A 71247-nucleotide genomic window follows, 5' to 3' on the forward strand; every position below is an offset into this window, starting at 1 on the left:
TTAAACAGCTGCAACAGAAGAACTGCAGAAGCTCTTACAGCATCAGCTCCCCTGGACCGACGGTCCCCCTCGATCCCCACCATCGGCTGGTTTACAAAGTCCTCAGAAGAAAGAGAAAAACATGCTGAATTCCCCAGCATTTGAATCACATAAGTGTTTGCCAAGAATGGGCCTCCCTCATTACAGTTTCATAATTCTTCAATCCTTTCAGCCTCACTCAGACACCATTTGGGCAATAATTAACCGTTCCCAGCGCTCAGCGCCTGCTCAGTCAAGCTCTGCGTGTTCAAGCTTGGCATACAAGACCTTCAAAATTAACAGCACTGCAAAGTTTATTTCTGTTAATTATGCTATTTTGGAAGGAGAAGAGGAAGGAAAGCAATTTCCAGAAACTAGAAGGGGTTTTCTTCTCACCCTTCCCCCTCCGCATCCTTCAGGAGAAGGCACTTCACGCTCATCATGGATCTTCCCCAGAAGTGGGCTGTGGTTTCAATTCTGGCTCCGAAAAGCGAACACAGCAGCGTGTCAGATATCCCTGCTGCCCCAGGAGAAGGCACAGCGCATGCTCCACAGAGAGCCCTTCAGATAGTGGGGTTTAACCGCAGCTGGGGTTTCCGTTAGCTCCCCGGAGCCGTTCGTACCACCTGCCCATAAAGCCTCACATCCCAGATGCCATCACACTACGTGGCACCACAACCCGACTCAGACCAGCGCTGAGAGCATCATCCAGCTTAGAACACACAGCCCAAGCTGGAAGGTGTTGGAAAGCACGGGTGTTGGATGGAAGAGACAATATGGACAAGGCGCAGAATCTTCCCCCTCCGAAACACAAAGCCCGGCTGCAAGAGATGCTCTGGGGACCCTTCCCTGCTCTCCCATCCTTGTTTTCTCCCATTGCACGTGCCCTTCCCTGTGATGCCAGGCTGGAGGGCATGCTCTGGGCCCAGAGCCAGGCTGTGACCTCCTGCCACTGCAACTGAGTGACACAGGTTGATGTCCACTCTCTACAGGAACTGTGGAGGTCCCAGACAGTCTCATCACACATGCCAGGCCGTCGACTTGTCACCCAGCTGCAGTCGGCAACTGGACAGTGCCGAGGTTCCCTGCACCCACAGGGCTGTCACGCGTTGGGAAGGAGCTGGGAAGCACCAATACACAGATGAGGAACCCCTGAGCAAGCACTTGGCAAAGGTTGTATAGCAACAGGAAAACCATTAGCTCCAAGGAAGCTTTACTGGGACCGTGGGCTGAGCACAGGATGGGGAGACACCACTGGTCTACAGGCCCTGGCAGTAGACAGTCTGGCCCCCAAGACCAATTCCCTCCTGCAGATGCGATCGTGCCAAACACAATCCCATAAACAGCATCCAGATGTGATTTGGGAGGCTGAATAATAGTTCTTGATCTTCTGACAATAGTGCCCAGAAGGATTTGGAAAAGTGACAAAAAGCTTTGAAGTTTTATGGGATGTGCTAGGACCTCTGCAGTGACAGCTCCACCATCTCCATCCCACCCAGCACCCTTCCCACACCCAGAGGTGCTGCGTGTGAAGGAACAAGAGCCTGCCGTTCGCAGAGGTCTCGTGCCGCGTGCTCAGGAATCGGGAAGCTCAGTGCTGCTCTGCTGTTTACCTCGGGCTCGCTGGTCCCGGAGTCACGCTGATGTTACCCAACAAAGACTGCACTTAGGACATTTCCTCTGAAATACTGGTAGCTACAAGCCTGGCCCGATAGCAAACGGAAAGCAAAGGGCAGGAAAACCAATGGAGCAGCACTTCTCAGAACTTGAGTAGCCGATGGGGTTTATTTTTTAACAGAGCTTCCTAAGGAAATGCAGGAGCAAGCCACCCTGGCTGTCCATCCCCACAATTTTTGAACCATTTATTTGATTTTAGCAAAACCCATCTGTGGATGAGCAACCACAACAGACATTTCCCGGGGTCCGGCGTGCATCTCACATGTGCCCCTCACAGGAAAAGGCTCTAGCAGAAACAAGCCACTTATTTAAGAAAAATGCATCCACAAATGGGATCCATTTTACACCCCCTTTCCAGAGCTCCCTCACACACACCAGGTTCCATCTCACCTCTCAGGGGTTCGTTTCCAGCTTTGTCCCCCAAATCCCACATCCCCTGAGCCGGAGGGCAGCTGTGAGAGTCACATTTCCCCAAGAAATTCCGGGAAAGGCACTCCTGCTTTTAACGAGGAGATTTTTTTAATTTTTTTTTTTCCTGCCAACTTCCATAGCCAAGCTAATAAAAAATGGAAAGCAATAAGAAATTCCAGCAGAAGGGAGGCGTGGGGGAGGAGGAAAGGGAAGACACCACTCATTTGAGCCTGTCCTAAATAGGAGAAGATAATGAGCCACATACACCCCAGAAAGAATAGCACCAGTATATGCAATTATTGGGAATGCACACTTTAAGAGCATTTGCCAAAAATGCCTGCTTTTATTAAAAAGGAATGGTTTCACAAAGGCCCAACTGTAAGAAAGGTTGTAATTTGCCCAAATAAAACTTAATTTGATCCATGAAATAGCTGTGGTTTATTGTGTAATATATGTGCTATGTGTTTTAATTTAATAGAATCCAATATAATTGTAAGCCAGTCGAGTTTCGGAGCACTTTTGGGTTGTTCCCACAGTGTCTATAGTACAGATGCCACTTTGTGCACGGCACCAGCACACATAAATCGGGAATAGAGAAAGGATTAGCCACAAAGCAGCAAGCAACACTTCACCACACACCAAACGGAAAATAAGACCTTGGAGGAAAGCAGAAGTTATTGACAGGAAATAACTCTGGATGCTCCACCGTTAACCACTGCATCTCAGACTCCTGGATCCAGTCTTGGGGTGACAGGGCTGGAACAGGGGCTGCAGGGACCGGCCCCGGAATGCCACCTCGTACTAAGCAATGCTGCGGACTCCACCGCAATGCCACATCACCCCCGGCCCACCTCGAGTGAGGGGAAATGGTGATGGATCTTTATTTTTGCTTTCGAGGAAGGCTGTGGTCAATGTTGGCCATCCACCAAACCAGATCTACGTTCACCTGTACGGCAGCTCCTGCTCCTGAACAGTTTGGACAAGGGACGGGGGACACAATGGGCTGAAGGCACCAGGATCTCTCTTGTCCCCCAGCACAGCTCCACAGCCACCCCACACCCAGTTTCTCATAAAAGCTTGTTGAGCTCAAAAAACCAACCAGGTAGCAGTGTATTCACCACCAGCCCCGCTCCCCAAATTCAACAGCTCAAACCCCAGGGCAACGCACAGCACCAGCTCTGCACAGCTGGGTCTCTCCACAGGGCCGTTTAGCCAGGCAAGACATTCAATTTTTGGCCCTGGGATCTATCAGAACAACATTCTGGTCCCCGAAGCCCATTTCACCCCCCTCAGTGGCACCAGGATAGCCACAGCTCCTCCCGCACCACTGCTCCATCCCCTGACACAGCACACACTATGTCCTGGGCAGCTGTCAAGCTCTTCCTCCCCTTCAGTCCCACCCATCGGCTTGAAGACAGACACAGCTTCCACGGGAGCAGGCAGAAAGCCTGAGCCCACTGACGTTTTGGAAAGTGGTAGGTACATGTACGAGCACTTCAGCAATTCTCGCCCTGTTAAAAGCGTTAATTCACATCCCAAACAAAGAGCTGAAGATGTTCCATTACTGACAGAGCCCACGAAGCCAAGCAGCATCACAGCGAGACAAACCTCCAGCTCCTTCCTCTGCACTGAGCGCACTGGTATTTTTTACCTCGCCAGTCCGTGTGTGGGGGGCAACATTCAGCTTTTAATTGCACTTTGAACAAGCCCCCTGCACTTTTACCACAGAGATAAAATCCTGAGAACAATTAAGAGTCTAGAGACTGACAGACCCTGTAGAACTGCGGCAAAACCTGTGCCACAAAGGGATCTTAGCCTTTCTTTTTAAAAAAAATGCTCAATGTGGTTCATTTTAGCACTCATTTCTTTTCCGTTCTGGCTAGCAAAAGGTATTTCTCAGTCATAATAGCAATGAACGTCGAGGGCAGGGATGATGAACGTCTTCTTGCAGGAGGAGCGGCAGCCTCTGGGACTTACCAGCAACTGGCTGCTTCTCATCACCCCATTGCACAGAGAGTTTTAAAATGCAATATTACTCAGATTGAGAGGATCTTGCCAAATAAACACTCTCCACAAATCAAAGCTCATATGGATTCAGGTCCAATACTGGAATTACTAAGCCAGGACGTCCACTTGAGTAGACTTTGGGTGTATTCGGACAGGGAAGCTACAAGCAGACTGTGCAGCCTTGGTCCTCCTGGTTGTACCCACACCACCATGAAAAACCAGCCTATTCCTCTGTCAGTGCTTGGGCACACTCAGGGGAAGGTGTCCAGCAAGTCTGACTGCCTGAGTAACACCTTAGAGCATCTCCATGTCCCACCACCTCCGCAGATGATCCATAAAGCAGCCAGGGTGAGTCAGACCACTCATCTCCGGCTCTTCTGCAGGATCAAGATCTTACTCCTCCTTGACAAGGAAATTTGAGGGCTGTGGTCAGAGAAAGCTCCACCTGAGAAAGAGTCACTGCCCCAGAGGGGTGAGACTCACCAGCTTGGGATCAGCTGAGGCACCAAACCCACACAACACCCCCAGCCTACAACAAAACCATGACCTCTCCATACAAATAACCGAGTTGGAGCAAACTCCAGTACATCACTGAAACCCCCCAGCGCAGGTGGAAAGGTGTTTGCTCAGGGAGTTGCTGCCCCTGTGTCTCCTCTGACTGTGCTGTAAGGATCCTGCCACATTACATGGCAGAACATCCAGCTCCCCCAACCCAGAGATTTAGCTCACTACAGCAGAAGGACAAAAACCCCAGCACTAATATGGGGGGAAGTATGTACTTCTCTGATGCTCAGCAAATCCCTCCAAAAAAAAAAAAAAAAAAAAAAAAGCACTCAATGACAAAGTACATCACACAGGCGACCCAGCAAAAAAAAAACCAAAAACTAAGAAAAAGCAAAACAAGCTCCAAATTGAAGACAATTACACAAAGCCCTGCAGCACCCCACCACTGGGCCACACGCAGCAGCAGCTCAGCCCGAGCACAGGCCGGGCAGAAACACTTCGGCCCAGGGACCGCTTTCATTTCTGTCTTTACAATGGTAGAAACCCACATAGATCTTAAAAAAACCCCACAAATAAAGAACATGCCGCTCACCTTGGGTGCTGGAAAACTGTGACCATTCCAGGAGAGAAGAGCCACGTTTGGGGAAGCCTGGGGGTGGTGGCCATCTTGTTTTTATAAGGGCCGGGGCGGAGGAGCAACCGCCCGCAGCTGTGGGTGCAGGCACAGCCGAGACCCCTCAGCTCGTTAGCAAAACCCCGCCGGGCCCAGCTGCCCCTGCAAACCTCGGCAGGGAAATAATTGTTCTTTCCCCGAGTGCCCTCCGTCCACAGCCACGCCAGGCTCAAACCTCGCGCGAGGGTCGCACAGGGCTGAGCTCTGCGAGGGCCTAGCGTAGAATTCAGTGGCTTCTAAGTCCTAAAGCTTCTTTAAAGTGTCCTGTTTGAATGATTACAGCAAGGTATTAAGGGGGAGAAATGGAAGGGACACTTGATGTCTTATTTCATTGCCTCACCATAAAATCCTTTTTTATTCCCTTTAAAGCCTTGCTGTCAACCAAAATAAAACTCCAGATTTACTCCTGGGAAAGCGCACGAGCAATAAAAAAAGAAAAATTAAGCACAATCAGGGAAACCCCAAAGTTAACCCTCAAATTTCGACCCACAAAAATTCCTTTTGCTGATGCAAACCCCACATGGAGCTGAAAGGCGCCCGACCAGCCCGGCTGCACTGGAAATGCAGAGTTAAGTGAGGGAAAATCAATGGCACGTGATTCTGTGGGCACTGGGACCAGGTATAAAAGCAAACAATGTCCATCCTTGGTGTTATTTTGTCCAAAATATGGAAAAAGCCAGTAGAAAGTGGAAAATGATGGCACTGTGTGTGCACATGAGGAGGAGGAGAGGGAGGAAGGCAGCAGCCAGCTCGGGATGCGAATGTGAAACCTTCTGGGTGGTGGTGGGAAATGTCAGGAAAGAGAAAAGGAAAGAGGGAGAAACGACTCAGCTTTTGGCTGGTTCTTCTCAGTTAAAATGAGGACGCTATTAACAAAAATATCGTAAAAATGCAAAACATAAAAATGGCCTCTTGACCAACTGCGCGAAAGTGATACAGTGAGTGATGTAGGTGGTATGGCAGGACACACCGAATTGAAGCCAAAGGGGATAAAAAAACCCTGTAAAGCTCTGGAAAGCTGGCTTTAACCGATAGTGACATGTTTTGACACCGTTCCCTGACAACAATGGCTGTAACACAAACAAAAATTAATGATGTCAAGTATTAATACTGATGCTGCATGAACTCAACCAATGTGGTCCCAATTAAATATCAAGTATGGTTATAATCTGAAAAATGACTGCAGAAATGTCATTGCGACATTCCCTGCTCGCCTCGCTCCCCGACACCCACCCCAGGTCTGTGAGTTTCCTGGGTGGGATGCGGTCTCCACCTTCCTCATCCTCGCTCGTGGCTGCTGTAGAAACACCAAATCCAGTTGGCAAAATGCACGGCCCTGACGTGCATCAGGAGGGCTTTTTGATAGTAAGTTTATGTCCTGTTTTACAGAGTTTCGAGCCATCAAGGAGGGCTCATTGCATGTTTTTCTCTGCAAATATGAGGGCTACAAAAACATCATCTGAACACTGAAAGCTGAGGTGCTTCTGCAGTCACCAGAGTCCAGAAGCCGGGACTTTATGAAAATCAAACGGACAGGGATTTGTAACACGACTCTGAGACCCGGCAACACCAGTCACTGGCAATAAATGACTTGACTAACCAAGCGAGGCCAGACAACGTCCAACCTGCCCATGCAAGCACATGGGTGCTACAGCGCTGAGCGCAACAAAGCTCACGCAGAAGTCAGCAAAGTACCTGAATTTATCCAGGATTTCTAGAGAGAATAAATCAGCTGAGACAAGCTCATTTGACTGGGACTTCTTCTGACTTCAACTACTCCTCAGAGCAGATCTATTCTTCCCAAACAACTCTGTTTCAGTTTATGGCCTGGATGACAGACTGGGAGATCTACACGCCAAATCTGCACACAACTCGTCCACCTCACCTCCGCCTTATTTCAAGCTACTGGAGAGGCTCCTGAAATTCAGGCCATGCTACAGTGTCTTCAGCTGAGGATCCACCCAACCACGAGCTGTCCAAACCCACCATCTGTTTCTCAACCATGAGACACAGCTGGGAGACACCAGACTCACAACCTCCATGCAAGGCTGATAATGCAAACTGGTCCTACTGGGCAGCTTTTAGGGCCACGGTCTATTCTGCTCCTCCCACCAGCACTGATACCCACTGATAACCATTAACTTGCACAAACATGAACATGAACGCTCATCCTCACAATGTCCCCATCATGTTTTGTGTTATCAGAGATATCACAGAGCCCTGAGCAACAGCAGCTACGGGAGGTTTTCCTTCTCTGTGTGCTCCCTGGCTCTCACAACGCTCCGTCCTCATTTACCCTCCTCTTGGAGATGACTGCAGCCTTCCAGCAACTCATTTATTGTTTTTCTAAGGCTCCTGGCCGAGATGGGAGACAGCGGTCACCTCTCTGGAAACCTCCCCCTGACTGCAGAGCGCCCAAGCAGACACTGCTGTGGACTTCAGTCAGTGGGGGGCCAAAAAAAAAAAAAAAGACAATTAAACCCCCCCCTATAATGCGAATACTTTATTATCAATGAGTGACTGGTATTAGCTTTTTGTCTGGGTATTAATAATATTTCAAAAAACCATACATCAAAATTAGGGCTTTCTCCTATTTTTGCTGTATAATTTTTCTTTTTTAAAAAAATCTGTATTGAAAGAATTATATAAGCCAAAGTGCATTTTCTGTTTTTTGTCCATATACACATTGCACCATACATAAATAATTACATTGTAAAAATGACTCCATAATTACAAGTATAATATATATTTTCATATAATATATAAAACTTTATATTAAATCTAGGTAGATGATATTTGGGATAGTCTGTGTCTTTTTTTTTCTTTTTCCTTTCATCGGAGGCTGACCGTTATCGGTTGTTACTGAGTAAAATCTCCAGCCAACAAGGACACGACGTGATAAACTGTCTCGAGTAACACGGCCCCCAGCCTTTGGCGAAGCTAATCCGCACGCTGTTCGGGTCGTAGGGCCCGTCCGCGTAATCCAGATCAGCCGTGTGCTGCAAGAGGCAGGACTTCTCGTAGTCAAACACCTTGATGGAATAGCCTGGCATCACCTTGCGCACGATCAAAGTCCTACAGTTGGGGATGTCCAGTGTCGGGGAGTTGACGAAGATGGGATGCTCGCTGCGGTTGTAAGCCCACACACCGTCTGGTTCTTTGCTAAGTAAAATCCCGTAGCCGATTTTACTTCGAGTCCTTCTCACAGTCTCGCTCCTGTTTTCCAGGTTTAGCTGTCCGAGGCAGAAGCCGTTTCCTTGAGGTAGGTCATAAAATATACTGACAGACTGTTCGTACACTGTGTAGAGGCGGCCGACGCGCGTCCGGTGCTCCCAATAGGCCACATTGCACCAATGGCTCCTCTTCACGGCATCGGGCGACGTACTGGCATCTGTGGGGGAAAGCAGAGGAAGAGTCAGGGTTTGCTGTGACCGCCTGGGAAAAGACAGGTATGGAGGGCAAGCAAATGGCTCTTCCCACTCATCGGCTTTGCTCAGGTGGGAACTGAACCTGTGTTCAGCCTGAAGACTGTATTCAACCCAAAGCTCGTGCTCAACCCAAAGCCACTCTCCAACCCAAAACTCATCTTCAATTATGTCAAATGTCTTCAAGAAAAAAGGCTCAAGCAAAGGCTGGTGACCCCGTGGGCCACACACCAGCTCCCATGGAGCTCAACGCCTCTTTCTCTAATTCAGTGCTCAATCCTGTGTCCAGCAGCTGAGATCCTGCGTACTCAAGACACGTGCATTTCTACCACCAACAGCTCGCAATGGATACTGTACCACCGCAGCTCAGCCACCCCTGAGCTTGGCGGGTGCCCAAGCTCCTCCAGCATCGCTGTGGCGTGTACCTCCAATTTCAAAGGCCAGCTTGTGTTGAGCTGAAACACAGGGGATGACCATGAAGCGCTTGGATGACTGACTCGACAGTTATCTCTGCTATGTAATATTCTTTGACAGCGGTGGTGATGTTCCCACGGGGAACATGAAATCTGAGGAGGCACTCCATGCCAAGGGGGAGCAGTTGCTATGAACTATACATGTCCTCCTACAAAGCCACTGGAACTCTCTCCGGAACAATGAGAAACAATGAGAAACGTCTCTTCTTTCTAGGAATTACATTCAAGGAAGACAGGAGAGAAACAGACTGCCAGAAACCTGTTTAATTTATGATGCCTCCAGAATTTATTATGCCTCCAAAAGGAAGATGGGAACTCTCAGCCCTGAAAGAGCCGCAAAGAGGGCGAGAGAGTTAACCTCTTCCTGAGCATCATTCCTGCTCCTACCACACCGGTGAATTCGGTGAGCACCCTAGGATTTCAAGCAAGGAGCTCTGTTTTGAGCCATCCCTGCTCCGTGCCTGGCATTAAGCTCCCTGACAATATATCACGCGCCCGCGGCCTGCTGACCCCTCTGCCTTCGTGCCATCATGTCTGATTAACTCTCACACGGGGTGATGCCATTATTTTGCTTCAGAGACCCTATTGACGCACCGGATTTCAAGCGCGGCCCTACAGCCCCATTTCTTTTCAGGCTCAAATTACCCTAGAGAGAAGGGGCTCTCCTCCCCATTAACGATCTTTGAATTAAGCGGCTTTGTTAGAGTTTAACTTCAGTTGTAACTATATAAATTTAAGGGGAGGCAGAGGCGGGAAGGGGAGATGGGCAAGCGGGATGCTGCAGGGATGGCCTTTGCTGTGGGCAATGCTCATCGTCTTGCACCGACCCCTTCACCCATCACAGGTCTAAATCACCTCCAAAATGCCAGATTGGCCCTTTCCTCCCTTATCATGTGTTTAAATAATTTTTAGGACCCAGCATGGCTGATAGTAGCCCCTTTTAGCTTTGATGCACATTTTATCCAGAGCTGAGAAGGAAACCCCGCAGCAAGCAGACACTTCAGCCCCACTAGGAAATGAAACACCATTTTCCTTCCCTGTGGGACACTCCACCACATCCCACTGGCACCGACGGGTCTTCGTGTCTCCGTGCTTCCGAGCCATCCTCAGTGGAAACCACTCAAGAGTCACCCTGTAATGAGCTCATCCTAATGCTGAACTCTGCTAATGACAAAAATCAGCAAAACCAAAGAGTTTTCCCCATTCTCACTCTCTGGCCAATAGCTGTGTTTCCTCTGCCACCTCAAACAACCCTCCTGCATCCGGACTGCCAGGAGTTAAACAAACAACCCAACTGCTCCGAAAGGGTAATGCCGTCATCGGGAAGCGCGCGATGGGTATTCTGTATCCAAGCACATCGTTAAATACTTTGACTGGACTTGACTCTTCCTGAAGTATCTCAGGACACCTTGCAAAGCACCAGCCATGCAAACATGAAGTTTCAGGGAAGGAAGAGAAGATTCAAACATAATTCTGGGTTAGAAACTCCCCCAACTGCCTAACACCAGTATGATGCACTATGATCTACACCAAGAACAGAAACTTTGATTAAACCGGTGCTGAGAAGTTTCAGAACCTCTTCACAGTATTTCTGCAGCAGTTGCAAAAATGATGCTAACCAAGTTTACGGCATTAACACAGATCTGACCCAAACACTCTTATCTAATCGAACATTACTGAAGCAAGACCATCCTTAGCTTCGTCTGCACAAACCCCTGAAATCAACAGCTTGTCATGGACAGAAGTCTTTTGACCTTCTCTGGTAACATCCCTTGGTCTACCACCGTGCAGATGGTCAGCACATTTTGCTTTTTAAAACGCACTATGGCAAATTATTCCAGATTTTCTTTCAAGAGATGAAATAAGATGTTGCTCATAAATGACACAACAGCAGAAAGAAGAGGTACCGCGCAACTGAGCCTCACGTGCAAGTACATCTTCCACAGCGTCCCGTTTCCACAATCATCCTTCCCCTGGGACATCCCACAGTTGAGATGCCCCCAGTGCCTTTCCAAACCTTTTCTCAAACGCTAACTTTTGCTGTTGTCCCACTCGGGTGATGCTGGGGGGGCTACAGACAAGCGCACAGCTTTTCATCTGCCGGGGCCGGAGGCTGGTAGCAATTACCGAGCTCTGCATCTGTTTAACCTCCCAGCCTCCGCAGAGCCCTGCATGCCCATTAGCTAAGCTGGTTTTGTTATTACATTTTTTAGAAACTACCACTCAGCCCCCGAATTTCCCTTATAGACTAGAACGGGACAACTTCAAACCTCAAGTCTCCCCATCGGCTGAATTAATTAGGGGAACGGTCAGCAATAAACATTTAAATAGGTGTTTCCCGTGGCTTACTGCACATTCACCTACCTAGGCAGGGGAAGCCAAGCAGGAGGAAACCAGCACCTGTCTATTCTACGGGAACATCTCGCTGTAGGTGCCACCACCCTGGTGCCACCTCTGCTTTCCAGGAACCAGCATATTTTTTGGTAAAGTCACCAGTATACAGACATGCTGAAAACAGGGGATGGTTCTTTCACACCTCCGGCTTTGACGCATCTAAAATCCTTTACTAACATCGCTTCCACGCACTTTATGGCATGAGCTTTAGCCAATCCATCCAGACATGCATTTTTGGGGGGTGAAACCCCCCCCACCAATGTGTTTCTCATCTCTGTCACCCCGTCACAGCTCCTGCCTGGCACTGACACCTCTGCCAGCTCGAAGCTCTCCTGGAAATGTCCTGTGCTCCTTCAAACGGATGAGGACGTGAGTTTTAGGCGATTGCACATCATCAAACAGCTACAAGTTTCCTTTCCGCCCCACTTTTCCTGGCCAGGGGTGAAGAAAGGCTTTAAAAGCCATGCACCAGCTGCAAAAGCAACCTGCCTGTGGCCAAACAAAACACCCCGAAAGGAGACGCTCAAAAGGCTCATCCGAAAAACCTCTGCCTCCAGAAAACTTTCAGTAGGTCCCTCTTCTCCCCCAGCCCCATCCCTCGCCGCCTTTGCCGCCTCGCTCTGCGTGCCCCGTGCCTTATCTCCCAGCGCGCTCCACCAAATCCCGAAAGGACGAAGGCAGCTTGCAGCCCTGACACAAAGCAAGCACTTCAGCAAGCCCTGACAGAAGGGGGCCTGCGCTGTGTCTCATCCCCTGCCAAGTCTCAGTTTCGCCTCCAGCTATTAGCCACTACCACTCAGCAGACAGCAGGGGCGGCCGGCAGAAAAGCATGTCCTCTGCCTTTTAAATAAATATTCCACTTCTTCCTCCCCTTTTTCCACACTGCCCTTTATGCACAGACAAAAAAACCCACTTTTTTTTTTCCTATTTTTTTTTCTTTTTTTTTCCCCCGTTCTGCTTGAACAGAGGCAGGCTTGTTGGCTTTCTTTTTGAAGAAAGGAAAATATTTAAGTCCCCTCCCTCGATGGTATACGCTGCGTTTTGAACAACTACCCTTGCAGGCAGCTCCAACTTCTAACAGCTACACTGAGGCTGGCGTCACGGCTATCTCCTCCATCAAAGCCACCTCTATCGATCAGATGGACGGGCTGGAACTCTGGCTCTTGTTTACTCCTTCCTCTGCGTCGCCGTTCCCTCCGCTGCAGCGATGCCTCACAGCAGACAGATCCAAAAGGAAACTCAAACAACTTAAGATAAAAAAAACAAGATAGGAAGCAACATGGAGAATCAAAACCAGAACTTAATGGGGAAAGGAGTCTGGCAGGGCTCAGGCAAAAGGAATCTGGGAATGGGAATAAAATCCTGACAGTGTTAGCAGCACTGCTGCTTTCCCTCCCTGCAGAGCGTGGAGGTAAAGAAAATAACTCAAGGTTTTAGATTATTTGTGATCTGACAGTGTTTTATGCCAGCAAAGTTCAAAGCAGTGTATTAAAAGAATAGAAAGATGCTTTTTTCCAAAACAAAATGCTGCGCAGTCCCACTGCTTGGTGTTGCACTTGAAAGCAGGATGGAAAACATGGGCAGATCACAAAACCCATGAAATAACTCTGATTCACGTTTCGGCTCTTCCAAAGCCACCAAACCTCTTCTCAGCAGGTCAAACAGCCCCGCAATATACGGCTGCAAGTGAAATCCTGCTCCGTACGGGAGCGGGAAGGGAAGTTTGCTGCAGTGCTTTGAGGATCGCTCCCACTTTTGGATGGACTCCCGAGGGAACAGTCACGAGCGGCACCGCGGCGTTTTTCTGAGCAGAGACCTCCATGAGGAGTGGGTGACGCCAGCTCCCCTTTCCCCACCCAACCCCAAACCACGCTCATGGGTTTTTTAAAACTCATTTAAGAGACGCCCACAGGGAAGATCATACATGTAAAAAAAAAAAAATCCCTGCACTCTCCAAGAGTGACGGGGACTCAAACGTCCATCTGAACGCCTGCAGAGACGGAGTGGGATATTCAAAAGATATTCACCTCATTCTCACATCCCACCCTCCCGTACTCCTGCGTCACGGGACAGCCTAACCTCCTCTGGCCATGGAGCTCAGTGACATCCTTTCTCAACAGCCAAGGACCTTCTCCAGTTTTATTCTTTACACTCTCAGATAACATGCTCAGCCTTTTTTCTCCCTTCTGCTGCAGTACACATGCCATGCTTCTACTACTCAACACGTAGGAGCGTGCAAGCAGCATGGTTATGGCCATACACAGGTCACTGGGAACAAGGTCCAGACAAAAAGCCCGGCACAAAGAACACACACATTTCCAAAAACTCTTTTAACAGTACACCAGGGAGCCATCGGTTAAAATAATTCCCCATTAATGCCCTTAGCAACAAGCTCCAGGGTAAGGAAAGGGTTAAAACTTTCCAGAGCAGAAATGGAATTTTTATGGCCCTGCAAAAAAAAAAAAAAAATTAATTGTCAATCTGCCCCAGCAAAGCTCACAGCCATTTTCGTTAAGCCAATATACTTAAAATACCTCTGCCTTACAAATTTCAGCTGGAATGCATCACTGCAGCCCCCTGGAGCCCCCGCGCTGCTACCAGCACCACGGCATCTACCCCGGCACCACACCATCTACCCCTGGCACCACACCCTGCCCGTCCGGGTCCGGGGAAGCTGAGCGTTGTCCCCAGCACAGAGCTCCTCCATGAAGACGCCCTGGGGACACATGGCTGCAAACTGGCCACCACCCGTCTGTCCATCCTCGTGGGGAGGACTTTGGAGGCACTTTCTGACCCTTGGAGGAGCTGCAGCTGTCGGTGAGCCACATCTTGGCCACAGCCGCTCTGTCAGCACACGGGAACGCGCCAACGTTGGCCCCACCATTATGTATTGAAGGCAACATACCAAGCCCACCAGCAAAGGAACGCAGGAGGCTGGGCAGGACCTGGGCTGCCATCCTGCAGTGGCCCTGGGGACATTGGAGGAGTGGAGGCAGCAGAAGGTTCTCCAAGCAAAAGTCAGGAAATGTCCTGATGAGGACAATGACAGTTTAGTCCCCTTTTTGAATTACTTCTTGGCTTCTCCAACGAAGCAGGAAGCTGTGTGTTACGACAGGACAACAGGCTCATGCTAGGAGATGGCAGTTGGGTGCAAGCAGGAGGCTGGACAGCCCTAGGCTCTTCCTGGACCTTTTCATTAAGGCCTAGAATCAACTGAAGATCCTTAAAAATCCAAGCTTTCACCAAGACAAACTCGTCCCCTGACTCACGGAGGCCCCGAAAAGCTGTCACCAGCTCCCCAGCCAATGACTGAGGTCAGCCATAGCAACAGCAGTCTAGAACTTCCCAGTGCAGAGCATCCAACTCCCTCCCAGACTTCAGTTTTGCTCTGCTGACGGAGACATCAAGATTCAGCCCAGCTCATACCTCAATTATAAAATGAGTGTGATTTCATATTACAAATTAATCTGCTGCTGTGGTGGAGTCTCAACTCCTCCAGCTCCAGCACAGCTCCTAGCATGTTCCTCACATCGCATGTGGTTGTTGTGTAGCCATGAAGACCAGCTCAGCTCACTCATCCAGCAAAAACCAACACCAAAGAAAGCACCGCAGACAGCGGAGAACAGCCCTCACTGCTATTGTACCCACCATGGAGGAGGCATCTTCCTCCTCCTCCTCCAGCCTCTACCTTGGAGCAGAGCTCTGGTGCTCCCCAGCCTCCTCCGTGAGCCGATTTAATTTGTTAACCCAGTAGATGATTAACTCAGAAGAACACTTGCGCTGGGTTAATTAATTAAATTAGTTCAAAAAAGGGGTCTGATGGGCAACAGAGTCGGTGGAGGAGGCGCGTGGAGAGGCCTGGGGGGGAAAGGGGGACATTTCCATGGCAGCCCAGGAAACAAAAGCAACACAGGACAGGAGCCAATGCCAAGAATTAGGATGAAAACAATTTTCTCTGCATAAAAGAAACCACTCTGCAAAACCATCAGCTCATGCAAATTTTTTTTATATCCTTCAAAGAAAAACACACGCCATGTTTAGTTCTGCCCAGAAATTTGTAAGCCATCACCAGTCAGCTTCATTTCAAGCTGAATTCCAGAAGTTTGTTTCTAATGTACCTTCTCTGGCCATTAAATACGCAGACCAGAACACGATTTTAAGGTATTTTAGCAGGGTTGTTTTTTTTTTCCAGCTCCCCTGCACGGTTTACAAAGGTCTTCAGCCAAGGGTGAAAAACCCTAAAAAGTAAGAAAACTGGAAAAGCCCAACTCAGGTATTTTTCACTGACATTTTTATGTGTTACTTCTAAAGGCCAATGTTTTCAGAGATTTAGGTGTTTTTTTGGTTTTGTTTTTTTTTTTTTGAGTCAAACAGTCTCCATATAATCTCAGCCTCCCCTGCTCACGGCTTTCGCAGGCACATTCATCGCTTTTAAGTTCCCGGGCTGCGCATGTAACCTGGCTTTATCCCCGGCGTGTAAAAGTTAACACAACAATGTAAATACATCTTCAAAAGGAGCCCAAAACGTAATCACCTCTGCCGGCTGCCAATTATGAAAGCACCAGACCTGTCATCAACCAGAACCTGGCTGAGACTCCTCTGCTGTTGGAAACCAGCCCTGGGTAAGCCCAAGCCCAGCAAAATCCTGGGGTCGTGCCTGGCACCTCCGTGAGCATCCCCAGTGTCCCCACCCTGTACCTCAACCAGCCGAAAAAACAGGGAGAGAAACGAGCTGGTGAAAGACATGGGGCAAAAGGCCGGGGAAAGGTCTCCACTGATTTTCTGTAAACTCGGGAGGTTTGCCGAAAATCTTCCGAGCATCGTCTAGGTGGGGTTGCTTTTTCCTCTGCCTCTCGCTGCCGGCTGGGCAAAGCACTGGCCCCACTCAGAGGGGAGACGGCTCATTCCCCCAGTGCCCTCTGCGAGGGTGGGCGATGCTGGGACAAAAAAATGGGGAAGAAAATCCTCTTTTTTTTTCATTTTTCAGTTGAGAACCCGCATGTTTTCAGCTCCTCCAAAGAACTGAATATTTTTTCTTCCCCTGAGAATCCAGGAGAAATCACCCCATAAATCATCCGACGGCAGATTTCCCTTTCAGCCGCCGCCGCAATGTCCAACACTCCCTTCCCCGCGCCGCTCCCGCCTGGCGCCGCGCCAGCCCTCGCTATTAATTAATCCGAGGGCCGCCTGCTGCAATCCCGGCTACGCCGACCGCATCCGACGTGGGCTGGGCCGGTGGGCAGAAGTTGGGCCGGCCAAATCCCACGGGATCTCCTGAGCTCTCCTCTCCCTTTTGAAGGCGTTTCGGCTCCGCAGAGCAATTTTGGGTGCTGTTAGAAACACCGGCTGATGCCCTCAGGGAGATAACCTGCTCAATGACCAGCGCTGCGGCAAATCGGAGCATTGTGGTGCAGGAGAGACTCTGGAAAACTGTATAAATAAATAATAATAGTTTTTGCTCATAGAGGAGTTTCGGCTGAGCACTTCAAAGCATTTTAGAAGCAGAAACTAATTAGTAGGTCTCTCTGAAGAGAAACAGGAATAACACCATTTTCCACCTCCATCACGCCTCTTGGGCGGAGCACGTCGGTGCTGGACTCGGCTCCCGGCTCAGCCTGGGAATCACCTTACGGAGGGTGACGGTCCAGAGGCGCACGGCTCGGGCTGTAACCAAACCAAAGCCCCGCCTGGTTCACACTGGCATTAAACGAAGGGGTTTCTGCCAGGGTGGAGGGGACACCGAGGTGACGGCGCTGTTTTGGGAAGCCAGACGCTGAGGTGGTGAGGACGTCGCCGAGGCAACTGCAGAGATGCTCCTGAAGATGCTCGAGCCTCCCCGCTCCCTGTGCTGTCACGCCTGCTAAGAGCATCAGGCAGCAGGACCAGCACAGGACGCCCGACACCGATGCCTGCTCCAGGGAAAAGCAGCAGATTAAAAAAAACCAAAACGAAACAAAGGCCTTTTTTCCTCTGGTTGTTAGATAATTGAGCACTGAGCTCCTCAGAACACAGAGGGCTGTCCTGCGAAGGCCACCCAGCTGGGCCGCACACCATCACCACCTCACCCTGCTCTCGGCACAGCCCCAACCCCAATTTCAGCTCAGCTCCCTCTGCTAACAACAAAATTCACCATTTCCAGAAGGTGAATGCTCAGCAGTGCCGCTGCATGAGGCCTCCTTCAGATGTCCCAGGCTGGTCGTGCAAAATCTGCTCCCCAAAACGCCAGCAAAGCTGGAAATTTTGGGCTTAAGAGCTCTCACAGGACATGGGAAATGAAGCAGCCTGCGAGTGCAGCAGCTTTGCTGCACTTCTCTATTTTTACTAACCAGAAAATGAGCGGAGATGCTTCCCTAGGAGGAAAATCAAAGCAAAGACCAAATTAAACGTCACCATCGGATCTATTTTGAGAGCCTACAATTGTGCTCCAGCCCGAGCCGTTCCCTCCGGAGTGAAAAGGAAGCCAGCCTCACCCCGCTATCGCACCTCTATCGGATTTACGCCTGAGAACCAGCCACGGGGTTTTGGAGCGGAGGCAGACGACGTGAGAAGCAGCGAGCGGGCTGCAAAAACCCAAGGCCACCCTGATTTCTCTGAAGCGAGAACGCCGCGCGGCCCCAAGCAGCATCCTCGAGAGAAGACCGAGGCGCTGGAGGCAGATGTCTGTCGGCTCGATGCCAATACCACTGCGAATATCAAGGACTGCAAAAGCTTTAGGAAGCTATCACCGACCTGGAAAACAAGCTGTGACGGAGGAGTGCCCGGCTGGGGAGGCTCCCCGGGGGCCGCGAGCAGGAGCCCATCGAATGTTTTTCTCTGTATGGGCTGGGAAGGAGCCGCTTTGCTCCTCGCTGGCCGGCTGGGTGCAGAGTCCGGCCCCGGGCAGTGGCGAGATCCCAGCCTGGGACCTCTGGGAGAACAAAAATCTTGGGCTTTCAGCCCAAATCCCTGCAGGTACCCAGACCGGTTGTGGGTCCCCCATCCCAATCCAACCTCTGCCCCTCAAAAGCGCTCTGGCTGACGCCTCCCCTTGCCCAATAATTCTCCCCAAGCATCCTTAAAAAAGGCTTTTTTTTTTCTCAGCATGGTATCAGGGCCCTCACATATATGGGAAGCAGACAGGAGCTGAGAGCGAAATGGAAATTTAGGCTTTGTTCTCGCTGGCCGGAGCCCAAGATCCTTCTCCCGATAAAGCCCTCCCCGAGACCCGCTGTCTAAGCAAGCTGCCACCGCACGCCACGCTGCCTGTGGTTGCTTCAAGCCCTCGCTCGTGGCAGATTTGTCCAAGTTTTAGAGGGAATTAAAGGATTTTGGGTGCCAGCGTGGCCTTTGCAAGCAAACAAACCCTCTGGTGTGCAAGCCAGTTTGGTCACGCTGAAAGGATAAACCTGGACGGGGAGGTCTTGGGGCTCGTATGTGGTGGAGAGGAATTAAAAGCGATGAGGATGGAGCGGGCGGCCAGCGAGGCAGAGGCAGGTCTCAGGTCTCGCGGTGCTGGAAGGGAGCAGGGGGATGGCTCCTGCCCTCCTGCTCGCACACGCACGCGCATCTGCACGGCCGCAGCCGGGCCTGGAGGAACGTGCAGAGGGATGCGTGTGCACCCACACACGCCAGATTTTCCGATAGCTAGTTCATCTATTTATGTGTAAACATTTTCTGGGTCGATTCCAGCCCTTACTCCAAGCAAGCAGCTTGCTCTGCTGACAACTGCTCGTGGCCAGCATCCACAGGCTCTGACTCCCACTTAAAGCCAAGACTAAACAATGACTTAAGCATCTCAGGATTTAAGCCCCGTAGCCTGTCCCTCTCATTCCCGGTTGAGGCAGTGAGGATGCCGTGCTGGCGGTTTCTTTGCAGGAGGACCTACACCACGGCGAGTGCCGCAGATAATAACCCTTGTGCCGTCTGCGTGCCACAGGGGATGCAGTGGGAGGGGTCTCCTGGTTCTTTTTCCATAAAATTCACAAATCAGCAACGCGGAGGAGCAGATGCAGCACAGGGTGTGCGTTTCTGCTAACCTGGGGTAAGATCACCCCCAAAGAACAAACATACCTCTTGTTTTCATACTCCCTGCAATGGCGCTGCCAATCTATTTATATGCAAGAAAATTGTGCAAGGGATAAGTGGGGAATGGGGGATGAAAACCAACGTATTCACATGAAATCCACAACATGCGCAAGCATCACTGCAGCCCAGCGAGGCAGCGATGTGTGGCCTCCAAAATCCCCCAAAGTATCTTCTCAGTTATCTCCCAGATGACAAAATTCCTAACCCTGTATTTGCCCATGGAGAGTGGAGGTGACTCATGCTAATTACCCTCCCTGGCCAAGAAGGACTTGTTTTCATTTCTAAAAACCACAGTTTCTTACAAAAAAAGGGGGAAAAAAATAGGAAAAAACCAAAATACACATACAGCTCCGTGGGATACATCCTGTCTTGCTGCACTAACACAAATCCCAGGCACCCCAACACTCCAGCTTCACTCTGGATGTTCAAGAGAAAAGGATTAACGAGCTTCAGCACGGACACAGCCAGGGACGCACGGCAGAGACAAGGGCAGCATCAGCTCCGGGTCTCCTGATTTTCAGTAATGCGTATTCGATATAACCCAGCTAAAATAATTTGTGTGTGTATGAGCAGAGCTCAAGAAGGGTCTTCGTTCAGGCTAAAAACGCTCCCACCTTTCTTGGACACGCTCTCATCTTTCTCATCTTTTTTTGCAGTTGAAATTTAAAGCTAAAAATAACCTCTTCAGGACCGGTCCATGCAGGGTTCGTGGTTACGACTCCTCCACGGGACGTTTCGGGGGGGAACGTGCAGGCTGCAGTTACCAACTCTGCAAATTAAGTCCCGCAGAAAACGACCTTCCCACCGGGAGGAAAATGGGAAGGAGAGCAAGTCGGGCTCTTTGTAAATCAAGGACAGGGAGATTAACGGAGCATGTGAACGCTTCGTTATGGCTAACGAGTTCAAGACTGCACACCCTCAGCACAGCCCAGCACTGAAAGAGAAACAGCAAATTCCTCCCCTCCCCTCAACGGAAATCGATTTAAAAAAAATAAAGTAAGGCATTTTGGGGGGAAATGCGCCTGATATTACACATTAAAAAGGCAGCCTGTCCGCAGCCTAAACCAGACCCATTTCTCTTCTCCATTCTATATGCATCAGATATATATAAAATATCCACATATTTATATATATAAAATATCCACACATATAACAAAGAACCCCCCCCCAAAACCCTGAAGAATAACTGAGTACAAAATCAGTAAAATCAGGGCCAGGTATTTTGCAGAAGTACATCCATAAAGCTCCAACGAGCAACACAGGTCCCACTTTGGACAACTTTTGCTCCTTATTGCAACATTTCTGATAATTTTTGATAGGGCTGTGGATGATGTGGAAGCCTCACCGTTCAACCTCGGTATCTGCAGGGTGCAAACAAACCAACGCCATCGACGTTATAAACTCTGTCAAGTTCTTGCACTAGAATCCTTAAATTGTTAAAAATAGGAAAGAAACTGCACAGTTCACATATTTTATAAAGCTGGGTTAAATCAACATCTGCAAAAAATATCCCCGTTAAACGAAATAGCAGGATTTCATTAAGTAAATTGCAAGTTGGCAAAAATTCTGAAAGAAAGGGAAAAAGCCACAGCCAGCCCTGTAATTTAAACCTTATTTTAACTGTGACAGCATGGCTGTGAGAGGCTGCATTTCCAAACTAAAAAATAAAATTAAAAGTTTAAAAAAAAAAAAAGTTTTAAAAAAATACCTGTTTCCCGCCTCAGCACACCACAGTGTCTGCAGTCGTTACGCTAACAAGCTCGTCCCCAGGGAGATGAAGAGGGAGTGGGACCCCGCATCCTCCGCACCGAACCCACCAAACCTGCAAAATCCAGGGTTTTCCGCCTCGGGAGCAGCCGGATCCCTGCGTGGTGGTGCGGGCGATGGGTGACAACGTCTGTGGAGGCCTCGGAGCCAGGCGGGCCCGGGTACACCCCCGTGGGCTGCAGCCCGCCGTCCCAAGCCAGCACGGAGCGAGCCCTTTGGCGGAGGCCGAGCAGCCGAAAGACGGCGGCGAGTCTGGGAAACAGCTCAGTCCGGGCGACACTTCATCACTTTCTACATTTTAAACACATCCTGCTCTCCTGCACACGACCGGGAGCCAGCCGGGGCCGGCGCCCGGGGAAGGGCTGGCGGCACCGACCCCATCCCGCACGGGCAGCGTGGCCCTGCACGGGTGCCCGTCGGATCTGGGTGCCAGAGGGAGGGTGGGCGGCAGCAATTGGGCTCCTGGCTTGGGAATCCCAACGAAATCCCAGAAGGGCCAGGATGTGTCCTGCTACGGAGGGCAGGTAGGGAGCAGGCAGGGCATCGCCGGCCCTTCCAGCCAGTTTTCCGACCCTGCCGAGCGCCTTTCCTGCCCGGGGTGACTCAGGCGGGCCGGGCCGGGCTGCATGGGGAGGATGTGCTCTTCCCACAGCGCCGGCCAAATCCTCCGCAGGGAACAGGGACAGGCGCTGCCCGGCTGCGTGGGCTCCCGCTGCGTCTGCTGGGACCACCTCCTCTTGGGGAACACCCAGCACCAGGCTACTGGGGCCCAAATACCAGCTGCTGAATTACAGTAATTGCCGTTTCTCGCCCAAAAGCTCTGCTGTCGCAGAGAAATCACCTGGAAGCAGCGCTCTGGGATTGGTAAAATCTCTCGCCTGGCACATACTGATTCAGTTTGCTTTGAAAACAACTGCAAAACCTCAAAACAAAACCTAAAAACAACCAATGTGATATGCAAACTCAGAGCTGAAGAGGAGACCTCTCACAGAAGGACCGATTATTTGCTTACAACATTTTGGCTTCGCTATTTTTCCTGGCACTTACGAGGCCTGAGTTATTTTGAAGGGCTGTTTGCTACATGCGGAGCCGAGAAAACAGCGATCCTGTTTCCTTTCTGATCTAAACATCCGTTTGCCGTGCGAGCGGGAGGGGAAAAAAAAAATGAACTCCATCCATCTCAGGAAGCGCAAAGAAAGGGGCGGTGGGTGCCAACGGGGAGGAGAGCAGCCCGGCGCCCACCCTGCGTGAGACAGCTCAGCCGGGCTGTCCCCTCTTGCCATCCAAGGGGACATCCATCCCGCGCGGGGTGAGAGGGAATGGCTGAATAACAGGCAGTCATGCCGGAGGAAGCAAAAAATAAAACCGGAGTAATTGCAAGGACAGGATGAACGTGCTGGAGATGCTCATGCCTCCCCAAAAACCACCGTGCCTGTGTCCTGGATGCCCTGCACATCAGGAAGAGCACCCGTGCCAAACCAGCCACCGACAAACCATGATGTTGGCACCACCTGAACCCCTAAACCTTGTGGCAGGAGCCGCCAAAGCTGTAAGTCATAAATCCAACCCTGCACGGAGAGGAGACCTTGCATGCGCAATTGCCGCAGCTCCAGCGAGGTGCCTCCTGCCAGGGCTTGGCGACCGCGGCCATCGCGCCTCCCCGTTTGGGGACACGCACGTGTCACCCCCAGGACCCGCGGCGTCCTCGGCACCACCTCCTCCCAGCTACGCCTTCCACCCTTCGGTGAGCGCAGGGCCAGCTCGCCGTCATGTTCCTAAATTTCCTGGCTTTTGAGGATACAAGCCAGGCCATTAACATTATTTATAGGTTCCTGTGTATGAGTTTCCATTTGTTTGTCGGCTTAAAAACAGTCAGGTGAAAAAAAAAAGAAATTCCTGGAGGTCAGACAGTTTAAAAAAAAAACCCCACGGCCATGGTCTGACGGACCTAAAGGATCAGCAGCTCCTTTAGAGACATAACTGTTTCCTTAAATGCTTATTGTGTAAATATTTAAGCTACTTTATAAAATTTTTACAATGTACTTAGGAAGCATAAATCTCCCCATCAGAGCACGGCGGGCCATCGCAGCGGCGCATGCTTGGACGGTTTTAAGAACACAAACAGGGACATTTCCAATGCTAATGCTGGACCCAAGGGGCCCTCAGGTCACAATCTTAGGGAAATAATCTTACTAAGCTGATCCGCTTTATTCACCCCAAAACACAGAGTGGTTATGTGCAGCAACAAGTTACTGCAGTCAGTGTAATTCCAATGTCACTGTTTTTTTGTTTTTTTTTAAAAAAAATCTATTTACGGTTACTGCGCAGTGGTCAGCACTATGGGCAGAAGCCCTGAGATTTTCCTCTTGGAAATGCAGCACCAGGTTTAATGTCACGGGGCAGATATTATGTAAGTCCGAAATCATCTGCTAATACGCACCCATTTCGAGAATTAAATGTTTGTTTTTTTTTTTGAATGCCATGTGGCAGGTTTGAAACAAAGCCTAGGTCACTACAGCCGACTTCTGCATCCCTCACCGGTACAGAACTGCCACGGAACCAGTGGAAATCGCCCGCCGCCGCCGCTCCAGCGGGTGCCGTTTGGAGAGATGTGCTGCTCAGTGGTGAGTATTCCCTCGCATCACAGAAAAAAAAAAAAGATGATGTGCTGACACATCTGGATTCAGGGTGGTTTCCATACGGAAAGCCATACAGCTTCATGAGATTCGCTTGAACATGGTGTTTCCCAGCTTGGATTTTTCAAAATAAATGCAGATCTTCCTATCTAACGCAGGAAGTAACACGTTTAGCAGGTTTCTCCCCAGAATGGCTTCTCCACTGTCACGCAGGTGTGTCTGAGGCAAGGACAACAACAAATGGGAACAGGGCACTGGAAGCTGATGCACTTTGCGAAGCCCAGCTTTCTGCTGTATACGATGAAGTGCAAAGAAAGTCCGGAAAACACTTGGATGGGAGTTCAAACACCCATGTTTTAAAGATGAAAGCGCATTCTTCGATTAAATGTTTAAATGAAGTTTTCTTGTACTAAATCATTTAAACATTTTCACATTCCTCGCATTTCTAGAAGCACTGTTCACTTTTATTTATTATCATAATCCAGTGCCCTCAGCAAGCGACCATGGTCATCTGAAACAACCTGTTTCTGAAGGGAAAGTTCTTGCAGGACAGTAAAAACTCACGCTGAGCAGGGTAGCCCGACTCTCATTCTCCCACACCCACTTATTCTCCAACCACCATCATATTTCCCTCTTTTTCTTACAGATAAATTCCTCCACGCTGCACGGGGGGACAGCCAGGTTTGGCTCCAAATATTGACTAGAAATTCAGAGTAACTCCACTGACTTCACCGTGGTTGTTTTTAGACAGCTGTACCTCAGAACAGAATTGGCCTGGGCGGTCAAATTGTCTTTTTTAGAAACGCTCGGGCTGTTCCAGTCTGCCGTCAGGGATGAAGTCAGCCTTACTCATCCAAACGTGGAACATGGCTCTGCCACCGGTGCCACGAAACAGCTCCAATAAGCTTAAAATTTGCGTGCAATTCTTTCTTCTAATAATGCAACTGCATCCAATGGAACAGTCTGGCCACAGGTACTTTGGCCATCTCCTGCTTCCCAGTGATAGCATCTCACCAAGCGAGGGCAAAGAAACCAGCGCCTTGCCGCCGCCACGACATGAGATGCTGGGAAAGCCTTGAAGTGACTATGGAGCCATGCCCGGAGCACACAGACCTGGGCTGTCTCATTCATTGAGGTGCCCATCTGAAGTCCTCAAGTTTGTTGAGAAGGTCCAACTGATGCAACCATGAAGCGTGATGCTCAAGTCCCATGATGCAATGAAGCTCTAACCTGCCCTCTCCTATCCAGAATCAATGTGGATAAACTTGCCATGACTCAATTCAGAGTATAAACACCGAAAAGGTTTCTATTGCAGGACAACGCAGCAGTAGCAGAGGAAAAACTTCTTCTAAGGTAGAGCTTGATAAAGACAATGCAGTTTCTAAAGACTGGGCTAAGTGACCCAGCATGCTGTTACCAGCCCTTGTGTTCTTACTTCCTTGTAAATCCATCATTAAAGAAAAAAAACCAACACCCGGACCCAAGGGGACATTCGTCTTCATGAATCGCCGTTCCCGCTCAACGCTCAGGGTACCCTGATGGTTTCACCCCCGCTGCACTCCACTGAACCTCTCCCCACGAGCTCGCAGGGCTGTTTACTTAGCGCGGCCCGGTATAAAACGCGGTATTTATTTTGGCACTATTCATTCAGAAGGCCCTAAAACCCAAATAAAGTCCATTCTCCTTTCTGTGTATCTCCAGCTATTGACACTGCTCATGACCAATTTGCAAAACCAAACAAACGCGCGTTGTGTAATGGAGCTGGAAAAACAATCAGGAAGGGGCTGGAGATCTGCTCGCAGGTTCCCGCGGGGAAAGCTGGAAGGGGCGGCAGCCCAGGAAAAGATCACAAGAAATTAAACTTTTACTCTGATAACAACAGGTGCTATTTTCTGCCCATGACATCATGCTCCCAACCGCTATTAAACAATGGAGATACTCCAGCGCTGGTTGAAGTCGCGGAGAACTTTGCTGTTCATTTCAGTGGCTGGTGCAGTACATTTCCCCCTTTTAAAAATAATTTTTTTTTTTCTCTCACATGTCTCGCAACCACCCAAATCCCCTCCGCTGGCTCGGCTGACGCAAGGATAAATCGCGGCATTCTGGGTCCATGCGAGCAAGCCCAGACCTTCACGGCTGCACTCCCCAGCAGTGAACGATGCAAAACTTCGGGGCGCAACTCTTCTGACCGATTTTAGATCTCTTCCTTGGAGAGCAGATGAATTGTGCCCTACAAGTGGCTCTTTCTCCCTGCTCACTGCCCTCAAGTATCCAGAAGAACAGCTCAGACGCGGACATCCGTACTGATCCAAGATTAAGTGTGAGGATGGCTCCCAGACAACACCAAAATGGCACAAAAATTTATCAGCTCTTTAATGACACACAAAAGCAGCATATCACTAACAGAACTCCAATCTTATGGGCAATGTGTCGTCCTCCTGGATTACTCTGGACACGAAAGTGAGCTGGAAATGAACACACACTAGTGGATCCTTCTACCTGCAGACACAAAACTGATGTGTAATTGGTGGCACTTAGCTACATCTACGTAACTAAAGGATGTCTTCAGTCTTTTTCAGTGTTGCTAAGAACAGAGCACATTCCCATGCCCTGAAGAAGGTAAATGAGATCTCCCGACCGCATTTTACAGCTATAATCTGCATGCTCCAGCTTTGCTAAAACCAAGGAGGCTGATACAAGATTAAGATACAGCTCTGTGCACCTTCCCCGGCGAGAGGCCGGCCTCGGCCAAACTCACCTGGTTTCACGTTTCCTTACAAACCCCGAAACATAAATACTTTCCTAATTTTGCTGGCGAAGCTGAGCCAAGTTTTTGGCAGGGCTGCGTTTGAGATTGAAACAAGGGGGAAAAAAAAAAACCACAGCGGTTTTGACCCAAAACCAAGATCTCCCCCCTTGAACTTGGCAGTTCCCATTGCCTTTTATTTTGTCTCAAAACTCAGGGCTCCAACACCCTCCTTTGGGAGCGGGGGGGATTTTCAGAGCCCTGCGAGACACCCAGCTCCCTGCCTGAGGTCGGACATCTCGACAGACGTGTGTTACGACAGCCGGCGCTTCTCCGGTGCGAAGAGGCGGCAATCGCAGCTTTTGACGCAGCAGAAACCCCGAGAGGACGGGAGCCCATTCCTAAACCCTCACTGCAAACCCCATCCGTGCCCAGGGACGAGAGCGCGCAACGGCGGCAGTCGGAGGCTGCACACAAATATAGCCGCAGGCATCTTTCCGACTGCTGCGATGTCGAGTTTAAAAGCAGGATGTTTGGCTGAGCTGCTCTTCCCTCAAATAAACACCCACAACCTTACTCAAAACAGAGAGGCACAGCTCTGGGAGCACTTGGGTCGCCTTATTTCCAAAAACCCAGCCTTGATTTTCCCCCCTTGCTGCAGAACGCCGCCGGGCTGGACGGTACCTTGGAAAGGGAGCGGCGGCCAGAGCGCTCCATGGGGCACGTACGCATCCCGGCACGCGTAGGCAGAGTTTTCTCATCACCCCTTTTGCTGAGAGCTGCTACGTTGAGCCAGCCAGAAACACTGTGTTTCTGAAGCTCTGAAATGATGAATTGGTGAGAGTTTCTCACCGCATCACAGTCTGCTTCATCTCAACAGAGGAAAATAATTTAAGGTATCAGGGTGACCTGGTACTTCAAGTCTGCGTCTGTGTATAACGCTCGGTGCTTCCTTTGCAGCACCGATTCAAGTCACTTTGGAGATCACCAAAGTCTCCAGTGGTGTACGACTCCGCACCGCTCAGAGCGGCGTCACCGGAGCGTCACGCTGAGGAGACGCAGTCCCATCCCCGTACCCTCTGTTAAGACGGGATAAGGATACAGCTCTTTGGAAAACCATTTCTCCTGCCTACATCTTACATGCCTTACACAATTATTCACATGACACTAGCATTAAATGCAACTTTAAAGGGGAAATTAAGTAATAAAAGCTCTGAGATAAGCCCGTGCTGTTTCCTTCAGGTGAATGCACTCACCCAGGCACTGAAGAAATGCTCCTTCCCTGTTAAGGCAATAAACCACCACGGGTAACTGCGCTCGCCCTTACCTACTGCAGCTGCATTTCTTTTTTTCATCAGGTCCAACTGCAGCTATTTATTTTCTCATCAAGCACCAGCACCGCCTGAGCCCTCCTCCAGCCAGGGCACAGGGCCGCACAGATCGTGGTGGCTCCATCCGGCTCATCCTCGCGGCCCGGGAAGCATCAGAGCACCCCGCTGGATGAGGCACTGCACTGGGATTCGGATGCTCGATTCCACAGGGAAACGCCAGCTCCCGTTTGGGGCTCCTTTTGCCATTTGCAGGGCTCGACCAGAGCCAGCAGAGATCCCTGCCTAGGTGAGGAGCCCAAGCCGAGCCACTAATCCTGATGTTATGTTTTAGCTACAACCCCCAGTTTTCCAGTTTGCACTGCCTGCACCATTCCGGGGCACTGAAGGATGGACGTGAGCGGGCGTTTTGGTACTTAATGAAGCAGAGAGGTGTCAGTTGTTAATGCTTTAACCAATTTCGCTTGCAGTCAAATCCTCAACTTGCCTTGCCATCCTCTGACGGCCTAAGACCTTCCCGGGTGTTTGAACCGGGTGGAAAACACGGCTCAAAATCCCAGCGGATGCTTCCCGTGCTCAGCACGCTGCAAACACACGAACCCAGGGATGCACAACCATGCAGCCCGACCCGCAGAAGAGCTTGAGAAACAAATAAGCACCATGTCTTAACAAGCCTCTAATCAAAGCAAGCTTGTGCTGCGATGGCCGGAGGTGGCCGAGCCACCGCAGCGAGCTGGAAAGCCGTGCGGCACATCCCGCATCCCGGTTGCACTGGCACCCAGGCGATGCTCCGCTGTGCGACGGCTCCAGGAGCCAACCAAAAACCCCAGGCGTAGAAACGCCATGTGTTTCAAAGAGGACAGACCCAGGAGAAAAAGGGTTTTGGAGGCTGAGGGAGAGGCAGGCGGCAGCGAGGAGCGGGGGCTGAGCACGCGGTGCCAGCTTCGCCCTCGCCCGGCCCCTGCGCGCAGCTTGCTCCTGCCTCCAAGGGGAAATTCACGTTGCGAGCCAGCTGTTTCTCATTGCGTGCCTCTCGCAGCCCGCATGGGGGGAAGAGAGCCTGCAGGGAAGGGGAGAGGAAAAAGGAGGGGCGAGAGTATCGGGATTAAAGTAATATTGTGTGGAAACCTCAACGAGAGGGAGAAAAGTGGGGGAGAGGAGAGGAACAAACGTTTTCTGCAAGGCAGCGATGGAGCAGCAGCGATTTGAGCTGCGGCTGAGCTGGGATTATCCTCTGGCTCTCGGAAGGTTCTGGTCTTGGTTAGTTTGTCCTCATTTAAACCCTGACTGATCCTATCGCCTTCGTCCAGCCAGGGCAGCCCCTTCCCATCAGCAAGATACGGCAGCCCAAAAGCATTCCCGAGAACAAAACCTCTGCATTTAACACAGACATCGCGCTCTCCGCTCATAAACCCCCATCCGTTCTGTGCTGGGCTCTGAAAGCAGCTCTCTTCAGCAGCCCAAGGCTTCGGGAGGTGACAGCCCTTCCATTAGCACCGGCTTTTTTTGCTGCTGCTGATGTATTTTAAAATGAACAATCAAAACCTGCAGCACGCCGGGATGTGCAGGCATCCGTCAGGCTGGATGGGAACAAAACCTGCTTGGTGACAGAGCTGACCCAAACATGTGAAACGCCTCAATGTCAGACAGGTTCTTGCGCTTTTGCTTTCAAGGTTAAATTACTTTAAAAAAAAAAATAGATTTCAAGCCAAGAATCAGGAAACTTTGCAATATTATTTTTACTGTTCACTTTTTTTTAAACACTAGCTACAGTCTGACTGCACCTCTTGCGGTCAGCTTCCGACTGCCAAGATCCCAGTTGAATTTTCTGGGACCAGCTCTCCCCAAATCTCCAAATGCCCGCCGGCTCCTTCCGTCCGCAGCCAAAGCGAGCAGGAAAGGAGCGGGAAGGAACCCCTTCCAGCATCCTCACGTGTGCGTTATGGGACGGGGGGGTGGATTGTACACCAGTGCGCGCGAGTCTCAGACGGAGCTCCGGCACTGGATTCCTGTTAGGAATGAGCCCTGGGCATCCAGTTCCCCTGATGGCTTCGAGAAGCTACATTCAGCTTTTCCTCCCCGCAAGTTTTAACAGAAGTCACGAGCTGACGCTTCCCCACGAAGCAGCAGAGCTCCACGGACAGCGGAGCTCGGCGTATGAAACGCCAAGCGCAGGCAGCCTTTGAAGCGCAGCCCTTCAAAGCCAGACGCATACCAAATCCACTGAAGTTTTCTACACAAACAAATTCAGCATGGCAAGAGCAAAACTAATTTGCAAAGATCTTTAATGTTGGAAGTCTCAAATGACCAACCCTTTCAAGCACAGCTGAATTCAATCCGTCTCTAAAAGTCCAAACTGATGATCCAACGTGGAAAAGGCCATGGATATTTCAAAATATGTGCCTATAATTACCTGGAAATAAAAAATTGACTCTAAATTTTCTAGTTTCAGTTGCAAAGAAGCTGCCCAGAGTGCTCCCATTCTAAAACCAGTGATGTGCAAGTGACTTTTTTTTTATTAACATACTTTTGCTGACACTTCCCTTTCACTAAAATAGCTCAACAATGGGGGGAAGAGCAACTTGCCATGCACATAGGATCTTTACCTTACTTTGTACTCGCAGAGGAATTTCCTTGCTCTCTGGGGTGGAAGCTTCCACAGTCACACGCGAGTGGCTTTAGCAGAGCGTCCCATGGCATCCCAGAAATTGGTTCACTCTTTTTTTTTCCCAGGAAATAGCCGTAAATATTTTGAGGCCGGGTATAAATCAGCTCGACTAAGAGAAGACAGATGCGACGCGCTGCCAATGGGGTGCAAACGGCTGCCCCCTCCGCGCTCAGCTCGACGGGACAGGGCGGCCGTCGCACGACGCGGCTGCCAGCAGACCAACAGCCGTCCCCGACGCTCGGCACGGCTTTGGATGGACGCCTGCGCTCCTGCCAGGGACAGAGAGAGGCTTTGCCGACGGGCAGCGCGGACACCAGCTTCCAGCACAGACCATCCACGCAAGCGGCAAGATAAAGGCCAGTGCGAACGGAAAAGTCAGACGGATTCACACACTGGGAACCGTCTGTGGTATTTTAAGACAGGGCAAATGAGAAAAGGGCTTGTTCGAGGGTCTGGTCCTCCAAACAATCCATCACCTGGCTCACTGGGGAACAACTCTGGGTTTGGTGGGGCTGGGACATCCCCACCAGAGACAGGGGTTTGGGAAGCAAAGCACATGGCACATCCCCAGCTCACTGAGGGACATGAAATAACCCCAGAGCCTCCTCTTGCCCACCCTTCATCCCAGGATCACCCCATCCCACAGGGACAAGAGCTCAGACCACAGCAACGCAGACGGCTTTGGCTGAACCAGGAGGAGAGGGACTGAGCAACGGAGCCAGACCGGTCCCATTTTGTGAAGAGGACCAGACTTGGAGCAGCCCCGTGGCTCAGTGCCCTCAGGGGCTGCCCAAACTGCTTCCCACCGGCTGGTAGGAAACGCTGCCTCCCCAGAGGGCATGGCTCCGCGCTGGCAGATAGCGATGCACGACAGCTGTCCCACCACAGGGATGAGATGGGTTCATGCACACCACGTTCATCGATCGCCACGGACGGTTACAGACTGCAGCAGGTCACCGAGTTACACCTGTAACCCGGACTGACCGACCTATTTGCTTCCTTCCATGTGGCGTTTCCCTAGACTCCCTGCCAGGAAAACTGAACAAGAAGGGCAGAAAACACGACAGGAACAGATGCGTCTGGGGCACCAACGTCAAAGCCCTGGGTGAGGCTTTTGCCAAGTGCTGTTGAGCTACTCAACACGTGGCACCCGATAGTTCCTGCAACACCCCTGCATCGGCACGGCCGCCCCGACCCAACTCTCCTCCCCGTGCACTGGATCTGGAGAGCAGACTGAACGTTCCGTGGATGCAACATCCATCCAGTGCCCTCACCTGCACCACAGGAACTCAGCAGAAACCCACCTGAGATGGAGGAGAAAGCCCTCCAACCAGGTTTTGCAAACTCTGGAGCTAGCTTAGAGCTGGCACCCTTGCCCATCTCAGGCCCCAACCATAAAACAAGCTCCACAATAGTGTTGGTTATTTTTTTTTCAGTCACAAATTATTTCCAGCAGCAGGAGGGTGGAAGGATGCAGCGTGCTGGACCCTGCTCGCCGGCACCCAGCCAGTCTCATAAATGGTTGGCAGCCGGCAGAGCAGCAAACCCATTTCTATTGAAATGAGCTTGTTACTACTAATTTTTACTGGCTTCCCGGTTGATTCATAAAGTTTTGTTGGTTTTTTTTTTTTGTTCGGTTGAGTTTTCTGCAAATCTCAGAAAGCAATTCCTGAGACACTTGGGGAGAAACAAGCCCTGGCCTCCCCAGGAAGGGCTGCTCCTGCACCCTGGCACAAGCGTCTACGTCCCCCTCAAAACTACGGCGCCTTGTTTTCAGGGCTTTGTAAAATCTTATTAGAAAGAGTCCTCTGGTTTTGAACAGGCCAAAATCAAAACCTCATGGATTCAGTTTTACCATTATCAGCCCCACGGGCAGAAAAAGCGCGAGACTTCAGCGGCAGCTGCAGACACACAATTTACAGGGACGGTTTGGGTCCGAGACACTGAACTCCCCATTTTCACATCTGCTCCGCCTCTCCACAGCTGGATGCACCCAGTTGTTGCACCAGAGAAAACCAACCAGACGCAATCTTGGAGCTGGAGCTTTTTCTAAGCACCACTGACTACGAGCTGCGAGACTGGGCACAGCTCTGCTCGCCGATCTCAACGCCTGCATGGACCAGAGCTCCTCTTCTCGGCTGGCCGAGGACACCCAAAGCGACACATTCTGCAAACACCAGAAGGGCCACCGCAGCTTTGCTCCATCAAAAACCCCCAACACAGAGACCGCACAACGCAACGCAGGGGCACTGAGGCCCCGGACAGGAGCTGAGAGCACCGCCAGCCCCAAGCCCAGGAGGAGGATGCTACAGGAACCAGCCCACGCAGCGTCACCTCCCCGGCATCACTTACGTCTGTGTGACATTTCATTTCATCTTTAACACTTCAGTACGGCACTTCCCATGTGCTTTGCTTATTGCTTAATTAGCTGAAAGACCCTTCCCTACGCATTTGTTTCCCTTTTTGAAGTGTTGGACCCTAAAGAAAACTGTAGCACTGAGCACAAGAGGCCACTCAGTGTAACTGCACAGTTCTCTTTTTGCAGAAAGTCGACTCCTCTGGATCTTTAAGAACGGGGAAAAAAAAAAACAAACCAACATATTACTCACTGTCACATCCAGCTCCCTTTTGCGCTCAAAGACCAACAAATATAAAAGCCACAGGAAGAGTTCAGGGCACAATGACTGCGTGTGCTACAGAGCTCGGGGAAGATGCCACGTCGCTGCCAAAGGCATCGCCGGCAACCAAGGGCACCAACGCCACTGATTCCGAAGGGAGGGAGAGCAGAGCCAGGGGAGCTCCCAGCCACCACCGCCGTGTTTGCCTTCCTGCCGCCGGTGCGGGATGGGGCAGGCAGGGATGCTCCCGGATCCCACAGCCTTTCCGCAGAGGGGGGGGATGAATCAACTGCCTCATTCTTCCAAGTGGACAAACTTGCACTTTGCCAGCACGAGATCTCACAAACGGGCCGTTGTCTGAGCACAGCGCCAGGCGCTCGCCCTCAGAATAGGCCCTGCTTTATAACACTCGGAAGGGGGGGCGGGGGGGAGAAAATAAAGGAAATAAAGTGATGTGCTCTGAACAGCACGTCCAATCCCTCTGGAGACAGGAGAATAAATCTCAAGACAATGCAGTGTTATCACCACCCACCACGTAGACACCAAGTGCTGCACCTCCATGCACGTTATCTGTGGGGCTTTTGTGCAAACCCTTCAGTTTTTTCTTTATTAAATAGACAACAGTGGTTTGCATCACTATGTGTGAAAGTATAAAGCAGCTGGCACTTTTTTAAAAGCCTTTAACATTCTTTGGCTCCTTGAATGGAAAAATCTTAGCAAATGAGACGTTAATAAATGGAAAGAACTGAAAAATAGCCTTTCTGCTGGCACGTTTCACTCCTGCTAATGGAATACGTAGATAAAGCCGACACACTTGTGTCTCAATCCCTTCCGCAGTGCTGCTGCAAGAAACCCTGCCCAGGTATCCCCGACGTGGTCCTCCTTGCGTCGAGAGATGCCCCAGCAGCAGGATGAAGCCTCTGACTCCTCCTCAGGCCTCTAAAACACAGCCAAGGCGAGGAAAGGGCAGCCTGACCCTCCTCACCCGCTGAAGAGCGCTGTGGAGGAGGAACATCTCCAAAGCCATAAAATCCAAACGCAGGCGGAGGAAGGGGAGGGCAGCAACCAGCACAGCTCTTCAAAGCCCAGGCATGGAGAAGGCCAAGCTGCAGTGGGTCCAGCTGCGCATCGGTGTCCAGCTGGGAAAGCAAATGTGACACGAGGATACTTACATGAATTTGGGGAGAGGAGGAGGGCTTTGGTCCAGGGTTTGCTCTGGGAACTGTGCTCAGAGCAGGACGGGGAGGGCTGGGGGATGCCACAGCGCAGGACCACATGGGCTGTGCTGCAAGGGGCCCTTGTACCATCAGGAGAGGCCTCCCACTCCCCCAGAAACAGAAAACCGCTGCGAAGAAAAATCCAAATTCTCCACTGACCCCTCTTCTCTTGCACTGCTGGGAATGTGACTTTTTGGCAGATTCCATACATGGCCTTTTATAATCCGAAATGCAAAATGCCGAGCGCACAGAGAAGCACCGCAGCCCGTCCGTGCTCGGCCAAAGTCTGCATCCCCATGGAGAGGTAGGAACAGGTTTTATTGTGTGAGGGAATTCAGGTCTGGGCAGCAGAGCTGATTCTTAGGCATTGGAAAAAAAAAGAAAATTAAAAAAATTGCTTATTTACCACCAACCAAACAAGGAGTCCAGGTTGCAGCTGGACCTCTGGAGTACCTTATTTCAGGGTGACCTTGAGGAGCTGATGTCCCTCCTCATCGTCGATCCCTGCTGCACCGGTTTTGCTCCATCACCGCTCAATGACCAGATTCCCGTGCAGGACAGGGAGGCAGCATGTTCCTCTCCTCCCTCCCGGAGCCCACGGCCGCAGCCCGGCACGGCAGGACACACGGCAGCGCTCGGCAGGGACGCGGATCGCAGCAGCCGCGTGCCTAATCCCCTCCGATCCCGAGCACTTGGGCAGGACAAAGAGCCGAGTCTCCGTTGCCAGTAAATCGAACCTGCGGTTCCAGGGGCTCCAGGCACTTCAAAGCCCGCAGCAGCCGGGCCAGCAGCAGTAAAGGGATGTAGTTTTCGGCTGTTGAGCAGCAAAGTAAAATCCACACAAATAAGCAGTGTTCCAGAAAACCAGGTTTAACCATCAGCGGCTCTGAACGACGGGGGATGTTTTTCCTGAAGGTTTTTTTTTTTTCCCTTCTCTCTCCTTTCCAGTTTGTCTTAGGGTGGTTTTTTTTTTTTTTTTTAATTTCTTACTAAAACACATCTCCAGCTCCCACACCGCACAGCCCTTTTGGGTCTGAGCATCCTCCAGATGTAAAATGCTGAGTTAGGTATTGGCGTCCAGGAAAGGAGGTGCCTTTGATGAACAGCAAATCTACAGACTTCAATCGTTTCGGTCAGCGCCACAGATTTAATAAGTTATTTCCGTGGAAAACCTTAGTAACTAAGTTATGAATCAAGCCTATAAACACCTCTCACTCATCAAAGTGCCACAAAAAAAAAATCTATTACTGTAACTGTGAATACAAGCCTCTCTCTACAGGTTCCTATAAGAAGCCAAAATTCCTCCTTCCAAACACTCACCATTTTCAAAGGTCATAAATACACTATGTCCAGTATTCAGCAAATCCGTTTAAAAAGCAAAACACAGGCACAGAGAAAAAGTGAAGTTCAAACAAAGACGCACCATCAGATACGCACTGTGTAAGAGACACAGCCGGAGCGACATCAAAAGAACTTTTACTACCTAGAAAGCCATATCCAGCTCTAATAGGGTGCAAGAATGTAATATTTTGGCTACAACGATTAAACTAATTTACTTTTAAGTAACTTGCTTACTTCCTGATTTTTTTTATTTATTTTTTTTTAAAGTGCGATGCTTAGGTGCTCGGAGAAGTGAGGGACGTGATTATTCTGTGATTCAAGGCCAAACATCATAACTACTCAATGAACCACAGACAAAAACATGTTTTATCTGGGTGCTGTACTCACTCCAAGAATTCTGGGCTGGAAACATCCCGGCTAGCTGTGAAAAGCCATCCCAGCTCCAGGTAAGGGAGGGAGAGGAAGGGCAACTCGCTCTCCTTCTCTGCAGAAACATCTTGAGAAATTCAGCGCGTCGCCTACGAGGGAACGGTGCTCCCCAAATACTGGTGGCGGCACATCCATTGCAGGGCATCGTCCCACCCGGCTCCACCGCAGCGAACTCTCCTGCAGCGCCGGGGAGCCGTGCGCCCGCACACGCAGAGGCACCGCCCGCAAAGCGGCTTCAATCCCTGCGTCAGGCACGGGGCCAAATACGGATAAGACCAACCTTCCTCCACTCCTGTGCAGCCTGCCTTACTCCAGACAAACCAGCCCAGGGCTCTGGCAGCCACTTTTGCCCTTTTTTTCCTCCTGGACCAGGGACAGCTCTCATCGCCCACGTTTCTCTGAGCGCTTGTCTGTGCTGGAGGGTCAAAGCGGTACTGTCAGCCACCACGATAACCAAAGAGGGAAGATGCTCTCGCACGTGAAGCAATGCCAACTCTGGATGGTGACGGGGATTTTGGCTCCATTCCTGCCCCATCTACCCTGGGCAAGTCACTGACTCTCTGGCTCCCCGCAGGGAAGGGCACATGGGAAGGGAGCCTACCACCAATCCAACAGTGCAGGTGAAGAACATCACCAGAGGTGCTTCCCTCCTGCAGACAGTACTTTTGTAGGCTGGTGGTGATGCTCTCTTGCTGCGCAGGATGCAGAGCCTCAGAACAATCTGCACTTCCCTCCTCAAGAGGCCTTCAGCACAAACCATCTCTCTTCCCATCTCCAGCCAGTTCCCTGGTGACTCCTCACCCCTCACAAAACTGATTTCCCCTCCCCACATGACTGACCTGGCTCAGCTCCAAATTAATTTCAAGACCAGAAGGCTTGTACTGCAAGCTCATAACCCACAGGATATTTTTTTACGAACTGGTGCCACTTGCTCTAGAAACCCTTCTACAGCTGCACAGCCACTGTTGAGAATTCATCCTCCTTCCAGAGGTCATGCTCTGCATGGAGAGGGTCACCAACACCTCTCCTCCTTCTCCAGACGGTCACTGGGTGCAGTTGGCGACACGACAGTGCATCGTCACCACAGCACGGTCATCCGCAAGCTCCAGGAGAGCAAGCTCCTGCGGACCTCAGGGCTACAGCTGCTGGCTTTGGTGGCCCAGCATGAGCTGCCCTGCACGGTTTTAACGGAGAAACAACCGCGTGGTGGACATATCTTCCCTTGCCTTGATCTAAGGTGCTTCTCAGCCTCAATGACAACATCTTCAGCTGCACGCTAACAACCTAGGTGGAGTACTCCCTGCTGGATTATGTTCCTTGCGGATGAAGCACTGCCATCAACAGGCTTTGGACACAACAAGGAGCCCATCTGGCAGCAGGATAAATAATTGCTTCCCTTCCCCTTCTGCTCCAAAAAAGGAGAAAAAAAAAAGTATTTAAACTCCAGGAGCTGCCACCTGAGCCACCCACTGTGGCAAGCACAAACGCAATGCACCAAAAAAACAAACCCTGCCATCCTCCCATAAATCTACCGGCTCTGGTGGGTGCACATCAGCCCAGAAACACATCTGCTGCAGAACAGAGCAGCACACCTGCATCTCTCTGAAAGGGACAGGCACTGAAAGACCCGGGATCCTGCCTCCGAGAGCTTCCTCATCTCCCCTTTCAGGGATTAATTCTGCGATTCACCCCACATCTTCCAACACTGCCTTTGATGTCAGCCCCAGGTGGGGCCAGAAGCTGCGCACGAACAAACCCAAAGCAGAGGCAGGTTATGGCTTTGAAGTTCTCCCCATCCCCATCTCCTCCACCGGGAAGGATGCTGCTGCGTGGCCATGCTCTCCGATCGGGACTCCGACATCCACGACCGTCCGCGGCCACGTGGGAAAAACCTTCGCACCGAGCAAAGAATTCCTCCCTGAAGCACAGTGGAAAATGGATGCGCTTTATTTCCCATTGGCAAACTGAAACTACGGAGGAAAAATGTTTAATATAAAAACATCTGACAAAGCACCTCCAGGATGTATTTTTTTGCATCAAAGAAGTAGCTCTTGGCAAACAGGCTCGCTTCTCCAACAAGAAAAGTTTTTAGCCAAACCCTGATTGTTATAGACTGCAGAGGGTGAGACACGCCAGCAAACTTAAAGTTAAATATGAAAGAAAAAGGAAACCAAAACCTTTACTGGCCCAAATAAACATCTGTCTGTGATTAAACTGGATGCACAGATATGCTTCGCCTTCTTTTTTTTTTTCTTAAACAGAGTTATGTTTCTGCAACAGGATGGGGGAAAGAAAGGACAAAAAGGCTCCACGGTGCTGCTGGGTCAGGACCCCCCCTGCAGCCCCCAGCGCTGCCACCTCCAGCCGGTACCCGCGCCCAGGGCTGGGGGAGCCTGGCACCGCGATGTGCCCGAGCCAGCGGCAGCCACCAGAACGTTACAAAACCAACACTTCACCCTCAGAAGAAATTGCCACCCTATTAATGAGAAAAATACCTTTTTTTTTTCCCTATTAACAGGTAATTTCACAATCTCTCCCCAATCTGGAAAGGGCAATGTTTGCCCAGTTTCCACACATATCCGCCTTACATATTTATAGGCTTTTTTTTTTCCTATTCCTAACACACAGGATCTTCATAAATTTCCTTGTTAGCATAAATCCTCGCAGTCTGTTATTTCTGGGGGGAGAGGAAGGGAGACGTTCACTTTCTCCATTCAGTGGGTTTTAAAATATGCTTCCTTAAGTTCATCCTAAATATTGCTGGAAGCAGAAAAAAAAAAAAACCAAAAAACCAAACCTCCGGCTCTCGCTCTGGAGCCGTGGCATCGCTTCAGCAGGGCTGAGTCACCAGCGGGATGGACGGGCACGCTCCCGCCTTCCTCCTCCCTTTGGGGGTACAGGGACCCTGCTCCCCAAATCCAACACCCCCAGTCCCACCACTGCCCTGCGAGCAACTTCAACTTCCCAAGTCTTAAAAAAAAATTCCAGAATAATTTAAATAAGCTCCAGCCCATTCAGTCTCTTTGTTTCTCCTCTCTCTGTTAATTCACACTCATCCTCCACCAGCTCTGGAGGGGGTGACACAGAGTAAATCACCCAGCAGAGCTCATCTCTCCATGGAGCCCATCACCTTCCAGGCTTCAGAGCCACCCGGAGCAGACTCACACGTGCGCTTCCACTTTTGGGTACGGCTCCCCACCGCTCCAGAGCGCGGAGAGGAATTAATCACTCCTCCAGCAAACCACCAGCTCACAACTTCTTCTTTCGGATACACATTCCCAGCTACAAATGAGTTCACCAGAGCTGAAAGGCTTTGAAGAGTTTTAGCACATGGAAAGTGAATTGATTTCAAATTCTAAAAGAAAAAAAAATAAATAGTACTTTTGGAAGAAATCTAAAGCAGCATCTTCCCTGGCCTCCTGCAAAGCCTCCTGCTGCCGGTGCAAAACTCACTGCTGCCCCCGTCCCCCCCTGCCCTGCTCCCACTCCCAGCTCTCCCTCATTGCTGGCAGCACTTTTTTCTCCTCTTCCCTCTGCTCAGGCTCATTTCCGAGCGCCCAGCCGCTCTCGTTTCTCCCATCTGCACCTGCCCAGCGCTGAGCATCCCCTAACTCTGCGCACCGGCTCGGCCGGGGGCAGAAGGAGCGGGTGCAGGACGTGCTCCAGCCAGCACCGCAGAAGCACGGGGAGGAGAGCTGGACACGGAGATCCCCGCTGGGCGAGGAGCCCGTTCCCTCCAGAAAACCCCACCACACACACAGGGCAGAGCCTTGCGGGCAACATCGGTTCCCAAAGGCATTTCCACAGGAACAACGTTTCCTGCAAACGCTGCTATGAGGAGTATCGAGCAGGCATGCAGGGACACATGAGACAGGCTCCAGTGGCGAGTGGCTCATTTTGAGGAAAAATAGCTATGGTAGCAGCTTGGCGCTGGCTGCTACAGCCACGGTCTTTGTTAAATATCTTCAACGGGGACACCCAGCCGGTGCGGGACCTCTGCATGGTGGCTGGGGACTCCGCTGCGAGGCCTCAGTGAGTCGCACCCATCACCACCTCTCTGCTCCTGCAGCTAATTACTCATCCTTATTTATTACTGCTCCAAAGAAAACCAATGCCCCAACATTTCTGCAGTCTCCAGAAGATGGACAAACTGCTCCAGACCTGCAGTGGCCACGAGTGATGGTTCAGCCAGCGTGGAGACCCACGGGATGCTCCCACGCAGCACCACCACCATTTGCTCTCCTACTTGTGCTCAGCCCTTCCCCTCCTGCATGGTCCTTAGGGCCTCCAGAATTTAACGCCACCGCTAACGAGAACTCTGGTTGCTGCTTGTAGGAACTCACGGCATTTTTTTGTAGCCATGTGCAGAGGGAGCGCCAAGGAGTGGGGCTATTTCACGGTTGTTAAGAGAGGGTCCTTCCCCGAGAAGGTGAGGGATAGCCCTGCGGGATTCAGGGGAAGGCAGGGAACCCCAAATCCTGTGGCCCACAACATCTGCTCCAGCACGTCCCCACCATACTGAACCAGTTCCCGCGGCAGCAGCGCAGCCCTCTACAAGCCTGGCAAGTCTAACGGGTACAGCAGCTTCTTGGCATGCAGTAGAGGAGCCAAGTCTGAGGGGAAAAAAAAAAATTACTACAAATGTTCCACCAATTATGAGTCACGGGGCCGAGCTTTTGTTTCTGCCTTGCTGGATGTTGCCCTTTCCCTGGTATTTCCCCAGCTCTGGCCTGGGGAGCCACGGGGATGCTGACGCTCAGCCGGCACCCGGGGGACAGGCGCAAGTCTGGCCAGGGGAACCACCTGAGCTCAAAATACAACTCCCAAAACAGGCAGTTCTCTTCCCCTCCGCTCCCCAGGCATACACAGCTGCAGAAATAAATCTAACAAGGAAGAGATGGAGCCCCTCTTCATGTTCCTGCAAGCCTGAATGTGAGACTGCCTGAGCCCAGAAGATGGAAACTTTGGGATCAAATACCTCCAAGTGCCTTTTCCCACCAACCCAGCTCTTCCCGAGCCACTGCACCTCACTGAGGAATCGAGAGCGTACCCACCCCAAGGGGAACACTGGGGCTGGATGCTGCTCCACGGACAGACAGCCTCCCCTCATCACCCAAACGCTCCGAACCTCAGACAAAGGGGACTTGGGGCATCTCACACTGGTCCAGCTCGCACCCACACAACTGCTCACAACCTGTGCTCCAGTTAGCGTTCAGCGTTACTCCAAATTTTGTAGTGAGCCTGCTAGTTCATGGAACGCTTTTTCCTATTTTTAAGAGCCGTATTATAGCCATGAAAAGGTCCACTTCAAAAAGAGGGGTTTTTTTAAAATTTATACATATGACAGAGATGATCTTTTGACTTCACGCTAAGACTTCCTGTTTAGAAGTTCATCAAGTAAACGAGTAACAGCAGAAGAATGGCTCTCTTTGTTATCCAAAATTGAATTTTGTGGTTTTCGTAGGAAAGGCCTTTTTGATGATCAAAGCTGAAGCAATAAATAGTAGTGGCTTGATGCAAGATCCAAAAACGTACTTATTTTTGGAACGGGAGTTAAACGCACACCGAGCTCCCTCGGCGCGCACAAGAGCGGGCAGGACAGACCACGCGCTTTGCGTATCCGCTACGCAGGCCTGCATTTCAGGCAGACCCGCTAAGTAAGTTGAAATGGAGAATAAACAAACTGAAACATGGCAGATAGACTCAAGTCTAAGTGGTTTTTTTTCCCTCCCCTTTTACTTCCCCGCAACGACAAGTACGGGTTAACTTCAGTGAAGCTCTTATCCTCTTTCAGCAATCATGAGCACTGGGGAAAAATAAATCACGCAGCCCCAGACTCTTATTAAAAGTTACACCACTGGAAACTACACAGGGGGAGAGGAGGTGTCCGATTTCAGCACAATCTCGGTCACATGTTATCCTTATATTGTTCAAGTAAAAGTTAAAATCTCTCCTCTATTCCAGAAAACCCACCAGATGTCCCATAAAGGGCTCAGCTGTGAGAGAAGTTAAACCATTACATCCTCAGGAACCCCAGTTTTCAAACTCAGCTGCTGTAATTAATGGCAATTATCAAGTTACAATAAAAGCCGCGGGCACGGGGAGCTTTACAGACGCGTATCCAGCCCGAGGAACGTGTGTCAGGAATTGCAAACACATATTTGTTATAGCACAGCCCTGACCGGTCCAAGTCCCGGCTATCGATTGTTCCCCTGCTACGGACACTTGGCAGCACAACAAAAGCCAGGCAGGGCCGGCACGCCGGCCTCGGCACGCGGCAGCACCGCGGCAAAACCCACCGCAGCAGAGAACCTTAACGGAGAAGGGAAAATCCCCTGAGGAGAACGCACCACCGTGCCATGGCCATGCCGTTTAAACGCTCTTCGAAGCGCTGCAGTCAGGATCGGCTCAAACGTGCCAAGGAAGGCGCAGGTCTCTCCAAAGCAGCCATCAGCTCTTGCAGGCAGAGAACGAGGACAGAGAAGCCGCGGCTAATGGACCGGTACCCCAAGGGTCCCCTCCGCCACCGCCGACTTGCGGCATCCCCCCGAGACAGCAGCAAACCCCGTCCACGGGTTCAGCAATCCGGCAACTTGGCACCAGCGTGCCCAAGTCCCACTCCACCGCAGAGCCCACCCCAACTGCCGAAGGAGGCACGTCGGGCTTCACCAGCACAAAGGTCTTTTCTGTCTTCACCTCAGCTCTCAGACCATTAACCAGGTCCTTTCCTACAGAGAACCTAAACCTGGTCCTGTAAATGGGTCTCTTCTGCCCCCCATGCAGTCGGTCCCCAGCCTGGGATGAGACACCAGAGGGGAAAGATGTGGAACCATCACCACAGCCAGAGCCCAGCGCCATCAAAAAGCCCAACTCTCTGCCTGCTCGCAGGTAAAACCACCCCGGGCCCTACAGAGAACCATTAAATGAATGAAAGGCTGCAGGGGTGGGGCAGAGCAAAAACCAGGGCCTAATTAAGCAGAGCTTTGTTCAGGAGCTTCAGTTGGCATCCTAGCTGGGAGCTCTGCTCATGACAGCAGGGTTTGCACCGCAGGGCCAGGACCCAACAGGTAACGCAAGCTGGACGGACTGGGCAAGAACCACCACAAAGCAGCATCATTTGAAATGGCCTCATTGCTCATAAAAAACCAGTGACAGTGTACAGCCCAGCCCCACGCCAGCCCAGGGCCCAAGCAAGGTCTAGGTGGCTTCTACGGGGCACACGCACAGCCCCATGGCCAACCTGCTTGTCGCAGCACGCTCACCGCAACACGCAGTCTGTGAACAATCAACTCAAAGAGCTGCTCTTTTTTTTTTTCTTTCCTTTTTTTCACACCAAAAATATAAACCCATAGCATCACCACAACCCCATCTCCTCCCGCATCCCCGCCCCACCCACGAGCTCCCGGCGCAGACCACGCACGCGGGAAGGCGCAAACATCTGCCAACCTGAGAAGTCTCCGGGCGTGACGTTGGGAGAGTTTGTAGCCTCTGTTTCAGTGTAAGACAACGTGGAATCTGAAAGATCTGTTGGGGAAGGAAAAAAAAAAAAAAAAAAAAAAAAAAAAAGCAGCACTTTTAGTCCTCCTGCGTTTGCCAGCGCTACGTGAGCACCCGTGGCTCCCCAGCTTCCCATCACCTCCCCAGAGAAACTCTCCACCGTGCCAGAAAGCGACGATTAACTCTGTACCTCTACCATGCAAATGCAAAGTCTGAATTGCTTTGACCACAAAAATAACTGCAGTGAAGTTGATCAAACAAGTAGGAACTTGGTGCTTACTGGATAAAGTTACATTAAGCCTCTAAACAACTCATAGTTACTATACTTAATTATCACCATTAAAATTCTTGAAGCTGTTTATTCTTGCTTCCTTCCTTCCTTCCTCTTTGCTGAAGCGAAGGAAACTTTGTTTTAACAAGTTAAGAGTCTTTGTTATTCTCTCTTGCTTACACCCCTCTAATTAAGTGCTCAACTGTTTGCTCACAGATTAACTATTATTTTTCCAATCCAACAAGCCAGTGAAGCACATTTCAATCCCTGGCTGTTGTTTTAATAAAGTCACATGCCACTCGCTATCATCTCTCCCTGCAGCACAAGCAGTTTCCAAGGGGAATTAACTTGGAAGGGGGAGCGCGGGGAGGAACGACAACTTATTTTTTTTCCTCCATAACTAACAGAAAAAAAACCCAACCAAACAATGGTGCCAGTCCCCGCGACAGACGTGCACGCACGGGCCGAGCGGCTGCGACGCAGGCAGCTCCCGCGCCTGGCAGGGCAGGGACTCACCTTTGGCACAGGGCAGCTCCCGCCTGCCCTCGGGGCTGGGTGGGACAGGCAGGCACCCTGTCCCAATGCCTTCCTGCTCCTATCGCCCTGGCAAACCCTGTCTGTCTCCTCCCTGTCCCTGCTCTCGCCTCGGACATTACCCACTCTGGAAATCCGAGCCACCAACCACGGGACAAAGGGAGAAATCCCACGCTCCAGACGCGGCCACAGCCGCATCCATCCTGGCAAGAAACCCAGCAGACGTGGGATTCCCCTCTTCCCCTTCCACATCTTTGCTTCCCATTTTACTTGAGAAAGGACAGTCAGGATGCAGCGATGCCAGCTCAAAACATCTCCATGCCAACGTGCATCATGCCTTTGCTTCCTGCCCGGCCCACTCACACAAGCCGCGTTGGCCAGCTTTTTTAAGAAAGCTTTCATAAACCATCGGGAAAAACTGAAACCCCACTCAGCAATTACAGAGCGCCAAGTTTCAAAGAGCTGACATCTCGTTTTAATAAGCAGAGGAAGGGTAACAGCCGGTTCCTCCGCGGCGCTGTGCGGCCAGGGCTTTATGGAAATGGCACCCAGGAGCTCCCACTCCCCCTGCGCTCCGTCATCCTGCAGATTACACACGCAGACAAAACACAACGGCTGGTAACCTTTCATTACGCCTTCATTAAAAATAGCGCTCCGTATGATTTTGGAAAATCTGCATGTGTCTACACGGCAATTTGCTAGGATAAACTGACATCCATTTACTTCTTAAAACCCATCAGCTGATGCTTGCTCAGGAATAACGAGGAGCCATAAAAACCCGACTTGTTGGCTTTTGCCTGACGTGCCGTATCGGGATGTCTCAGAACCGACACCAGGGCCGCACCACGGAAGAGCTGCCAGGAGATGAAGAGAGAGAGAACACGTACCCAGTGGCTTTTGCTCATCGTTAGGAGACAGCCGAGAGTAGGGAGGTGGTGGAGACTCTGAAAAAACAAAACTTTACGTTAGTGCCATGTTTGGTTTATCAGCAAAACTCCGGCGCTTTCTCTTTCAGGGCAGGACCTCTCCCAAGGTTACAGACATCCCATGGAAGAAAGCACACTGGGAAGCAGCTCAAGACCAAGAGTTGTCCAAATTTTTCATTTGGAGAAGGGAGGTTCCACCCTGACCTTTCAAAGCAGGCTCCGGTATCAAAAATGTCACAGTTCTCCCCTACTTCCCCACCCCGCATCCCTGCCTGAGCACCCGTGACCCAAAGCACACAAGATGGCATGTTGCTCCCAAAGAACGATGCTTTCACCATCTGCACTGGGAGACAGCCCTCCAACCACGGCTCCAACACACACACGGGCTCAGCAAGAGCTCCCCAACACACCACAAGGGCTGAAAAAGGGCGTCGAGAGATGAAACGACACTCCTCTCTCGACACGTGAGGCCTGACGCCATGGGCCAGGCTGGCTGCAGCCAACAAGCCACCAAAGGAACTTTGGTCCATCCCAACAAACCCCTCACGCGCGAGGGGCCTCCCGTGATCCCGCTTGGCCTGACCTGGATTCAGCAAAGCTTCCGAGCGCAGGCTCAGCTTTAAGCGGCAGCACGTCGGCAGCCATGTGCTTAAAGCCAGGCGAGTCCTTGGAAGTGCTCTGCTGAGTCAGGTCACCTAACTGGCTCTTGCTCTGCTGTCAAGAGTCAAGACCATGTGAAGGGCTGCCGAAGGTCCTCCATCGTCTTCCTGCACTGGTTAGAGGGGTCTGTCCCTCTGAATCACAGCAGCGACGTGCTTCCTGAACTATAATTTGCTAGAATTGAGGAGTGTGCAGCTGGCTGGGCCCCGTCATGGCACCAGCACTGAGCAGACACTGACTTCAGTGAGAAATTGTCTTCAAAAGTCAACGGCATGGCCTTGACCCCAGATCACCGAAACACGGGGGTGCTCCTCAGTTCCCACAGGGACCCAAGAACAAGGCACTCAGCCCAACAACCGCAGTTCTGCGCTAGTTCATCGAGAACAACCCCAGCACCCGCCGCGTGACGGCTCCAGGATGGCCTGCGGTCATTTACTGCTTCCGCAAAAAGGTTCCTCATCTCCCTTAGCCGAGCATGCTGCCCTTCTCACGGGGCACTTCAGAGTCTCAAACCCAAAAATAATGGAGCCAACATCCCAGTCTGGAGGCAACGGCCCAACCCGTGCGACGCACAGCGGGCTGGTCCCACGCCAGCGCCAGACCTGCTGCCACAGAGGACGTTCTTCGAAGCAGCGCGGCGTTTTCACGCCCCTCAGCGACGTCACCCCGCAGCAAAGCGGGTGACAAACACGAACACTGGTGGAAAAGGGCATCGAAGCCTTTCCCGGGCTCCCGCCGCCATCCCCAGCGCCCGGGCGCGGGCACCCACTATCGAAGCGATAAGGACCCACCCGATAAAAGCGCCGCTCTCCACTACTGCCTGGCACGGGGCTGGCGGCCACGCACCTACCGCCGCTGGAAAGCGCGGCGGAAACTTTTGCCCGTTCCCAAAATAAACGCACAGCTCCTACGAACGCATGTCTACCGCAACTGAAGGGAAGAAAAAGCTGCTTCTAGGGATCTTTGGGGAGAGGAAGCGCGCCCAGCACAGAAGTTTCTTTCAAACAAGCGATGCAAAGCGAGGCAGGACCCTGGATTGCAAAATAAATTTAAAAAAAAAAATTAATAAAAGGTCTTGCCAAGGAAAGGACCGTCAGGCTGGGGTCCTCCGGGATCCCTCTAACCATGGTGTAAAAGGAAAGAAAAAAAAAAAACAAAAAAAAAAAAACAACCCGGGAAATGGAGGCGGTCTGGCTCCCCCCTCCTCGCTCCCACGCGTGTCCGGCGTTCCCCCGCGGCCAGGGCATCCCCCGCAGCCCCTCCCGGCACCGACACCGACACCGACAGCCTGGCGCCAGCCGCACGCGATCGCCGCTTCGGCATCTACACGGCAGGGGAACCTCTGCGGGAGGGGGGAAAAAAAAAAAAAAAACAACCAAAAAAAAAAGCAAACAAAAAAAAGGGGTTTTTTTGCCGCGCAACGGGGAACCGCTCTCGGGGGGCATGGCGCAGCAGAGGAGGGGGCCAGAAGCCCCCACCGCGTTCGGGAAAGGGCCCCCGCACCCCCGGCGCCGCTCACCTGGCCCGCAGAGGCGGCTGAAGTGGTAGGGGTTGCAGCAGACGGTGGGGCCGTCGGCCGCGCCGAAGCTCTGGCAGTCGCAGAGGGGTTTCAGCTCGGCGGGGTGCTGCAGGTCGGGCCAGCGGAAGAGTTTCCCCAGCAGCAAGTGCGGGGGAGCGGCCTGACCCCCCAGGCGCAGCTCGGTGCGGGCTACCAGCACGCAGCCGCCGGGCATGCCGCCGCGGGACTCCACCGCCTCCAGCAAGCTGTCCAGCGAGCGCTCCTTCAGCCGCTTCAGCAGCGAGTAGGTGACGGCCTTCAGCTCCTGCTCCAGCAGCAGCAACCGCGACCGCGCCTCCCGGCCCCGCCGCTCCGGGGAGCCGCCGTCGGGGCCGGCGGGGGGGGCGGCGGCGGAGGGGAGCGGGGGAGGCTGCGGGCCGCCCGGGTCCCGCTCGGTGAAGAGGCAGCAGGTCACCGTCCGGCCGTCGTTGTCCCGCCGCGGGCTGGCCCCCTCCCGCCGCGGCGGGGTTGGGAACCGGTCCCCGCGCCGCTCCGCCATGGGGTCCCCGCGGGAGGCCCCCGCCCCGTCGGGCCGTTCCTCCGCTTCCCGCAACAGGTTACGCGTTACCGCGCGGATCTCCGCCGCCGAAGGGTTTTTCTCCCAAATCTGAAAGCTACCGGTAGCTCCGAGGTCTTGGCCGTTCCTGGCGTTCCCATCTCCGCCGTCTCCGTCGGGAATGACGCGGCTCCTCCAAAGTCGCCGCACCAGCCCTGAGCGTTTGGACCTGAACATACGACAGGCGGGCGGCCGGGGGTCGCCTCCTTCGCCCCTTACCCCCGCCCCCGGCCCCGGCCCGCCGCCCCCGGGGCTCCTCGCTCCGCCGCCGGCTTTTATCTCATCTCAGACCCGCCGCCCTCGCAGCCTGCCCGCTTGCTTCCCGCAACGAGTCGGGGCCGCAGCATGGAGAGGGGAGGTGCGGGGGGGGAAAGAAAAAAGAAAAAAAAAGAAAAATTAAAAAGAAGGAGCGCGGCGTCGGGCATAGACGGGGGCTGCGGCGGAGCCCGCGGCGGCGCGGGGGTCGCTCCCGTGGCGGCGCTCGGGGCTCGGGCGGGCCGCGCCCGGCCCTACATCGGCTGCCCAGGCGGGGGAGCGGGGCGGGGAGAGCCCCCGGGGGCAGCGCTCGGGGTACGGGGATGCCGCCCCGGCGCGGGAGTTGCCGCCCCGGCGGGGAAAGTGGCGCCGGGTCCGCGTACGGAGATAACGCTTCGCTTCCTCCAAAGCCAGTTAAAAAAAAAAAAAAAAAAAATTAAAAAAAAGGCAAAAACCAGAGGGAAAAAAAAAAAGAAAAAAAATCCCTACGAGAGCCAAAAGCCGAGAGCAGAAGGCAGAGCGAAGGCCGGTGTCAGCACGTGAGTTGTACGCATCCCAGAGGCGCGGCCGGGGGAAGGGGGTGCCGGTGCCGGTACCGGTACCGGTGCCGCTCCCGCGGCCGGCGGGTCCCTGCGCGCGCGCCTGCCCCGGGCCGCCGCCGCCGCCGCCTCCGCGCTGGGCTCGCGCCCGCCCTCGCCGGCTTTTGTGTGGCTGGGGGGCGCGCGCGCAGGGCCCCTCGCGAGCGGCGGCGCGATTGGCTGCCGCCCATCATGTGCCAGTCTAGACACTTTGGCGGCTCCGCGCCGCGCCGAGGGTTGCGCAAACACCGGCTCGGGTTTCCGAGCTCTTAAAGGGACACGCACCCCCCCTCACCCGACCCCCGCCAGCCGCGCGGGGCCGCTCCGCCTCGCCGCCTTCCCCCCACCCTCACCGCGCGCTTCCACCGGGCGGGCACCGGGGATAGAAGGGAGGGGGCGGCCCCGCCGCAGCAGCCCCCGGGGGAAAGTAGGTCATGGCGGCGCGGCGGCGGCGCAAGGGTTAAGCCCGCTCCCTCCTCCGCCCCCCCCCCCGCCCGCCGGAGCCGCCGCGGCGGGACACACCCCCGCGATGTATCAACTTGTCCGCCGTGGCAAAAGTTCAGGCCCGGAGCGCCCCCATTGGCCCGCCGCCGCGTGACGCGAGGCTCCGCCGCCGCCCATTGGTCAGAATGCTGCGCCGGCACCGCCTACTCCCTCTCTCCCCCCCCCCCCCGCGCGGCGCGGCGTGCCCGTGAATGAAAGACATTCCGCGCGCCGCGCCGCCCCCGGGTCCCTGCGCCCGCCGCCGCCGGGGCCCAGGGCGGCGGGGAGCGGCCGGGTGGGAACGCCGCCGGCGGAGGGAGGGTGCTGCTGGGGAGCTGCCTGTGGGGATGGGAGTCGCCCCCCCCTCCCCAAAAATACCTCCCCAGTCAATAAATAAACCCCCCGAAAATGGCGATTCTTCTTGCTGACCCCGCAGCGGGAGTTCAGGCGGCCCCGCTGCCCCGCGTGGAGATTCCACGGGCACAGCAGCCGCTGCCCGTGGCAGGGACGCGCTCCGGAGGATGCGGCTGCGGCAGCGCGTCCGCTCCCCGTGACCCGCGTGGCAGCGCGGGTGGGAGAGGGGACTTTCCCCTCGCGCGTGGGCGGCGGCTCCGCGACCACCCGTGGGAACCCGCTGATGAGAACACCGGGTAAAGGAGCTTTGTCTGGAGGACCAGCCGGAGAGCCCGCTGGGGAACGTTCCTAATGAGCAAAAATAAATCCTGGCAATTTATTTTCCAGCAGTTGACCAGCTATGAGGGGAAAAAGAGAAAAAAAAATAAAACAGAACAATAAAAGTATTTCAGCCACCAACTTGTAGGCAACCTGAACGCTCATCATTTTTCTGTTGGCGTCTTCAGGTTGCCCTTGCTGTAACTGAAGGCTTATGCCCGCATTTCCCCAGCCCGGCACTAACACACCCGAAAACGTGACCTTACCACACTCGGTCAAGCTGTACAATTTTTTTTTTTTATGGCAAACTGAGTTGGCGGGTGTCAGCCGAACGTACGGGATTCCAAAAGGCTCCGTTTCAAATCTGTGCCACTGAGGTTTGCACCCTGCTAATTACGATACGGAAATTGAGCTTTGGGGTTACCTCTGCCCTTCCTGCCCTGTGGGACCAGGGGCAAAGCTCCTCTTCCCCTGCCCTTTTGGGGCGGCTTTTAGGAAATGCGCAGTTAAAAATGCAATCTAAAAAAAAAAAAAATCATATAAAACCTGTAAGGGACCTGCTGCCTGTGCCACTGGGTTTCCTGCCCGCCACGGGGGATCGATGGTCCTGTGCCGCCGTCGTCTCCCGCCCCACGTAGAAACCAAACCGGGAGTTAAACCAGAGGATGTGATTTGGGTACGGACTCACTTTGCATGGAAATAAATCCCGGGATGGCCACGCTCAACGCCGGTGCTCTCAGCGACCTGCAGAGCTGTGACATTTTACACCTGTGTCGCGGTTACAGCTGCCGCCAACATCCCACTGGGGCAGAAAAACACCGGTTTTCTTAGGTGTAAAGGTAAAAGGCATGGTAGTGCTGCAAAAAAAGATTCAACTTCAGAGGCGGAATTGGGTGGAATGGGGATTTCCTGGATCTCGGACGCAGGCAGGATCCCCCGCAGCATTTAAATACATATAAACCTTAAATAGAGCGCTGTTTAAGCCAAGGGTAGGTTATTACGTATTACTGCTTGTCCCACGCCATGTAATGGTGGTGTGTGCGATGTGGCACGAAGAACAACGCAGCCTTCCCGGGACCCAGCGCTGCCCACGTCTCGGCGGGCGCAGGTAGGCGACGGCGACGTCCCGCTTTCTCCCGCAGCGCCGTCCGTTTCAGCTCCTACAACAAGAGCACATTGTTCCGTGCTCTAAAACAGGGCAAGAAAAACAGAGCGCTCAGTTGTACTGGTCGTAATGCACCTATAATTTATAGTAATGTTGGTTATTAAAGGATTTCTAGTAATTAACAGCAATGTGCTCTTTCACTGCCTTTTTTTTCCCCCTTCTTTGTTTTTTTTTCTTTTTGGCCTGCCATGATAACAAACATTCCTGGGAGATGCTCTGGAACACATCCTATAGGTCTTGGCACAAAAGCTGGAGAAGGTTTTGAAAGCCTGCCAGCCTTATCTGACACGAATCTCCCAGTACTACCTAAAGCCAAATCCTCTTGGGCCCAGGAGGACGGCGGGTGGGTGGCCGGGAGGGCACGGGCACCAACCTCTCCCGAAAGCCGAACTGCAGCCGGGGTGGGGGGAGAGGGGCCAGCGCTGTCACCGCGTCCGCGCCAGCACCGTCAAAGGAAGGGACAGCAGGCGCGGACCGCTGCGCTCTGGGTTTTCCATACGGAAAAGTAATTTCAAAATTTTCTGCCTTTTTTTTTTAATCTCTAGTATTTTATACATTTCCCATCAAAGAGAAGGACAGGGAGGTTAAAACACAAAATGAGCAATTGCCATTTAAATGATGCTTGGACAGCTCAGTCTGTGATTATTTTAATGCCTTGAAAATCAGTTGAGACGGGGACGCCGCTGAGTCGATGCCGAGGGGCAGCGAAGGCTGGGCACACGCCGCACCCCCCGTTTCACCGCCCAGCAACGGCGACGCAGAGCGCACGAGCCCGGCCGGAGCGACCGCGACGAAACTGCTGCGCCCGAGCCAGGGGCTCTGCCAAAAACTAAAACGGCTCAGAAAATCAGGCTGGTTTTGCTGGAAGCTGGTTTTGCAAGGAACCAGAGAAAAAAAGTTTTGACAACATCAGAATTGCCGTTTCATTGGTTTTAATGACATCGCCGTGATTTTCCAGTTCAAACCGACCTTTCGTTTTACCCTTGCAAGTGTTATACTCCGTGCGGTAACGCACTGTGATGGGACTTTGGACCGTCTTCAAACTGGAAAAAAGCTGAAATCAGAGCAAGGCATTTTGATAAATCCCAAGTTAAAAAATAAAAAAAAAAGCTTGAAGCATTTTCCTTCATGGAGAATTTCACAACTGCTGGACTCCACGCTCCCGGAGCTCGGCATCTCAAAACCCTTTGCAACCCTCATGCGCGTGACTGCGCGCCGTGGCCGCGGCCGGCACGGGCAGATGGACACCGACCCGGTCTTTGCCTGCGTCTCCGTGGCGGGGACAGCGGCCGCACGCCTTCTCCCGGTGAAGCGGGGATGTCGCTGCACGGCCGTCCCAGCCAGGAGATGCCCAGGTCGATGCATTTACATCCCAACTGGGAGGGTTTGCACTGGCAAAGCTTGCACCGGCATCTTCCATCCAAGTGGGATGAAAGGTTCGCCATCCAGCGGCTCCATCCAAACCCCCGCCGGATCCGGCGGCATCGCGGCGGGCGCTGCGTTCGCTGCCCGGGTCCCGTCTCCCTGCGGGGCTCGGAGGGGTGAACTGGGACCACGGCAGCCAAATTCCTTAGGAATGAGTGGAAATGAAATATCCTCTGAAATTTATCAGAATCAGGAGGAAAAAAGGAACAAAACCTGATAGAAATTTGCCAAATACTGCATTTCACCAGACCTGAAATTAATGTTAATGGGTTAATGGAAACTCCACCAGGCAGGAGCTGCTGAGTTTCCAGGCTTTTCGAGGCCCTTCCCACGAGTATCTGCTGTGGGTGGGGAGAAGCTGACTCACAGTTTCCAGGGCTGTAGTAACATTTCAACACCCCGCCGCTCCAGCCTTGGGGACTGATGGCAGGGAGCGCATTCCCAGCAGAGCGGTTGGGAAGTTTTTTGACAACATGTTTTCTTGTGTCTGAAAATGTCAGTTTGGCAAAACCAAAACTTTTTTTTTTTTTTTTTTAATTCTTTTTTGGTACCCACCTACTACTTTCCACGAAGTGCTGCTTGGAAAGGTTGCCTGGCCTCCAGCGTGGATTTCTAGTCAAGCCCACAGAGGGGGAAAATTCTCTCCCAACGGGTCATCGTCGGTGGGTGATGGCACCCACCCATGGTGGTTCCTACCCCCGGAGAGGCCCCTGGCCCGGAGCAGGGACACAGACTGCCACATCCCAGGAGAAAACCCAGCTCTACGGGTGATTGCAGCCCCATTTCTTTAAATCTCTTCTGGGTGGAGCTGAGCCAATTCATAAATTTTGAATTATAAATAATTTTAAAGTTATCCAGGGAGAAAGAGTCTGACCTTAAGTCTAGAGATAAGAGCACCCGTCTGAGATATGAGGTATTAGGTTTGGTTCCCTGGTTTGGGTCGGGATGAACAGGGATGGAACCACAAGTCTGGGTTATCCCCTCGGCTGCTGCTTTCATTCTGCAGGAAACAGCAAACTCAAGCCATCCCAGTAAGTCCTGGGGCAACCCAAGGGAAGCACTGGTGTCTCAGGTCTTGTAGGACCAAAAGGCTGCCTTCATCCAAACCTAACAGCAGCCTCCACAGCAGAGAAAGGTGGTTTTTTTCCCTTAATAAAAGCTGTATTTCCATCTCTCGCTAGCTGGAGATGGAGATGGTGGCTTTGCAGCCTGAGGTCATTTGCTGCCAGCCTCAGTGGGGGCAAAGGGTGCTGAAGCTGTGGGGCTCAGCTTCCCACGGGATCCACTGAGATGAAACAGCAGCAAATATCACAGCAGGGAACACAGACCTCTTACAATTTCCAAGCCATTCGCATTGCTGTTTCCTCCAGGTTAAACTGCACTTTTTTCCGACGGGGACCAAGCCAAAGGGACGCTGACTCTCGTGTCAATCGTAGAGCACATGGTGAAAGAGGTGAGGCAGGAGAAACATCTCCCATCTTTCCCAACTGTGCTGCAAATCCCAGCCGAGAAGACCATTCCTCTCCACGCAGCCTCTGTGTGCCTGTGTCTTACACCTCTCCAGCGTAACCTCGCCATCCGTACGTCGAGAAGGATGAAGAGCTCCACAGAGTGTGCCGAGGCTTCCCTTCGCCGGCGTTGCGGGGGCCACAAGATGCTGTGGCCCACCTGGCTTTCTGCCGGCTGCCTGTGCGTGGCTGCACCTCACGTGTGCCGCAGGTCCCACCAGGCAAGCGCAAGCCAGCTGGGAAAAAAGGAGAAAAAGGAGAAGCCGTTGGAGTTGAACAAAACCCAAGCCAAACTTCTGAGGTTCAGCGAACTTCATGTCAGTAACTTTTATTCCTCCGCCAGCAGCCGATAGGTTTCCTGAGCGCAGGCAGCAGCAGCGCCCGCCGCCATCTCCCGCGCGAGCCGGGCAGAGTCTCAGATTGGAGGAGATCTGATCGCTCAGCCAGTCCCCGCTGCCCAGTCAAACCCAGCTCTCAGACCTCTGGAGTTTCCCCGTACCACCTCCTTACGCTCTCCCCCTCGATCCCATGCAAACAGGGTGACCGAGGGCAGGAGTTCCCAAACCGCTCTACGCACTCAGTGAGTGGTGTAGAGAAGATGGAGGGGGTTAGGCCACTGCTCCTCCAGATTTCCTCAGGGTTTCTGAGGATTTCTTGAATTGGAATGCAAAGCTACAATTCCTCAAAGCAACGGGACCTTGTGGCCCTACCTTACAGATTCACCAGACGGCTGCGGAACGTGGATCTCCTGACCACCAGTGTGGCCCGGGAGTGAATGACAGGCATCGCTACTGCTCTGTGCTCTGGAATGAAGCTGCTGGTTTGGGGGAAAATCTACCTGTGAGCAAACCTTTCAAGGTCTTTCCTGATGCCATTGACAGCGATTTTCTACGTCCTTTTCAACTGCTGGTCTCATAATATGTGGCTTGTGGGTAGAGAGGATGAAGATGTTGACTGCTGAGCCTTAATCTAGTGTTTTTATGCAGCAGGACCTTCGACCTTGTTGTGGATTATGAGCAACCACCCTCCAACAGATCCCGCAGCGGCGTGAGCACAGCCGTTGGCTCCCAGGACTCACACAAGGAGGCACTGGTGCGGGATGGAGAAGCAGATGGGGAGAAGCCATGCTCAGCCAGTCTGAGGATGGCGCAGCCTCCCAGGCTCCAGCAGGAGAGAGCTGGACGTGCTGAGCCCAGGCATCCATCTGCACGAGAGCAGTCTGGGGATTCCTAGGCCCGCAGAAACTCGTAGCATCTCCCTCAGCCTCGCTGCAGGGACAGCAGCGGGGCTCCCCATTGCACTCCTGTCCGGGTCGGCTACGGGAGTCAGGCGGTATCACACAAAACAGATGCTCTGTTCAAATAGGAAGGGAATTGCAACGGCTCGCGTCCACCGGAGGACACATCTAAAACCCACACCGCCCATAACAAACACGCAGGAGTTTGTCCTTTTTATCAGCATTTATTCAGCAGCCTGTGGAGACAGTCTGCCTTTCTGGAGCCCTTTCCAGGCAGATAACACCCAGTTCTGAAACTGCCCTGTACTTTTTTTTTGGCTTGCCTTTGGTGAATTGCCATTTTGGAGCTGGAAAGGGTCCGTCCCAGTAAGAACAACAGTCCAGCGCCGCGCGCTGCCACCACGCTGATCTAGCAACAGACTGCGTAAGATGCCAAGCCCAGGGTCTTTTTAAAAAAACATAATCTCCTCCTGTCCATATTGACCCATACAACTGGCAAACACAAAACTGGAAGTTCCCTGGGAGGGCAGGATGAAAAAAGGATTATTCTGTCTGGAGCTGGTCCAGAAAGTGGAGGCAGTATACGTCTATGTCAAAAATGGATTTTAATTGAGGTTTCTTGTGTCCAGTGGTGCTCTCCTAGAAGCAGGAGCTAAAAACGTGGTGGGGCTGGATGAGGAGAAGCATAGGTTGACGAAGACATCACGGCAGATCTGAGAAAGGGCAGATATAAATGGCAACCTGTCCATTTATGCAATAGTTTGCTCTTCTATTTACGACGGTATTTTCTGGGAAGAGCTGGTCAGAGCCAACTAGGGCAGGCTTGTAAAAAGATAATTTTTCTCCCTTAGAAAACACAAAGACAGACAGACTGGGCTGCTGGCTTTTCTCCCTTCCCGAGATCTGCTGCCCTGGGCAATTTGTTCTGTTGCAGCAGCTCTCTGCTGAAGTGACTGGCGTCTGGTCCGCTTCAGAGCAGACGCCAGTCACTCCAGTAAAGGGCTGCTTACCACATCTTGGGTAAATATTTTCTGCAGTGGTGCAGAAGCTTCTTAAAGAGCAGCACTGTTATTTCATAGTCATCTCCAATAATAACTCGGAGAGAAGCAGCCACAAGACATTAGCAAAAGCTGCTGCCACTGACCAAAACTGTAGAGAAGCAGGAACAGAAGTGGGAAGAGAATAGAAATAGTGACTGAGTCATTGGCCGGAGAGGCTGAACGCAGCGAGGGGAAAAAAAAAAAAAAAAATTTAAAAAAAAAAAAAAAGCAGGCTTCAAAAGCTGGTCCCAGGACGTGTCTGTGGGACCAGCACGCACTGGTCTGATGCTTCCCCAAATTTCTCGCAACCTCAAAATGGGGATATGAAAATCATTAGGGAAAAAGAGAATATTGTCTTCTCTGTTTTGAGGCTGGAGCAAAGGTAGCCGGAGGCAATCATTGCTAAAGCACCAGAACGACATCTCTCTTTGTGTGGAAACTGTATTTTGAGTCTCTCTGCTGGCAGCGGGCTGCTCATGCAGAAGTATGTGAAAATAGAAAGCAGGGTTAGGGAGGAAAGGAGCTGACCCTAAAGTCATTGGCACTGGCGGGTGTTACTGAGAGCAAATCATCCTTAAACACACCCCAGGATGCAGAAGTTTGACCCAGCGGTAGCAGAGTTGCTTCTTAGACACCCAGCACACGGAGCAGGCTTTGCGGAGAAAGGAGATGGTGGTTGAAAGTCGGTTGGGTTTCCAGGGGATCTTCTCCATCCCGTTGCCACACCACGGAACGAGAAAACCCCTCTGCGAGCAGGCACCCCGCGGGCTTGCTCCCGCTGAGCCGAGAAGCCGGCTCCGTCCAGGAAACTGCTGGCTCCAGCATCTCCAGCGGTTGCAAGACGATCAGAAGCAGCAGCTTCTTCCCTGAGGCGCCCTGGGTGCCAGCAGTGCGTCTCCACGCCGGGGAGCCGTCCTGGCCACCAGCACGGCCACATGTGGGCCCAGAGCTGTCGCTTTGTGCCTGGACGAAACCCCAACCCAGTCAGGCACGCCTGGAGGGGCAGGGCTCCTCTGGAGACCCCTTATCTCCTTTGGGAGCCACGCCTGGGGTTTCCCATAGTTCAGCATGCGGTTATGACACCAAACTCTTTCACTGGTATTTCGGTGCCAACCGTCTCTAGCAGCCAAGCCCTTGGAGGGTGTAAACTGGCAAAGCTCCTATCACCTTCAGCGGACGGGTCCCAGCCAAAATCTGACCATTTATTTACCTGCTCACGCGGGCGATTACCTGGGACCATGCCTGACCGCGCAGCCTGACCCTGCGCTGGCTCTCACCCACCCTACCCAAAGTCCAGCCGCCCTGGCATGGGGATGCCAAAGCGTCTCACTGCCTGGAAGCAGCAGAAGGCTTCCCGTGGCCCGTCAGGCTATCCTGGCACAATGTGGGATGGGAACGAGAGGGAGCGCTGGCTGGAGCAAATACCTGGTGACAATATGTGATAGAAAACAGATTTTATATAAAGCAAGTCGTCTTTAGCGTTCAGCCTCTTCTTTTTTTTTGGCTAGTGAGTGAATAATGATTAACGCACGGTGATCAGATGTGGTGAACCAAGACCAAAAAAGCAACGAGAGAGAGAGAGAGGAGGAGTGCACACGAGTGTGGAAGAGCTCGGCTGAGGGCTTGAGTGCCGGAGCTGTGGGAACGGAGTCCCAGCAATTCTTGTCCCACTTTTCATGGGACCGGCTCTCTCTGCATTGAGCTTCACCCAGCCCGGTGGCAGGGCACACGAGCTGATCCACAACACTTAAAGACAAGAGTCATTTGGGAGGAAAGACAATGGATTGTGTTGCATTAAAAAAAAAAATATCCCAAAAGCCAGGTTAGAACATAATTTTCCTGTCTCAGCTGCAAGACCTGCCAACGCCTCCCAAAGCCACGTCCAACCGAGGACCGCTGCCACCCCTCATCACCCGGCTGTGACACTGTGCAGCGTTCGTGACAACGACCCGCCGGATCGCCGGTGCCGCGCACCGAGCAGCAGCACACTGCCAGCCGCGGGCCCACGGCCCCGAGCTCTCCATGCAAACGTTAAATGCGCAGGACGAGAGAATGACACCAGCCATCTCAACACAAGTTACTAATCTCGTCATTAGCCAAACAACAAACGTTTCTCTTGGAGTCGTAAAGCAAGGGTGGCATTTTTATTAGCTGAGGTTTCCTCCTTTTTTTTTTTTCTCCCCCTTCTTTTTTATGGTCTTATCCACAAACGCTGAGAGCCAGAGGGAATTATTTGTTACTTACATTAAAGCAAGAAGCCATCAGACCGCAGCACTGCAACCGTTCCCCCTATCATTATTTTCTTCTTCTGGATTTATATGAACGTCGTTATTAAACCTTAGCTAACGCAGACATCCTAACAATGCGCCGACTGCTAATAACTGCTAAGCGGCATTATTAATTATTGTAATCACAGCATTTAAAATATATTTGGATTATATTAAAGAGAATACTTTCCTATTTTTCCAACCCAAAAAAATCCACAAATGTAGCTTATTAACTCTAATTCTATTCTTATTGGTGAAACTATTGTTAGATTTCAAAGGCAGCTAGTCTGGGCCCATCACGCTGGGACGGCGTGGCACGTTCTCAGACTCCGCTGTCGCTCAGCTGGGCTGGGGGCTGGAGGGAGCTGGGCAAAATGCGTTAGCAGGGACCCTGACGAGGAATTCGGTCCTTGGAGTCTGACAGCACCCAGCGCCCGTGGCTTTGGGAGAGGCAGAAATCCATCCATCCCCCTTACAGCGTACATCCCCCCAAAGCTGGATGCCGGCTGGCTCCGTCCAGGCTGGGGGGAGCCAGGATCACCGGTCCCAGCACAGAATGTTGGGAAGCACCCATGGGCTCACCTATGGCAGGGTACGGAGCTGGGTACAATACAGGGGCATGATCCTGTTGTGAACCTTGAAACCTTCCCTGGAATTATTCACGCTGAGCCCAGACGCACAAATGGCCACGTAAACACACAGTCGCACTTTTAATTAAAGATGTGCTGAGATAAAAAGCTTCAGAATACAATTTTAAACAATGAAAAATAATATTAGAGATGTCTGTCTGCCCAATCTGCCCGTGTCCTGAGCAGCTCGGGGAGGGCGGCTGTATTTTTACCGCCGACAGGCCTGTTTGCAGCGATTCCCCTCTGCGCCGCTGGCAGGCCGAACGCCGTCCAGACGTTTCATTGCTCCAAAGAGTTAAGATTTCACTTGTCAGGCTGTTTTTGTTTCTATTCACATGTCAGTGCCTGTCATTTATTTAGTCAATGGGACATGTCCAAGGGATGGAGACAGACTGGGTTAGTCATTTTGACCGTGGGTCGCCAGTCCCTGCAAACCGCCTGAGGTCATTTCCAAAAGCGCCACTAACAATGAGAGGGAAGCTGGGTCCGGGAGACCTGCAGGAAACGGCGCGGAGATTAAAGACAGAGATAGTCCTTCGAAAAAAGTACACTGGAGGAATGTTCCCTATGTTCTGTCAACAGAGTTTCTTCCTCGCTCAAGACTGTCTATTTTAAGTCTGAGCCCGCACCAAAAATGGAAATCCTTGCTCAATGGCTATCAGTAGATCTTGGGTTTCTGGGGCTGCGGCGGCCGAGGAAATGAACCCTCCAGCTCGGCCTTTGGTGCCGGAGCCGCTTTAAACAATTCCTCCTTGCTGCAGCTCTCCACTGGGTTTGCTCCTTGGCCTGGTTATAGCATGTGGCGGAAAACCCAGCCGGAGCCCGCGGTGCCATGTCGAGCATCGGCCTCGCTGGCGTACCCTTGGCGTGGCACCCACCGGCACCGCCCTCGCGCCTCGCACGGCCGTGCCCAGCTCTGGGCACGGCACCTCGGCCCACGCGGAGCCGCAGAAAGCAGAGCCGGGCGGCGAGGGCCACAGGTCAGGCTCGATCCGCGCGCCCGGGACGCTCTCCTGCTTCGTGGAAGGGACTGGAAAAGAAGTGTTGAAACGCAACCATAAATATTCGCTGCAGCATCTTGGGCTGAAATCAAGCCCCGTGACTGCAGATTTGGGGGAACGGGAAATTCCTCTGGCAGCCATCTGGGCGTCAATACAGGGCTGAAAGACAAGAGCAGTTTTAGGTGCAGAGATGCACATTTTGCTTTTTAAGCAAAACAGCGCAGGCCGCTCTTACTTAACACATAAGCTACCTCTGGGTGTTTTGGAAAACAGTAATAACAACCACATGATTGGTGTAAAACACTGATTTTCCATCCAGACACACTATTGTTTTCCGATAAATACATTCCATCGAGCCTTTTTGTATCTGAACTTGCTACATGTGGCTTCTGCGTCTCTGGCAGATGGGAATGGGGGTTTGACAACAATAGCGGCGGCCCAGGAGGAGCCACCGGAGCCCGCTGGCTCGGGAATCGGGGACAGGGGCTCAGCCTGGCTTTTGGGCGCGCGTGCAATCACCGGTGGTGTGGGACAGGGCCTGAAAGTAAGAAAGGGACAGGGAAAAATGCTGCACAGTGGATTTGAGCTGTCTCAGGGAGATAGGGAAAGGCAGAAAATGCATTTCTTAGAACGCAAACATCCATCACGGACACACACGAGAGTATCCAAATTCCTCAGTGTTGTATTTATGAAGCCATTCGGAGACATGATACAGGCCAGTTCCTGTAGATTTTTCCATGTGTTGTTAAAGATTCAAATTACAGAGTAATTTTCAGTCTTTGAAGACATTGGTCTTGGTATTGCAGAGCCCGGAGGCTGCTCCAGGCAGGGTCTGTCTGCGCTGCAGCCGGGAGATAATGCAGAGCCACCGCCAGCGCTCAGCGAGCTCGGGAGTGGGCCAGGAATGACGGCGCGGAGGCGCTGGGGGGAATTTACTCTGCCTGCAGATAAGGAAAGCATCCTGCTTTAAGCACGGGGTAAACAACTTTTAATACACAAGTTATCTGGAGAGTCCCACAGGAGGAAGCGTATCTGGAGCGAGGCTCCGCAGGCACATCCGCGCCGTGCGGCACGGCACGGTGCAGGGACAGGGACCCAGCCCCGGCGCTTTTGGGGAGCCCGGCTGCTCACGGGTGCTCACTCAGGGCTCTATCAACTTGCAGAAGGGAACGGAGATGGTTGGGTTTGTCTCTGGGAGGGGAACCAGGGCTCCACTGATGGCCTCATGGTGGCACATGTAGGGCTTGGGCCAGTCAAGTTAGAAATCACAAAACAGCTGGGCAAAAGCAGAAAGACTCTAAAAAGAGACTTGAAAACTCTTTTTCAGCACAAAACTGCCAACATCAATAATTTTTTCCCACTCATTACAGAGAACACCCTACCAGCCTACATTCAGGTGTGTTTTCAGGGATAAGGCCATGAGAACACTCACAAGCTGGAGAGGGCAAGTCATTGCATCTCAGCACGGCTACACTGGGGAGAAGTCAGGAGACCACGGCTGCTCCCCGGTGCTGCCTTTGTAGCTGCGGGGTTCATCTCTCGCTGCAGACCCGAGGTCTGGAACCTCCATGAGCATCACTCCTGGGTGGCACTTGGGGGAAGGCGGGCACAAGCGCAGCGCTTTGCCTCATGGCGGAGCGGCAACGGTGTCAGGAGAGGTGACGGAGGGAGCAGGGAGAGCTGATCTCAAGTTCAGAGCCTGATTTACAGCTCAGGCCTCGGGCAAATCACTTACTGGCTTTGTGGTTTCATTTCCTCATCTCCAGAATCTCTTTCACGGGTGATGTGTGAGGGGGAATTAAGATTCAAACTTTGTTTTTAATAAATATTTAAAGATTCGTCTTGTGTTTTCTGAACGTTTCTTTCTGCCCTTGCATAAGGGTCTCTCCCTGCCAGGTCTTTAATCTGAGCTCCTCTCCCCGGAGTGGGTGCGATGCCTCGGCTGCAGATTTGTGCTTTCATTGAGTAACAATTAAGCCGCCTCGGTTAAATGTAAAGGCATGCGAAGAAAGTTTTCTGCTGCCAGTTCTGCACTGCGCTGCACTGAACGCCAGCAGGACACATCAAACAAAAGAGTTCCTCTGCATGAAACAAACCAAAGCAGCGCCCAGCACACGCCAGTGAGCTGTTAGCAAGCTCCCAGTGACCCCCAGTACTCCAAAATTCTTCATTTATGTGTGAAGCATCAGAAAAAAAACTCTGTTTTCACCAGCCCAGCATGATTTGGAAGTGGAAGCGCGCGCTTGAAGCTGCTCTGCACTGAGGCCAGTGGAAATTCGGTGCGGGTTTGACCCGAGGACTATGCACGCTTTAGTCGCTGCCTGTTTATTGTTAAACTCATTAAAAACATCAGGGTTTTTGCATCTTAAAAGTCTTTTCTAACTTCATAAAATATGTGAACGCTTAAGAAAGAATCTGTATAAAGAGTGACTAACAAGTAGGAATTCTGCAGCGTTCAAAGGGAGCAAAATAAGCTGACGAGCCTGTGGTATAATGAGTTAATTTGCCTTGCAGCCTACCTGGTGCCCAGCACCAGCTCGCCCTCCCTCAGACTTCGCCGGTGATGGGTCACGCGCTTCTCCGCCCAGATGAGTGATTTTAAGTTAAAGACTCAAAATTAGCTGTCTCAGACGTGCGCCAGCCCAAGGTCGGTCGCTTCCTTATAATATGGGCGCTGAATTTCTATTAGAAGAAAAGTCAGAGCATTTCAAAATGAAGCGCTTTGACGCTTTGAGTTGAAATTGTCTCCATTTCTAAATGACATTTCATTCTATTTTTAAAATGCTACAAAGTTCTGAGAGCAAATCCAATCATGCGTTCAACCAAACCAACATTTTTTTGTTCAAATCCTCATTTCCCAGAAAAATCGTAAACTCTTTGTTTTAGGCAGAACTAGAACAAACCTTTTCCCCAAAACTTTGCCACTGCCAATAATCCATTTTTATCCCAGATTTAATGTTGTTATAAAACTTCCTTACTGGAACTGCTGGAACTTGAAGTTGTCATTAAGTGGATACCTTGCACCGTCACTAAAATTCATGCCATTTTGTAATCCTGTAATTCCCCAAACCCATCTCGGACTTCAGCGCCCCTGTCCCAGGGATGTTTACAGCTTATTCTTCCTCCGTAGGCAAAATTAACCCAAGAGTTAAACCTGATGAAAGGCACATTGCTGTCTGTCATGAGGGGCATATGGTAAAACACGGCAGTGAGAAAAGCCAGCAGCGCTCAAACCGCCGTGGGATCCCAGTGGAGTGAGGCATGTGAGGAATATTTTATATTTAGTCAGAGGAGGGGAAAGGCAGGAGCCATATGATGTTGGGTTTTGCATGATGAAGAACATTTCTAGGGAGAACTCCCTCCCATGGGAAAAGCTCCACGCTCTATTTTTCTAACGAACAACTGTCTCCAGTGTTTCACAACGCCAGGTTGCTCGCTATGGAGAGCTGGAGCAAACCTGCTTTCTCTCTCCGTGGCCTTTCCAGCCCACACAGCTTTATTAGCCAGGAGGGGAGGAAGACTTGTAAGTCATCATCAAAAAAACCAAAAGAACTTTTCTTGCAAAGAGAAACAACATCGCCTTCCCAGGCTCTCCTGAGCTGGGAGGCTTCCTTCAAACTCCACGGTCGCTGGAAGGACAGCCGTCCAGTGACTGCTCCTCAGCCGCTCTCGTCACCTGGCTCTTCTGTATCTCCTCCGCTGTCCTGATGCATTTTCTCCCTGTGATGGGAATCGCATTCACGTATCCTGCTGCCTCCTAAGGGTACGAGCGCTTGGATCCCATCAAATAACAGACTGTGCTGCCGCCTGTGAAGTTCTCCTCTTTGATTCTCTCGCTGAATGCTTAAGCCAGTGACTTGGCCAGGAACAGACTCATTTTCAAAAGAAGCAGTCACATTTCATTCCTGAATGCTCTCTCTATGTCCCTCCCGCCGCAGAGCGTCTCGGCGCTGGACCACATCGCACTCCTCCCGCAACGGCTGCTCTGTCGTCGGTCTCCTCGGCTTCACGTGAGAAGGTGGAACAATGCTGCTTTCTGAGCGCCCCTCCAGAACGGAGGAGTTGGACATTGTTTTCTTTTCCTGTTTTGTTTTGCATGGAATAACTCCCCTCTATGGAGCCACTTCGGCTCCAGAAACAGACTATTAATAAACTTAAATGCTTTGGGTAGTCCAAGCCAAATGCTGGCCTGAGAGAGAAAAAAAAAATCTACAATTGCCTTCCAAAGCACACGTAGTGATTATCCACCGCTGAAACGCCACCATCTCTGCGGTGGCACACAGGAATGTTTAACCCCACGGTCCGGTCTGCCTGTCCTGGCACTTGGTTGAATGGAGGTCTGTATGCACAGCAGATGCTTTCTCCAAGTTGAATGCTGTTTGGCGGCTTTCATCAGCTTCCTTGCGGTCTACACATAAATGGGCATATCAAAGTGGACAAGGGGCGGCCCTGTGGTTAAGGCACAGAGCTGGAAGTCAGGGGTCTCAGCAGGAGGTTGAGACAGTCCTTTGGTATCAACATTTTCTCTGTTGGCCCCACCAGGTTCTGCAGAACATAAGCTTTAGGTTTTAAGAGAAAAACAGTTCAGTTATTTGGGAATCTAAGGTCCAATTCAAGCAGCCAACGTGGACGAAAGCACAGTTGTACCCTGTGCTGCCCATTCACCTTTAAATCTTACGCCAGGCACAGGATCAGACTCTCAGGCTGAAGCCACTTCTGGTATGACCAAGGGTGTCCAGCAGCAGGCAACATAGAGGGATCACAGGAAGAAGCTGAGAGCTACTTTTGTAGACAGTGAGATGATATTTAGACTACATGATGGCAAGTATGACATCCAACCTACAGACAGGATGAGATTGCCCAAGGAAACAGAAAAGGAAGAAGACTGTGTGCCAGATCTTGCTCCAAGTGATACCTGAAGCCAACGGAGTTGTTCTGGATCTGTGCTAGAGAAGCCAAAACCAGAATCTAGGTCCAATTTTAGAATGAGATGCATGCAAAAATGATACACAGTTGTAAGACCAACAGAAAAGGTTAAATGCTGAGTACACATGCTATTCTAACTGAGTTTTAGTCTTTTTCCTTTTTAAAACTTATCAAAGTAACAGACATCTTGGTGAAACAAGAAACGACGCAAGCCAAGCGTTCGACTCCAAGCCCTTACAAACCATAAAACAGCACCTGCCCCTCTCCCACCTCCCAAAGTAGACCTGAGCCTAAAAATCAGTAATTTTTAAAAGAACACATCTTTCACTCAAAATCCCCAAATAACTACAGGTTTCACTTTCTTCTAGTATCTCCACCATCAAGAGCACATAGCAACTTCATTTTGATGTAAAAACTGCCTCTCCTTGGCATTAACCCCCTCCCTGACTGACACTGCGGTAGGTCACCTCCATTCTCCTCCCTGTTCTTAAATGAAATCATTGTTTGCCCACGAATCATGGCTGGTGCCTTCACCATGATCATTTGTACCTGCCCTCGGCCTTCAGACCATACTGTTCATGTGCTTCAGCTGACGGAGTGGGAAAGCGTTCCCCTTGCTCGCCGCAGAGCAAGGCTTTGCCTCTTCCACCAGCTTCATGTGACTGATCTGTAGGAACTTGCTTTGGCACCATCAGATTAGCTGCTGTTAACATCACTTATCCTGTTGAAGTTTCTTCCCAGTGAGCAACGAAACATACCTAATCCAGGCAGATTAAAGAGAAATACGTTTCGTCATCTATCCCTCGGCTCCAACCACTCCATTAGAAGGCGAAAGGCATTTGGTTTTGTGAGTTGCTCATAGCTCCATCAGGCTGAAGCAACAGTTGGCGTGCGTGACGGAGACCCAGACTGACATATTTCAGATATACGGGGTTGTTTGGCTGTGAAAATGTGTTTCACGGTGCTTTTCCTCAAACTGCTGCAGTGGACGTGTGCCTATGGGCACATCTTCCCCACAACCATGCCAGAGACTTTTAAAGTCATGGGTCAGTCACCAAACTGTGAGCTCAGAAGATGCGACACCAAAGAATCCACTGGTAGGATGGAAGTACTATGTCAGAAAAAGTTTGAATTGGAGGCTTTGCTACCAGAAATCTAATCACAAGGCAAAAATACGGAGGAAACCAGAGCTTCATTATTTCTGCTGCTCATGGAGCAAGTTATTTGTATTATCATAAATAACAAAAAAAAAAGACTCTAGCTCCAGAGGTGTGGGGGAGTACCAATGGCTTTCTAAAACCTCTCTCTGGAAAACACGGTGACCACCGACCCGATGTAAAACGTAACAGTCTCCCTCGAGCCTCAATCTCTCCCCTGCATTTCCCATATCCTTTGTTTTGTCTGACCCATGGACTGCACGTTTTTGGAGCAGGGGCTCTCGTGTGCCTGTCTCTGGCACCACCAGCTTCTGCAGCCAGCAGGACCCTGCCAGGACCACGGTATAAACCATAAACAAGCTCAGTGAAGTCCCCGCTTTTCCAAGATATGGTTGGCCAGCACGAAGCAAGAACAGAGTCAGCAAAGACGGACTGCACCCTCCGACACAAAACAGAGCTGTGCTGGCTCTGTCCTGCAATGATATAATGTGAACCAACTCAGATTCAAACCAAGCTTTTCACTTGCCACCAAAATAAGCATATTATGGAATTGCTATCCTCCCCAAACCACAGGCTTGTTTTAATGACCTTCTATTTAAGCATTAAGGAGTGAAATGTCTAATCCTGTCGAGTATGTAAGAACGTGACTCATTCCTTCAACGCTGTGAACTGCCTCCTTCTTGGCAGCCGCTCCGTACGGCAACTAGTGTCGTCTTCAAAATGGCAGGGTTTGAATCTGCTGAATGAAAGTGAGAAATAAATTCTAACTGTGGATAATACCTCATAAAACACATCTGTGTGCAATAATATTATTCCAGTAGCCAAGCAACTAACGAGAGGCACGGTGAAAGAAAGAGATAGAAGCTCCCAAACACAGGTACGCACTTCATTCACTGCGTAAGGGACCCTGCTTATGCTGGGTTTATCAAATCTCGCCCAGTGGCTGGCGTCGAGATCTGCTCTGTCTGAATAAAAATAATAAATAACTAAAAAGAATGATATACAGGAAAGCAGAGCTGGACTCAAAGTCCATAGAAATCCCTGAGACCCCAGCCACTGGCAGCTCCGAGCTTTCCACCAGGCTAGAAACGGACAAACGTGATGGGCGAAAATGTCACGCTGTGGCTGTGGTCATCTCCTCCATGGATGGGTTCTGCTGCTGCAGATGGTGATGGTCTTGAAGTCAGCGCCTTAAGCCCTTCCTGCGATACAAGTAGCAAGCAAACAAGCAGAAACAATCCATGGCTGTGCACCTATGCGTACGTTTAACTGCATCTGTTGTTCATGTAAGCGCTTGTTTGTGCACATCTGTGCACGTTGCGAGATGCTGGTTGGGCAATTATCGGGGTGAGCTAGCCCCTAATGGGTTTTCATAAACAGAACCCAAACCGCTGAGCCCTCTCTTGCAATTCTCCAAGCAGCAGAGCTGCTGCCTGAGTCTTCCAGTTGAAAAGTGGTAATTGCATTATCAGTGCGAGCTCTCGAGATCTCCCAGGAGATGTTCTGGAGCTAGCAGGATCAGGTCCTAAGCAAGCATGATTCACTGAAATAAACAGTGGTCTGCATGTTTAAACTTGGCTTTCAGATTTGCTCCCAGAAATGAATGGCCCACACTCCGCTGCGTCGGCACCGGACAGGATGTCCATAACACACAGGTAGTCACAACGTCCGATGAGACAGCGTTCTCTGGTAAGCACGTCTCGCCCTGCCTCTTTCAGGTGTGAAAATTAAAGCTGAAATTCTAAAGTTGCCCCTAAAACCTGGCCTAACATACGCAGAAATACAGGCTCCCAGCAGGCATGCAAAAGTGCATCTTTATTCCTTGTTCCTCTCTCCGTGCTCTTCTGGCCCCTCTCCGGCTGGAGGAGGTGATGCACCAGGCCCGGCCAGCCACGCGTTGGCCAACCATCAGTCCCCTAAAATGATCCTCCTTTCTGCTTTACATTAAACGATGCGTTGCACCTGAGTTGTACATTTTAAGGAACTGTTCAGACTTAACTCCAGCTTCACATAGCTTCTTAAATTGCCAAGCTAAAAGAAACCAGAAACAAACTTCATGTGACATCTCAGAGTTATCTCGCTGCAAAATTACTGGCGTGCAATTACTCCATGGAAAATATAATAAAAACAAGGACAAGGCAGTTTTAAGAAGAGACAGAGGAAGAAAAGCACATAGCAAGGGAAGGACAAGACAAGCACCAAACAAATGCAGCGCAGTGAGCCGAGCCGTGTTATTTACCGAGTGCAATCTTTGCTGCAAATGTCACCCCTATTTTTCATCCCGCTTGCAGATCTGCTCAGTTAAACTGTTTCACACCTACGACTTGCAATGTCCGACTACGTGGCATTGTCTGAACTCCCGGTCGAGAAGCTGGGCCGCAGCGGGACCTCCCAGCAGATGGATGGGGAACCGCTCGCAGCCCTGGGTGCCCGCACCATAACGGCCTAGCTCCTGGCTTTAGGGATTTAAGGTTAAGGATTTTCAGCAGGAGGCTCTTCCCTGCCGACAGTTACAAATCTTCAAGGCTCTGTAGACATTTCTATCGGTCCTGGCCATCACTCAAATGCTTGCAGACAATGACTAACGTGAGCCCACACATCGCTCTGATCAAGCGCGCCACCGTGCTCACCATCCCTCGCCAGCTGCCCGGCTGGCTGCGTCACGCCGCGTTTGGCCACGGGGATGGCTGCCCTCTGGTCAAGAGACGGTTCCTACCAAAGGGAGGCATGCACACGCTTGCTTTCCAACTAAGTAACTCACATTCTAGCCCCAGGACTGGCTGCCAGTGTTACCCTGCTGCTTGGCACGCACGTGGCCAGGTAGCCAGCGTGGAAATCCACTCCACCGTGAAAACACTGTTCGGGGCACCCAAGCTGGAAAGACCGGAGAAAACTTGGGTCAACGTAGAGACGTTCTGGTCGCACCTCCGATGGCACCTCTGACAGAGCCTATGAGTCACCGGGAAAAGATTAGAGGAAAGTTCCCTTCTGTTTCAATGAATGAATAAGCTCTAAGATTTTTCTAGGGTGTGGAAAAAAGATAAGTCTTAAGGAAGAAATGCAATTGTCTGTGTAGCTTCCAGGTCTACCTGCTGCTTCCAGCGCACTCCTGGCATTTGATGGTATCACATGTAGGTGCCTTCAGATCATTTTCTGGACTGCCTAACTGTCAGTTAGTGTACCCGAGTCCTCACTGCAATACATGTCATTGTGGAGGGTTTACAGGTTTTACGAAGGTCTTTGTCCACTGCCTAATTCCCAACGGCCACATGGAGAAGCCTTTAGAAGGATTACTCACTGGAGCTGTCTTTGCATGCAGTGAAGCTAACGGTGGAAGAAACCGCTGTGCCTCCCTAGATCCCTGGAAATCTGCAGAAACAGCTGTGGCACCAGGATCATCTACCCCCACATGCTCCACGCCCCAAGGAAAGGGCACAGACAGGCTGTGACCCTTATTCCAGCTCCCAAGCAGTAGCAGAAACCAGAAGTGGCCACAAAGGTTGATCTGGCTGATTTTGCTGGCTTACAGCAAAAACTTGGATGTTATGCGGGTGGGAGGCCCATAGAAGAGCATCTCTTTGGGCGTGCACAATAGGTTTGTGGACCAAACCCTACCGCTATTACACAAAGTCTCAGGTAAGCGAGAAACTGCTCCACTCTGACCATATACTGATGCACAGAGTTCAGAGAACAGACTGGAACAACGTGCGGCCTGGAGACTTCATCACGTACATGCTGGAGCCATCTCCCCTCTGCCCTGCAGTGGCCTTGCAGGGCTTGGACCATTGGTGACCAGAGGCTGCTTGCCTGCAAGGGCAGAGCTGGCCCCAGTTTGCTGATGGAGACCTTGTCAACACTTTCTCGGAGCAACCCCATGAAGCGTAAGTGGGTCCGTTACAGCAGATCATCTTTTTTTTTTTCTATTTTTGCCTCTACCATGAGCACGAGGTTTGAGAAGAGTTATCGCGCGAGGTGTGCCGCGGCCGGGCAGGCTCCCGCCAGCCCAAGAATGCAGGGCAGCTCAGAGCCTGGAGGGCCAGCACCGTCCAAGGGGGTACGTTGTCTTCTGCTGGCATCATATCTCGTCTTCTTCAAGAGAAGGTTAAAGCCCGGGCAGATAATCGTGAGCCGCATGTGGCTGCGACAGGATTTCTTCCACTGAACTTTTGGACTCCTTACAGTATGAAACGATATATTATCCCCTCGCTGGCTCCACAAGATGTCTGTGAAAGATGCAGCCAGGAATACTCAAGTTCACCCACTGGGGAAACGCCGCGTTACGTGAAGATTGCAGCCTTCTCCCCTTATCTGCGAGGCAGTTGATGAAGGGCCTGGCGTCAGTCTGGCAACTCTGATGGCTCCCATTTAGCACCAGCGAGGGCTGCCTATCAGCAGAAAGCTGGGGCAGATAGCAGACGGGACTATCTAATCACATACCTTTTGCATTAGTGCTGCCATATATTCCTTCCATTTGCAATCAGGAGACTGGACCTCACTGAATTTTCA

At 51.7% G+C, this 71247-nt stretch overlaps 1 protein-coding gene across 1 annotated transcript; it reads right to left on the bottom strand.

Moving 5' to 3' along the window:
• Positions 1–7778: 7778 nt before the first annotated feature.
• Positions 7779–49305, bottom strand: SMAD6 (SMAD family member 6). Its single transcript, XM_086757500.1, has 4 exons — positions 47804–49305; positions 45586–45642; positions 43843–43920; positions 7779–8681 (listed from the first exon to the last, which is right to left on the bottom strand). The coding sequence occupies exons 1-4, from the start codon at positions 48573–48575 to the stop codon at positions 8140–8142; spliced, it is 1449 nt and encodes a 482-aa protein (XP_086613626.1). The 5' UTR covers positions 48576–49305; the 3' UTR covers positions 7779–8139.
• Between the last annotated feature and the right edge of the window lie 21942 nt (positions 49306–71247).

This window comes from Chlamydotis macqueenii, chromosome 12 (assembly GCF_036417535.1).
Source record: "Chlamydotis macqueenii isolate bChlMac1 chromosome 12, bChlMac1.mat, whole genome shotgun sequence".
NCBI classification, from domain to species: Eukaryota; Metazoa; Chordata; class Aves; order Otidiformes; family Otididae; genus Chlamydotis; species Chlamydotis macqueenii.

Coding starts and splice junctions, on each gene's coding strand:
- SMAD6 (XM_086757500.1), bottom strand. CDS start 48,575: ATGTTCAGGTCCAAACGCTCAGGGCTGGTGCGGCGACTTTGGAGGAGC. Junction 43,921..45,585: donor CGATGAGCAAAAGCCACTGG/GTACGTGTTCTC, acceptor CTTCCCCAACAG/ATCTTTCAGATTCCACGTTG. Junction 8,682..43,842: donor CACGCCCGGAGACTTCTCAG/GTTGGCAGATGT, acceptor TTTCCCCCACAG/ATGCCAGTACGTCGCCCGAT.